This window comes from Monodelphis domestica, chromosome 4 (genome assembly GCF_027887165.1).
Source record: "Monodelphis domestica isolate mMonDom1 chromosome 4, mMonDom1.pri, whole genome shotgun sequence".
NCBI lineage: Eukaryota > Metazoa > Chordata > Mammalia > Didelphimorphia > Didelphidae > Monodelphis > Monodelphis domestica.
The window spans coordinates 13,824,121-13,896,209 of record NC_077230.1 but is presented as its reverse complement, the minus strand read 5'-3'; the positions used below and the strand labels follow the sequence as shown (position 1 = coordinate 13,896,209).

The 72,089-nt window shown below is 39.4% G+C and overlaps 1 protein-coding gene across 1 annotated transcript; it reads left to right on the top strand.

The window, feature by feature from the left end:
* The first annotated feature begins 35,068 nt into the window (after window positions 1–35,068).
* Window positions 35,069–38,751, top strand: OLIG2 (oligodendrocyte transcription factor 2). Its single transcript, XM_007493273.3, has 2 exons — window positions 35,069–35,331; window positions 36,231–38,751. Exon 2 carries the CDS (start codon window positions 36,370–36,372, stop codon window positions 37,348–37,350), a length of 981 nt encoding a protein of 326 aa, XP_007493335.1. The 5' UTR covers window positions 35,069–35,331; window positions 36,231–36,369; the 3' UTR covers window positions 37,351–38,751.
* The last annotated feature ends 33,338 nt before the right edge of the window (window positions 38,752–72,089 follow it).

Sequence of the window (72,089 nt, the reverse complement as noted above, 5' to 3'; positions counted from 1 at the left end):
CTCCACATCTCTGTCCTTCCACCCATACAGAAAGGTTACTGATCTCTGATTTGGACAATCCTCTAATTGGACAATTGAGAGTTGACTTTAATTGTACTTATGAAGGAGATGGTTGTTTCCTCAGGGAGACCAGTTTACAGCCTACCAAAACACTTTGCATTTTTTCTTCAGCTCCTGGGACTCACAAAGCAAAATAAACCACCTCACATGTATGCATTAAAAAAAAAAAACAACTTTGCTGCATTTTGAAAATATGTTGAAATAAAATCGGTAACCTTATATAAGAAGTTGTCCCTGAGGAAATATTTTCTACACCATTTTAGCCAATGAAAACTTCTAAGTATAAAATATTATTCATAAAAACCCATGCTTATTGAGGTATATGGTAGTATAAAGTCTCTCTTCAATGAAAGGGAACACTGGAGCAAAAGAGATGAAATTAAGCCCATTTTAGACTGAACAATTTCTACAAAAATTAAGTGTGGGTAGGGACTGCCTCCTTTTTTGTGAAGCTCTCCAGCGGAAGTTTCAGGTGACAAGACCAAGGACCTACTGCTCCCTGGGGAACTTCACAGTTCATTCCCAATTTTCATTTCATTCAACACTTTAAGCCTTCTTCTCTATCAAGCCTTCTTCCCCAGGAGCTACTAATGGGAAATAACAGGTGATTGCTTTGAATTAAAGAAGGTTCAGGAATATGAAGGTGCCAAATCTAATTTGATTTTTCAATTTTTAGTGCAAGCATTTAGACCTCAGAAACTGGTCAAATCACTGTTTGATTTATTGTTTTCTTAACTGTATAAATATAATAGATGAAATATTTGTAATGTAGATTAAATTTAAAAATATGTAATGAGAACATTTGTTTTTAGAGAACCATTTGATAAACATTTCTCAACACATCCAAGATTGTCTTTCTACCTTTGGAGAGCTTATTTGGTTGTTTCTGAGCAATGAAATGGCCCAAAATAGAGGCAACAAGAAATAGGACATTTGGAAAAGTCCCATAAAATCTTGCATTTTGTGGTATGAACTTAGGAAAGAAAAAGAAACATGGAAAAGAAAAGGAACAGAAATGAATTAATGAATTGACTAAAAAAGCATTTATTAAGTACTTCCCAATGTAAGGTACTGAGAATAGTAATTCAGAAGGACCTACTTTGAAGAACTTGGGTTTTTACTCGATCCTCTACGTAGTGGTAAGTATGGAGGCAGCTCTACCACTTTTTGAGAGGCCTTTGCTAAATTTTCAGTGTGAGCATTTATACCTCAGAAATTTGGACTTGATTTATCATTTTGTATGTTGTCTACAGTTGAGAAAGTGTTAATGCAGATCAAATTTTAAAGTGAAGATACACACTCCCCCCCCCCCATAGCCCATTTGTTAAAAATTTCCCAGCATGCCAAGTATCATTCTATAAACATTGCTTGAGCTCAGTAAAAATGCAAGAGAAGGTTCAGGGAATGAAGTCGTCAACAGACTGGAGGCTTGGTCACTGCAGCCACCATAATAATAATGAATAACAATAATATTAGAATAATTACACATTTGTAGTGCTTTAAAGTTGGTAAAGTGCTTTCCATCCATGAAATGCTCATGTGAGCCTCACAGTCCCCCTGCCCAGAGGGCTGCTCCCCCAACTTTCAATTGGCCTTGAATGTCGAAGTCCTCAGAGAATGGCTCTTATCTCGGGTTCTTCTCTTTGGGGAGGAATCGTACCTCAGAAACCCCAACTGGCGAGCTTCCTACTAATAATTTGCCAGTTTTAATTAGCTTTCAGAAACAACATTTACTAAGAAGTAGAATAAGAAAAATTGGTACAAAATATTCTCCCCCAAACCTGAGCACACTTCCATGAATACACACAGGTCTATGGAAAGAGTGGGCTCATCCCCAGAGTACTGATAGTGACTTACCCATGGAGGCAGAGACAAATCACAACACCTGCTCCTTTGTGGCCCGAAAGCCGTTTCTGGAGTATTTATCTCTGGTACAAGATGTCACCCTCCTTAGAGCTACTTTCTCCCTCAGGTGACCACTTCTGATCTATTCTCTTCACCTTTCCTCTCCTGGCGGGAGACTTTATGCTGTACAGGTCTAGTTTCTCCAATGACAGGGTCATTGGGGGAGAGGGAGAAGATGAAAGAAAGTATACAAAAGTTTCTTCTTCCTCCCCCCTTCTTAGATACCAAATTTTTTTTAAAATATATTTTATTTGATCATTTCCAAGCATTATTCGTTAAAGACATAGATCATTTTCTTTTCCTCCCCCCCACCCCCCATAGCCGACGCGTAAGTCCACTGGGCATTAGATGTTTTCTTGATTTGAACCCATTGCTTTGTTGATAGTATTTGCAGTAGAGTGTTCATTTAGAGTCTCTCCTCTGTCATGTCCCCTCAACCTCTGTATTCAGGCAGTTGCTTTTCCTCGGTGTTTCCACTCCCATAGTTTATCCTTTGCTTATGAATGGATACCAAATTTTTTTTTCACAAAATTTCTGGCTCCAACTTGAGCTGATGAACTCACTAGAACTTTTTCACCAACGGACACCATTGCTGTACTAGAGAAAGACTTAAAACTTCCTCGGACTGTTTCAAGTCCTTCAGTGGCATGGCCAGTCTGCCTGCACATCAAATCAATTGTTCCCTTCTTGACTGAAGCAAAAAGGTATGTCAGAGGATATCGTCTGGCCAAAACATTGAAACCTTAGCAAGAGTTATAATAAGAGTAGCAAGAGCAACATTCTGTGCATTAGCTGAGCTGGGATGGTGGCAAAAAATCATAGGCACACACCTAAATTAAAAGGCATTTATTAAGTGTGTTAATCATTGTGCTAAGTAAGTGATGGAGATATAAGTTTAAAAGTGGAGAGAGTGACTTCCAGTCTAATCATGGGAGACAACAAATCATGGGCTTGGACTCCATCTTTTACCTTCACACCCCACTCACAATAATCCTTGTTACTGGGTTACAAAGTGGTCCAGAAAAGGGGGAAAAGGACTTATTTGTACAAAATTATTTGTAGCAGCTCTTTTTTGTAGCAAAAAATGGAAATTGAAGTCCATCAACTGAGGAATGGCTGAACAAATTGTGCTATGATTGTAATGGAATACTATTGTGCCATAAGAGGCTAATTTCAGAAAGACTTACTTAAACTGATGCAAAGAGAAATGATCAGAACCAGAAGGAAATCATACCCAATCAGAGCAATATTGTTTGATGAACAACTACGAATGAATGACCTAACTATTCTCAGCAATACAATGATACAAGACAATCACAAAGACTCAAGATGAAAAATGTCATCTGCCTTTAGAAAAAGAACTGGCGGACCTTGATTGCAGACAAAAACATACTATATTGCACTTTCTTTTTTTCAAGATCTCTTCCACAAAATGACTAATATGGGAAAATGTTTTACATGATTGCACATGTAAAATCTATATTAGATTGCTTACTGTCTCAGGCTGGGAAAGGATTTGGAACTCAAAAATATTTTCAATGAATGTTAAGATTGTTTTTCCATGTAATAGGGGGGAAATAACATTATTTTTAAAGTAATTATTGGATTGAACAATTACCGTCTCTCCATCAATATACAAGTAAAGCCAGGTAAAATGAAGATTGAAGGGGAAAAGAAATCATAGAAGGATAAAGGAGCTTTAAGGGGTATCTTCAGAAAGTCCAAAGACTTTGTCTTACTGTGGGAAAACTATGGGCTGATTAGGGATACAAATGTTCTTTAACAAAAGTATTTGTATGTTTACAATCCTCCTATTTGCACATCATTTACAGTTCATTAACTCAAACTCCCCAAGGAAAAGGTTTTTCAGGGGAGAAATGATATTGAAAATCTCCAAACATATAGATTTTCCTGAATGAAAGGTTTTAACCAAAACTCTTGGTAGGATAGCAAGGGTGGGTGGTTGAAGAATGTCTTCTGAGTACCAGGCACTGGAATCACAATAACATTTGGTGGGGGTGGGAAGGAAGAAGAGAAAGAAAGGGCATTAGACATGATGCCACCTAGGAAGACAGATTTACTTTCTTTGTGCATTTTCTTTATCATTAAGGGAAACACTAAAAGCTTTGTATTTACTGAAATAAAACCAAATAGTTACTAATTAACATGAATACTACACTCCAATATTGAAAGCATTTGGTGCAGAAGAAAAAGGACTGGGTTTGGTGTCCTGTGCACTAGCACTTAACAGCTATATTTGACTTTCGGTACATCATTTACTATCCCTGAGCCTCAATTTCCTCAACTATAAAACTGGGGTGCTTTTGCCAGAACTGTGCTTTTTAAACCTTATGAATGTTGCATAAATATAAGCTTATTATTATTGTAGCAATTATATAAATAGGAAAATCTGAGTCGGTCAGTCATCAATCAATGAGTGTTTATTAAGCACCTACTACATGCATATACCTACAAAATGGAGGTAGTGGATGCCAGAAGGAGCTTACATTCTAATAGTGGGAGACAAGCAGAGGAGAGTAGTGACTAGGGGAAATCCCAAAAAATGATGTCTAGAATTATAGAGTAGTCCATTGGGGATACAAACAAAGGCAATAAACAGTCCCTGCTCTGAAAGAGTTCACAGTCTAGTGGAGAAAAACGACATATAAACAGCTATGTGCAAACACGATATATGCATGACAAACTGAAAATAATTGACAGAAGGAAAGTATTAGCATTAAAGGAGATCAGGAGGAAGGGAGGACTTTAACTGAGCCTTGAAGACAGCCAGGGAAGCCCGTAGTCAGGGAGGAGGAGGAAAGAGGGCATTCTAGATAGTGGGGATAGTCAGGGGAAATTCAAAGAACTGAGAGAAGGAATATCTTTTGTGAAGAATAACAAGGAGGCCAATGTCACTGGATCAGAGTATGTGTGGATGAGTAAATTGTAAGAAGACTATAAAGATAGGAGAGATCCAGGCTGTAAAAAATAGGCATACACCTGGACAACTTCTGTTGATCTAATCATCAAACAGAGGATTTTATATTTGATCTTGGAGGTAATAAGGAGGGAGCCATTGTCATTTTCTGGATGGGGAGCTACTTGTCCAGGATCAGGAAGATCATTTGGATAGTGGAAGAGAAGCCGATGTGGGGAAAGACTTGAGTCATTTGGACAAACCAAAGATTATTTGTAATGGTTCAGGGGTGAGGTGATGAAGACCTGTGCCAAGAAGTGTCAGAGAAGAAAAGCAGTTAAAAAAAAAGAAAAGAAAAGTTTTACCAAGGAAAGCTTCATAGGATTTGGCAACACATTGGATAAGGGCAGAGTGAGAAAGAGTGAAGAATTAATGATGTTTCACTCAAGCCTTGATGACTAGGAAGATGGTGGTCTAGTAATGGGCAATTTAAGAAGAGGAGAGAGTTCAAGGATAAAGACAGAGCTCGGTTTGGAACATGCTTAATTTAAGATATCAAAAGGATATTCTGTTCAAAATGTTCAGTAGGCAGTTGGAGATACGAGATTGTAGGTCAGCAGAGAAGTTGAGTGGAGACAAATAAGTAGATTTTGAATTTAATAGTGTAGAGACCAAGGTTAAATCCATAGGAACTAATGAAGACTATATCTTGTCCAAATTACAACCTGTATTTGCATAGACAACCTATATAGCTTGTTCATATGACCTGGTTCTGAGTGAAAAGTGAATCTTGATTTCCCTCTGAGGCCCCTTAATAATGTCCTGTCCCATGGCCTGGCCTGGCCTTTCCTCAATCCTGATGATAGCTGAGCTTTCATCACTGTGTTAATGACAAGTTTCTTGAGCATAGGTACATGGCTCAGTGGATTGAGAGCCAGCCCTAGAGACAGAAGATCTTAGGTTCAAATCTGGCCTCAGACCCTTCCTAGTTGTGTGATCCTGGACAAGTAACTTAACTCCCACTACCTAGTCCTTGCTCCTTGTCTGCCATGGAACCAATACACAGTATTGATTCTAAGGTGGAAGGTAAGGGATTTAAAAAAAAATTCCTGGTATAGCTTTTATCATCTCTAAGAAGCACTACTTTAACTCTCCTAGAAACTTAGTTTTATAAATTGTATTTCTCCTCATCATTTTATGGGTACTTCTAATATGCTATTAGTGTTAGCCTCCACTATGATCTGTTTTCCCCTTCTCAGTGTTAACTGACAGTGTTTAGTTTAGTGTTTAGTATCATTTAACCAATCATTATTGATTAAATTTCACAAAGGGTTATTGATTGAGAAGAGGCAACAAGAACAGAAATACAAACCATTTCCATCTCACTTCCAAGGACACACTCTCTCCTCTACTACATTCATTCGTGGGGAGAGTGAGCTCCAACTTAAAACAATTTTTACATGGCATGAATTTCACTCCCTAATACAATATATCCCATGGATGTGTTTAGAGGCATAGTCACTGCTCCTTCATGGCTGCCTTCCACTTTATGCTAGATGAAACAGATTATTTGGGACTTCCTTCCTCACCAGGATCCACGAAATCTCAAATGGTTCAATGGTCTTTAAAGTCTGTGGTCTTTAATAGGAGATGGGTCTCCATTAAGTCAGACACAAAAGACCATCCCTGGAGAGGGTCACAGAGAAAAAGTCCTCCAGAGGGAAAAGGCACCAGCTGATCCCAGATGCTCCTTCATGAGGAAGAGATCAAAGAAGAGAGAAGGCAGGCACACACACACACACACACACACACACACACACACACAGATGTGCTAGACTGTACACTAACCTAATGAGAGATCTAAAGATCCATATGGCTTTTACAGGAAACCATGGGTACCTAATGGCTACAACCAGGTGGAGATTAAGGAGACAGACAGAAAAAATGGCATTTGAAGCACAAATAAGAGAAGATAGTGAATGGTTGGTAAATGCCCATCCTTATTCTGACTAGGAAAGATACCCACAAGACTCATGATTATTAAGTATTATTAAGCCTGCTCTGTGTTTTCAGGTCTATGTCTAATGGATTACTAATCTGAATGATTTCAGGAAAGCTAAGGTCCTTTAGAGAGATATTAACCAAATCCTGATGTTCCCCTGGAAAAGCTTTGGGTAGGAGTATGATCCATGAAGGGGGTGTTTAGTTGGAGAATGATGGAGTGACTTATGGTATCTGAATGTAAGGGAGCACTATTGTGCTATAAGGTATGATAAATGAATAGATTCGGATGAAACTGAAAAAATTTACATGAACTGATGCAAAGCCAAGTGAGAAAAATAATTTAAATGATATCAAGATTGTACAAATATATAATATTGAAAGATGTAAGAACTCTGATCAATGATTCCAGAAAACCAGTGATTAGGAGAATACTGCATACTTCCTGACAGAGAGATAATGCACTAATTATACAGAATGAGATTGATTTTTTTAATATGGCCAATATGGGAATTTTTTTTTGCTTCACTGTGGATATTTATTACAAGGGTTTTGGTTTTCCCCCCAATTTAGGAGCAGGGGAATAGAAGAAAGGGAAAATAAATGCATAGGGGGCAGCTGGGTGTCTCCGTGGATTGAGAACCAGGCCTAGAGATGGGAGGTCCTAGATTCAAATCTGGCCTCAGACACTTCCTAGCTGTATGACTCTGGGCAAGTCATTTGACCCCCATTGCCTAGCCCTTACCACTCTTCTGCCTTGGAGCCACTATTGGCTCCAAGATGGAAGGTAAGGGTTTTAAAAAAAAGAAAAAGAAAATAAATGTATAGTAAAATGTACAGTAAAAACTACCCAAAAATATGAAGCTGGAAAATGGATGATGCAGATAAGAACTGAAAAGTATTGGCTTAAATAATTCACAATGATACAGAAATTACTAGCCAAGGCAGGTGCTATCATTTTATTAGTGAGTAAATAGCCTCCGAGAAGTTAAGTGATTTCTCCATCATTGTCGTACACTTAGTAAGTGCCTGAAGTTGGCCTGATTCTGAGGCTAGCACTCCATTTACTGCACCCTGCTATCTCTAGGTCCACCACTTACTTGCTGTGTGATCCTGGGCAAATCACTTCTGAGTGTCAGGTTCCTCATTATAAAGTTGAGTTTAAAAAGATCAAGGCATAATATCAACCTCAAAGGGTTGTGAAAGAAAGCTTTTTAACTGATAGAGCCCTATATGAGATGTTATTATTATTACTCTGAATCATCTTTTAGCTACCGATAATATATTGCCACTCCTTATAAAAATAGTAAGATGATGTGGCGCAGTGGTCAGACTTGGAATCAGAAAGACTTGGGCTCTGACATGTCCCAGCTCTGTGACTATTGGCAAGTCCATTAACCTCTTGGTCCCCTCAAAGAAACCTCCTAAGACAATAAATAACAGATAATTTGGTGATTTGCACTGGTGAAGGGAGCTCCCACACTGGGTGGTCCCCATAACAACAAACTTACAGGTCCAGACCAAAAACCCCACAAAATGACTTTCATTAACAATAATAGAGACGAGCTCCATACAAGTCAATTAGCAAAGGTAGAACGAATCTATGGCAGACATATGTTTGCGGTACTCGGTAGCAATCAATAATTACTGTTTGGGTTGCTGGCTTCCCTATCCCTCTAATGAGTAAGATTGTTAAAGTCCCGAACTATTTATGTGACATTTCAATAAGCAATGCAGAAATTGAACAACATTTCCATATTCCTCTTTTAATGTCTGATGTCTCTGACTTAATCCCAGTTCCTTGGCATTTATTACTGTTTGTTACACTAACAAGTAAGATTATGAGAATTCTAATGAAGGCTTCCAGTGAAAAACTCTGTGATTAAAATGCCATAATAACAGTTGTCTGCATTTATGTGCCTGATTATCATAATCTATTTAGCACAAGTAAACATACAAACAGAAGGAGAAAAGCAAGCACACTCAAACTCTAGCTAAAGGCGAATTTTAAATGTGGGGAAGACAATGTAAATATGTAAATGTCTGTGTATTCTTTTTTAGCTTTTCCCTGTCTCCTCCTAGCCTTTTTTTCTCTTCTGTTTGTTAATGAGGCATCTATGCTTCCTCACATGTGGTACAGGCTCTACTAGGCGAGGGTGCATTTGGGGGCCATCTGCTGGGGACAATATCCTAAACAAAGCCACCTAGAAAGCAAGGGAGGTATCAGCAGCCACCTTTGACATCATGGAATACAAGAGATAGTGTCATAAAGAGGGAGTCTTTGATGTGCTGGTGCTCAACAATTAAGTTCAGCTGTTCCTCCATTAATGCAAGCCCTCTTCCCTTCCTCATCTTCCTTTCCTCTTCTGCCCCCCAAAAGCTACACACTATACCACCTCGTCAATATAGGAAAAGCTATTGCACCAAGTTTCTTTTTTTCTTCTTAAAATATATTTTTATTTGTGACTTTTCTTTTTTACATCACGTTTCCCCAGAATCCCCCCACAGCTCCTCCCATAGAGTCAGTCCATATAACAAAAAGTATTTTTAAAGAGGAAAAGAAAAGTTAAGAAACTATTACTTATGGCCACTTACTTTGACCACTAATATATTGGGGGAACAGCTTTACATTGAAAAAGACTGAAAATATATTCAGTGTTCAATACTTACAGACTTCTCACCTCTGCATAGGGTGGGTTGAGAATGCTTCCTCATGTTTTTTGAGTCATGTTTGTTTTTATATATAATTTTGCCAATTTACTTTTGATTTTGCATGTGTGGTTGTTCTTTCCATTTACATTGTTATAGTTTTTATGTATATTGTTTTCTGGGCACTTCTTCCTTTACTTTGCATCAGTTCGTGCAGGTCTTTTCATGTTTCTCTTTATTATCACTTTTGCCATTTCTTACAATATTATAATATTCTATTACATTCATGTATCACAACTTATTTAGCCATTCCCCAATTTGGGGCATCTATTTTCTTTCTAACTCTCTACTACCACAAACAATGCAAATATTAATATTTTGGTGTATATGTGAATTTTCTTCTTATTCTCCTTGGTGTTTAAATCCAGTAATGAAACCTCTGGGTCAAAGGATATAGACTTTTTGATCACTTTATTTGTATTATTTCAAATTAATTCCCAAAGTGATTCACATTGTACTGATTCGCGATGTACCAGTGTGCTTATCTTCCAACAACCTCTCAAAACTGAATATTACCATCTTTTGGCATCGTTGCCAACTTGCACAAGAGTGAGGTGAATCATCAGGATTGTTCTTCATTTGCATTTCTCCTATTATTAGCAATGTGGCTCATTTTCTGTGAGATTCTTTTTCTTAAACTCTTACTTTCTGTCTCAGTAAAAACTCCAAGGCAGAAAAGTAAGGGCTAGACAAACAAGGTTAAATGACTTGCCCAGGGTTACAAAAGTAGGAAGTGCCTGAGGCCAGATATGAATGTCGATCCTCCTGACTCCAAGCCTCATACTCTATCCATTATGACATCTAGCTGCCCTTTTTTGCAATTCTTCTCTTCAAAATTTCATAGTCTTTTAAAAAAAGACCTCACCTTCCATCTTAGAATCAATGTTGTATATTGATTCCAAGGCAGAAGAGCAGTATGGGCTAGGCAATAGGAGTTAAGTAACTTTCCCAGAGTCACACAGCTAGCAAGTGGCTGAGGTCAGATTTGAACCTCCCATCTCTAGCCCTGGTTCTCAATCTTCTGAGCCACCTAGTTGCCCCTGAAATTATATTCTTTGAGCATTTATCCTTCAGGGAATAGCTATAAGTTTCTTAATTCATCTTTCTGATTACCCCATTAATTCTAGCTCCTAATCAAATATCAATGGCAGGTTGATTAGAGCATTCTAATACATTTGTCATTGAAGAATTTTGAAAAACTTTAAGAAGTGGGAGCAGAACCAAGATTGTGAAGGGAATCTGACATTTCTACCGAGCTCTCCCAACCCATTAAACATAATTAAAAAAAAAAACTCTTAAATCAAATTCTAAGGGCTTTAAAAAAAATAAAGTCACAATAGCTCTTTTTTTCTAGCCCAGGAAAGCTTAGGATACCAAAAGAAAAGTCAGCTTGCAGTCACTGGGATGGTTGCTGTCCAGGAGTGCCTTTAAAAAGCAACATTAGCTTCAGCACCTGGAGGCAGTGACAGCACCATCAGTGGCAACAGCTGCAGTGGCAGTGCCAAGAATGGTAACTGTACTATACTCTTGGTTACCAGGAGTTTAGGGACCAGAACTTTTTCTGGATCACAGCACCTTATAAATACCAAAAATCTATAGACCCCAAATCTAGTGATAGAAGTTCAAGATAGCCATCCTCCCTCAGCCCCCATCCTAAGAGGTGATCAGAGACAAAGTCAAGAAATAAGCTGGAAAAAATGACTCAAAGAAGCACAAAAATGTAAACATGAAAGAGAAATCATAATGAACTTAATACATTTTAAATGCTTATATAGGAATGTCCTATATGGGAAGATGATACATATAAACTCTAAGAACTTTAAAATTATTATTTATCGTTATTAGTTATTCTAAATGAAGGAGTCTACATAGACAAAAGGCATGACTGTGAATGTATTATGTTGGGATGCTGTCAAAAAAGAATGGAAGAGTGAAAAAAGAGGGATGCACTGGGAGATGGGGGAAAGGAGAGGGAAAATAAAGAAAAGTATCTCACAAAAAAGAGGAATGGAGAGCAGCCAGGGGTCCCTGCTCTGGCAGAGGAGACCTCCTGCTCAGTAGCTTCTGGGGAGCAGGAAGATCTGAGTGGACCAAAACCTGGGGTTGATAACATTCAAGGATGTGGCTGTGGACTTCACCCAGGAGGAGTGGTGCCTCTTGGACCATTCTGAGAAAGAGCTGTTCCTGGAGGTCATGCTGTAGAATGTGCAAAATCTGCTCTTTGTGGAGGCAGAGACCAATTTTGAAGTGGAGATATCTTCAAAACTGAGCCTTTTTGTGGAAGAATCTGGCCCCCAAAGATTCATAAATGAGGGTCCATGTGACTTCATTTTGAGAGAAATTTGTGGCTCTAATATGAAGGTAAATAAAAATCCAAAGAGTGGCTATGAATTTGATAAAATTGCAGAGAAATTCAGTCAATATTCAATCCTCAATCAGTATATGAAATTGAAATCAGGAAATAATGATTGTCATGATAGAGAATACAGCAAATGTTTTCTTCAAGAAGTAGGACTTATTTAGTTGCATGAAAAACCTTTTGAAATGCCCATGTGTCAAGGAAACCCAGAGAGAAGGGCCATTGGTTGGAGTTTAGCGCTCATTAGACATATAAAAAATAAACATGTACAGATACTTTCTGTAAGTAATAAAGGTGGGAGACCTTTCAGTCAAAACTCTGAATGTGATTCACATCAAATTATCCACTCTGGTAAGAAACATTATGCATGTAAACAATGTACAAAGGCTTTCACACAGAGGCACCATCTTGCTGCAAATCGGAGAATTCACACTGGAGAGAAACCTCATGAATGTAAACAATGTGGACAGGCTTTCCCATGGAGGTGTGATCTTGCTGCACATCAGTGAATCCACACTGGAGAGAAACCTTATGCATATAAACAATGTGGGAAAGCTTTTACAGAGAGGGGCCATCTTACTGCATATCAAAGAATCCACACTGGAGAGAAACCTTATGAATGTAAATAGTGTGGAAAGACTTTTAGAAGTAGCTCTGATCTTTATAAACATCAGAGAATCCACACTGGAGAGAAACTTTACAAGTATAAACAATGTGGAAAGGGTTTCATAAAGAGGAGTGAACTTGCTAACCATCACAGCATCCACATTGTAGAGAAACTTTATAGATGTAATCAGTTCAGATAGTTTTTCACATAAAGCTCCACAATTGCTTCATGTCAGAAAATCCCCACTGGAGAGATACCTCAGGAGTGAGGCTGAGATTATAGTCATCACCTTTAAATTTTTTAACAGAAGAGGATCAACACTAGAGAGAAACTTTAGGGATATGATCAATATAGATAAGGCCTTCAGGCAATAACCATCTCTTATTCTCAAGAGATGAGAATTCCTTTTAGATAGAAACCTTATTTCTGTCATGAATGAAGAAAGACATTAAAATGGAGAGTCCAGAGCTTGTTCAGTAAAAGAAAATGTCTTCTGAACAGATCAGATCCAGATGGATTTCCTCTGGAAGGCTTTCAGCTAGAGATCATCTCTTACTTCATCTCCGAGGATTTATAGTGCAGAAAAACCTAATGAATGTGTTCAAGTTGTATGTGTTTTCCTCAGGAGGAGGGTAATTACTATTATTTAGAGAAATGCAAATGATAATAAGTCTGAGGGACCAGGCCATATGTATTAGATTTTTTATTACTACAGAAAGGGAAAGTGACAAAAGGAGGAGATGTGGGAAATTTGAGATACTAATGAACTGTTGGGATTGTTGTGAACTGATTCAACCATTATGGAGCAGCAGTTTTAAACTATGTCCCAAGGGAATTAGAAAACAAAAAGGTAAATGACCTGTATATTTTTTAAAAAAAAAGAGAAAGAAAAGAAAAGAAAACACTTAAAGCTGCCCTTTTGGGGGTTACAAAAGAATTGGAAAGTAAAAGGAAACCCAATAATTGGGAAATGGCTGTGGAAATTGTGGCATATGATTGTAACATAATATTACTGTTTTATCATTAATGAGAAGAAGGAAGACCTCAGAAAAACCTGGTTAGACTTGAGAACTGATGCAGACTGAATTTAGCAGAACGAGGAGAACACTGCACATTGTACCAGTAATATTATATGCAGAACAACTGTGAATTGAGCTATTCTCAATAATTCAAAGATCCAAAACAATCCCAAAAGACTCAATAAAAAATTTCATCTGTTTCTAGAAAAAGAATTGATGGAGTTAGAATCCAGACCAAAGAATTTTTTTTCACTCTAAATTTTTTATTTGTTTTTTTCTAGTTCCACAGAAGGATCAATAATATGGATAAATGTTTTATAGGATTGCATATGCAAAATTTAAATAAGATTACTTAATATCTCTTGAGTGTTGGGGAGAAAATCCAGGACTCAAAATATTTTTACCATGTTGGAAATTGTGTTTATACATCATTGTCATCTAAAAATAAAATGTGAAATTGAGAAGAAAAAAAAGAGGCATGCAGGGAAGAGTTTTCCCAATGAATGGGGAGAGTGGGATGAGAAGTGGGCAATAATTGAACTTCACCCTCTCTGAACTGTTTCAAAGAAGGAATAACACATAAGCTACGCAACTCTGTATAAAAATTCATTTTACCCAAACGGGAGTAGATTTAAGAGAGACAGTGATCAAAAAGCTAAACATATTTTTGAGAAAAGGACAGGATAAAAAAGAAAAGGATAAATAGAAAAGAATAGAATGGAAGGTCTCAAAGCAGGAGTTGCAATAATGCTCTCAGACAAAGTAAAAGCAAACATAGTCATAATTCAAAGGAATATTAATTAGCTGTATGACCCTGGGAAAGTCACTTAACCCCGTTGCCTAGCCCTTACTACTCTTCTGTCTTGGAACCAATACTAGTATTGGTTCCAAGACAGAAGGTAAGGGTTTAAAGTTTTTAAAAAAGGAATATGCAGGGTATCTACATATTTGCTAAAACACAGCAGGGACAATAAAGTAATATCAAGGCTAAACATATATGCACCAAATGGTATAGCATCAAAATTCTTGGAGGAAAAGTTAAATGTTACAAGAAAAAAACAGAGCAAAACTATGCTAGTGGAGGACTTCAATTTGTGCCTATCAGACCTAGATAAATCTAACCATAAAATAAACAAGAAAGAAGCTGACATGATTAGAATTTTAGAAAAGTTAAATATGTTTGATCTCTGGAGAACATTGAATGAGAATAGAAAAAAAATTTACCTTTTCCTAAGTTGTACATAGTACCATTATCAAAATTGACCATTCATTAAGACATAAAAACCTCACAAATTAATACAGACAGAACAATTAAATTGCCCTTTTCAGACCATTAAACAATAAAAATTATAAACAATAAAGGTATTTTGAAGCACAGATTAAAATTTAATTGGAAATTAATCTAATCCTAAAGAGTAAGTAGATCAAAGAACAAATAATAGGAACAATTTCATTAAATATGACAATGAGACAACATATCAAAATTTATGGGATGCACACAAATCAATATGTAGGAGAAAATGCATATCTCTAAAAATTAAATCAATAAGAGAGAAAGAGCAGATCAACAAATTGTGCATGCAAATAAAAAACTAAAAAGAGAATAAATTGAAAATCTCCAATTAAACACCAAATTAGAAATTCTGAAAATCAAAATAGAGTTAAATAAACTTGAAAGTTAACAAAAATTGAGCTAATAAATAAAAATAGGATCATATTCCATTTTTTAAAAAGAAAACACAACAACAAAATAGAAAGCCCATTGACTAACTTCATCTTTAAAAAAGAAAGAAGGAAACCAAATTACCAGTCTCAAAAATGAAAAGAATGTACAATCAAGGACTATAAAATTAAAGCAATTATCAAGGCTACTTTGCCCAGTTATATGCCATTAAAACTGACAATTTAAATTAAATGGATGAATATTTAGGAAAATGCAAACTGACCAGATAAACAGAAGAGGAAATAGAATACTTAAATAATTCTGCATTAAAAAAGAAATTGAACAAGCCATTAATGAACTCTCTAAGGAAAAAAAAGTTCCAGAACCTAATGGATTTTAAAGGAATTTCTACAAACACTTAAAGAACAATTAATTCCAATATTTATAAACTGCTTGGGAAAATAGCCAAAGAAGGATTGTTATTAATTTTTTCCTATGACACAAATATTACTTTTAAATTTAAATCAAGAAGAACAAAAATAGAAAAAGAAAACTGTAGACCAATTTCCTGAATGAACATTGATGCAAAAAATATAAAATCACAATGATTATACACTATGACCAGATGAGAGTTTATAACAGGGATTCTGGATTGATTCAACATTACAAAAACTATTAGCATAGTTGACCATATCAATTAAAAAGCAACAAAAGTCTTATGATTATATCAATAGATACAGCAGAGGCAGCTAGGTGACCTGCTGGATTGAGAGCCAAGCCCAGAGACTGGAGGCCCTCAGTTCAAGTCTGACCTCAGAGAGTTCCTAGTTATATGACCCTGGGCTAATCAGTTGTGTCCCATTGTCTAGCTCTTACTGCTCTTCTGCTTTGGATCCAATGCACAGTATGAATTATAAGACAGAAGGTAAGGGTTTTTTAAAAATAGATACGGAAAAGACGACAAAATATAGCACCCATTCCTATTAAAAACACTAGAAAGCCTAAGAATCAATGGAATTTTTTTCTTTAAAAGATAAGTAGTATTCATCTAAAACAAAGAACAACATTATATGTAATGGGAATAAACTAGAAACTTTTCTATCAAGATTAGAGGTGAAAAGAGGATGCCCATTATCACCACTACTATTCCACAGTGCACTAGAAATCCTAGCTATCACAATAAAACAACAACAAAAAATAGAATTTGAAGGAATAAGCACAAGCAATGAAGAAACAAAACCAGTGTTCTTTGCAGATGATATCATGGTATCCTTAGAGAGCATTAGGCAATCAAATAAAAACTAATCAGAACAACGAACGCAGCAAAATTTCAAGATATAAAAAAACACATAGAAAGTATCTTGTCATTTGCAAAAGATACATTCTCTGATTCTCTTATTCTGGGGGAATAAATTACCTATCCCTTATTCTGATTTATATTACATTTTTTTCTACTCTTCTTTAGGAGGAGCAAAGATGGAAACTTCCAAACACTTAAATTTGGTAAAACACAAATTAATATCTCAAAGATTTATCAAGCAAGTAATTATCTCCTTAAAACAGGAAAAATAACTATAAAGTGTCTGTGGGGAAAAAAACAGAAAGGTTATTGTATTTTTTAAATTTTATTTTTCAGAAAATTATTTGAAAAGATATTTCCTATCAATAATTTTCAGTTATCTAGGACTTTAAAATTGCAAAGAATAAATAAATAAAATATTTTATAATAAAATAAAATAAAAATAAAAAAATAATATATATTTAAAATATTTAATTTTAAAATATTTTAAAAATAAATAAATAAATAAAAGAAACACATCACCTCATTTGCCCCCGCAACAACAGTTAATTTTATTAATGAAGAAAAAAGGTCAGAGAAGTTAGGTCACTTATGTGGGATCACACAGCTAGTTAAGGTATCAAAGGGGAATTTAAATTTAGATCTTTTCTCAGGTCTTTGGAATTGGGAAAATGTGGGTTCAAGTCTTGCCATCAATACATTCCAGATGTGTGACCATAATAAAATCACTTGAGTACTTAAATTTATTAAGTCAGAAATCCAGATTGGGGAAAAGAAATCATAGTTTATTAGAAGTTGAAGAAAACTTTGAAATAATCTTTGTTTTTTGTTAAATATTTTGTCTGTCTATTTTGATACATTGTTTTCCTTTGGAATTCTATTGTTTTATTTTATGCATTAAAAACATTATTTTGATATTTGAAAAGAGCTACATATGTTTCACTAAACTGCCAGAAAAGTCAAGGACACACAAAAAGGTTAAGAACCTCTAATCTACACTGCTTTGAAGATGAAGAAGAAAACCCATGTTCAAAGAGGGCAATAAGCATATAATCTTCAGATTTTCCTTTTACTTTGCTTCTACTTTTGGATTTCAAAATACATCAACAATTGAAATTAACAAGATAATTTCTGTGATTTCAAATATATTTATATTTCTGTCCCACTGCCCCTCCCCTACTGAATCAAAAAGAAAAGGAGGGACAGTGTGATGACATTCATGTATTTACTTAACTATTCCCCAGTAGGAAAGACCTTAAGTTTCTAATATTTGGCCAATTTGAAAAGAGATGCTACAAATATTTTTTTATATATCAGCCTTTTTCCCCTTTCTTTAATTATTTTTGGACTATAGGCATAGTAACAGTATAGCTGAATGAAGCTGAACACAGTTTAGCAACTTTAGGGGCAGAGTTCAAAATTGCTTTCTAGAAAAGACCAATTCATAGCTCCATTAAGTGTACACTAGTACATTTTGCTATAACCCCTCTACTATGTGTCATTTTCCTGTTTTTCTCATATTTTTCAATATTATAACCATATATATGTGTGTGTGTGTGTCAATACCAGAAGGTAAAACCTCAAAGTTGTTTTAATTTGCATTTCTGAAGTTATCAATGACTTAGAGCATCCCTCCAAATGACTATTTGTTATCTTCTTTGACCGTTTAGAAATGAATAAATGGCTAATAGTTTTATAAATTTATATCTATTTTTAAAATATCTTGGATATGAGAGCTTTATCAGAGATAACCGCTAAAATAAAATTTCCCCAATTTACGTTTCCCTTTAAATTTTAACCATATTATATTTGTGCAAACATTTTATGATTAAAAAAAAACATTTTAAATCCTTACCTCCCATCGTAGAATTAATACTGTGAATTGATTCCAAGGCAGAAGAGTGGTAAGGGTTAGGCAATGGGGGTTCAGTGACTTGCCCAGGGACACACAGCTAAGAAGTATCTGAGGTCAGATTTGAACCCAGGAGCTCCCATCTCTAGGACTCTCAATCCACTGAGTTACCTAGCTGTCCCCTTTATGATAAATTTTTTAAAATTTTATTTAATTGATTAATTAAGAAAATTGTTCCATGGTTACATGATTCATGTTCTTTCTCTTCCCTCCCATAGCAAATGTGCAATTCCACTGGTTTATTTTTTTTTTCCCCACTGGGTTTTACATGTATCACTGATCAAGATCTATTTCCATATTATTGACATTTGCCCTAGGGTGATCGTTTAGAGTCTACATCCCCAATCATAACTCCCTTGACCCATGTATTCAAGCAGTTGTTTTTCTTCTGTGTTTCTACTCCCACAGATCTTCCTCTGAATGTGGATAGTGTTCTTTCTCATAAGTCCTTCAGAATTGTCCTGGATCATTGCATTGCTGCTAATGGAGAATTCCATTATATTTTATTGTACCACAGTGTATCAGTCTCTATGTACAATGTTTTCCTGGTTCTGTTCCTTTCACTCTGCATCAATTCCTGGAGGTTGTTCCAGTCCCCATGGAATTCCTCCACTTTATTCCATCACCAACATGTACCACAATTTGTTCAGCCATTCCCCAATTAAAGGCCATTCCCTCATTTTCCAATTTTTGGCCACCACAAAGAGTGCAGCCATGCATATTCTTGTACAAGTCTTTTTCCTTATTATCTCTTTGGGGTACAAGCCCAGTAGTGCTATGGCTGGATCAAAGGGCAGACAGTGTTTTATCACCCTTTGGGCATAGTTCCAAATTGCCCTCCAGAATGGTTGGATCCATTCACAACTCCACCAGCAATGAATTAATGTCCCAATTCTGCCATATCACCTCCAACATTTATTATCTTCCTTTGCTGTCATGTTAGCCAGTCTTCTAGGTGTGAAGTGGTACCTCAAAATTGTTTTCATTTGCATTTCTATGATAAATTTTTAAATTAAAAAATCAGTAATGAAGCTGGAGAGAAACCCCGCTATTGACTTCTCTGTGGTTGTGATTTATAAGTCAGAATTGGAATGAACCTTAAAGGATCATTCCATGGAGCATGTACTCAAGAACTCCACTGGAAACTTCTAGAGATTCCAAGGACCAATTCATTGTTTGAACTTTTAGGGGATGACAAACTTCCTAGATGCTTTTAGGATATTGTAGACCAGGACTTAAATATCTTAGCACTTGAGAACGATATGGAAAACCTTGAGTGGTCTCTTGATCCTTCTTCTGCCCAGTTATAATGGCTAGGAGGTGAAGAACTGTGTCTATTAAAAACAAAAAGAAATAACTTTTGGCTCAGCCATCTTGGCTGAGATTCTTTTATGCAGCACATAGTGTTTTGATTCTCTAGTAAAGGGGAATAGGGAATGTAGGACATTTATTTCATTTTCTCACTCCATCACTGGCCCCAGCTAGAACATGGACTCAATGAGACAATCATGGACTCCTGCAGCCTTTTTATAATTTGTGTCTCCTTTCCTAAAAAGAAAGCCTTTTGAGTTTAAAGGTCCAGATGTTTGCAAGTTCAGGGGCAATAATGGCAGAGTTTATTAGACACTGATTGTGGCACTGACAAATGCAGTAGTAGTTTACTGTGGAAATGCCTGAGAACAAGTTATGGGGAAGTCAGATTTAGAGTGGGGAGATAATACGCAAAGTCTAAATAGAAGGTAAATTGCCTAATTGGAAGTTTGATAGGCTGTTTTATGTTCTGAAAAAAGCTTTAGTTTGAATATTAGCCAACCAAAAGATAGTAAGAGTTACAGCTTACTGAATTCTATTTTAATCATTCTGTTAACTCATGCTGATTATTTTATGTTTGACATTCCTTTTTGTGTTTGGGTATAAATTACCTAGCCTTTACCCTATTGTGACAATTTTTCTTTTCCTCAACAATTTTGGAGAAGCAAATTGGATAGCGTACATAAAGTGTTTTGTAAACCTTAATATACTATATAAATGCAAATAATTATTGATATTATTTTGCAAAAGCCTTTTTACTTTAGAATGAGAATCCCTCTTACTATAATGACAGTCATCCTTAAGGTAACTGGAGTAATGGTCTTAGAAAGTCAATGAAGATGAGAAAGGGACCCTGTCTGACCAGAGGCCAGATTCCCCAAGGCTGAATCCATTGCAAACTACATGGTTGGGTATAGGACACGGAAGGTCAAGTGCCTCCATTTTGGGGATTCAGATCAATGCTAGATAAACATTTGAAAAGTGTCTTTTATTTTGTTCTCTTGGTTTTTTGAGGCATTTATGCTTCATATAATATGCACCTGATAATCCCAGGAATAGGATGGGAGTAGAGTATGGAAGACATAGGTCTATGGAAAGAACATTAGTCTAGTCAGAGAACCTGAGGCCAAATCATATCCTTTGTCACATTTCTGACCTTGGACAAGTCATTTCACCTCTTTGAGCCTAGATTTCCTCCTCTGTATTATGAGAAACTTGTAGTTAAATGGCCTTTAAGATCTCTTCTAACTCTTCTAGATCAATGATCCCAAAAATGTTGGTCAATTTAATATGCATGAGAATATTTTGTTAAGGAAAGTATTCAGAAGAGAATGTAGTCAAGTAATATAGAGTGAAGGAGCTTTCCCACTGAGCAAAATAATTCTGCTCAACCAAGAAAGTCCCAAATATCGCCCCAAAGGTGAAATTCCCCAAAGTCTCTAGCAACACAAACTAAGGATGGGAACATGATGAAGACTGTCAGCTTCTCTCATAATGGCTTCTTCTCAAGAATCTTTTCTTTTAGCTACCTGATTAAATCTTCCAACTTCTTTCTTGAAGCTGGAAGCTGGAGTACATAAAACAATTTGCCCAGCCTCAAGAGATTGCAGAGCTCAAAGAAACTGCTCTTCTCTCTCCTCGGCTCTTGCCAATTCTTCCCCACCCCTCACATGAGCTCAAGTAATTGATTTCTAGAGGGCAAAGTCCCATACCAATAGACCTTGGGACTCAGATTATATTAAAATAAAGAGTTGAAAGATAAATCAGAAAATTATTGGAGACACCCAGGATTGTGTGATACAATTTGCAAAGACCTAACATTAATTCAATAAGCCTGTTCAATGGGACTTCTGGATAAAATAACACTATGAGAACTAGCTAGAACTAATCAAACTTCAGGGTCTCTTGAACAACAGCAGTAGCAATGACAATAACACTTATATAATAGCTGTCTTTTATATAGCACTTCATTAGATTACATGACACAGACCTTCATGTGATAGTCATTTTCTATAGAAGTTAAAATTTGTGAGAGTCAGAAAATTCTTCCAATTGGTCCATAACAACTGGAGCTGCCTTTAATATTGCAAAGCACTTTACAAATATTTATTTTATCTCATCCTAGAAGAGATGGAAGTGCTATTAAAATAAAATAAAAGTAATAATAATAAATAATAAAACGAAATACCCATAATAATCCTTATTTTTATAGATGAGGAAACTTGAAATAGAAATTGGGTAAGTTACTCTGCCAGGATCCTGCAGCTGGCACTCAGAACTTCCTGATTTTAGAAGGAAGATATATTTCCTTATTGGTTTTTCAGAAACAAGATATTCACTAAAATTTATCAGGGTTTCTTCACTTGTTAGTGCTGTTATCAATTATGTTATTGTAGCTACTATACATATACTCACCGAGTTCTACTTTCTCCATTCTGAATATTTTCATGGAAGTCTTTCTTGAAATTCATATACAACAATTTGTTCAGACACTTGTTTTCAATTTTGTTTTATTTGGGGAGAGAATGGGGTTGCTATAACAAGATATACAGTTACGAATATTTTGTTATACAGTCTTTTTTCCTTCTTTCCTTTTGTTCTTCCTTCCTTCCTTCCTTCCTTTTGTTCTTTCTTCCTTCCTTCCCTCTTTCCTTTCTTTCTTTCCTTCTTCCTTCCTTCATTTCTTTCTTTGACTTCCTCCACATTCTTAGAGCCTTAGATTACAGGGTATGAATAGTTGGGTGATTTTTATGAAATTATTCCAAATATATTTTCATAATGATTTGACTAACTCATGGCTTTACCAATCATATATTATTATGACTGTCCTAAGAGCAGCCCTCCCAATGTCATTTCCATTTTTATCATCTTTACCAAGATGAGGTCTCAGAAGTGAAAACTCAAAGTTGTTTTCATTTGTATTTTTCATTTATTATTTCTTTGAACCATTCTTTTACATAGTTGGGAGGCTGAGTAGTTTAATTTAGAGAATGGGGGCTGATCCCATAACTGGAATGTCTTCCCTTTTTACCCTGGCCTCTTAAAATCCTTTGATTTCTTCAAAACTCAGCCAATGTACCACCTTATACATGAGACCTTTCCAGATCTCCCCATTAGTGTCAGAGAGTAATAAGAATAAGAATCCATAAAGGGAGAGACAGAGACAGACAATGAGATTACAAGCCACTTAGATGCTAACAATATAAGGACAAAAGGAAATAGAGACCTTGCCCTCAACATTTAAACAAAGCTGTACCTATGTAAGGAGGTTTGAGCATGGGAGTCCCTGATCAATTTGACGGATACTTCAATCACCTTCATTAGATTACATGGCACGGACCTTCATGTGATAGTCATTTTCTATAGAAGTGAAAATTTGTGAGAGTCATAGAAAATTCTTCCAATTGGTCCATAACGACTAGAGCTGCTTTTAATATTGCTATTAATATGACAAAAGTCATAGAGGGGAGAGTTGAGCCAAGATGGCAGAGTAATAGAGAGAAATACAGTGAGCTGCTCGCCAAAACTCCAAACAGACTTAGAAAATACCCCAAATCAATTCTGGATGGAACAATCCAAGAAAAATCAAAGTGAAGGCATTTTTCCAGCTCAGATCAGAATTGGGAGACAGACAGAGAGGTCTGTGGACTCTGGACACCAAATCTTGGCCAGAAGCATTCCAGTCCCAGAAAAAAACTGTATGTACACCTGAGAAGAGAAAATCACACACAATGAGTGTGTGAAAATCACGCACAACATACAGGTGCCAAAATGCCAACTTTGTCACTCACTCCCCAGGCAAAGCCAGGTCACAAATCCAGAGTGGATTTCAGAAGGGGACCTGAGTCCAGGAGGAGATTCCAGGTTAGAGAGTGGGACATACCAGGCAGTGTGTTGAGAAAGGAATAAGTTTGAAGCATACAGCCACTGTGTTCCTCAGACTCTAAAAACAGAGGAAAATATGAGTTCTCGCTTCTTGCTCAGTTTTCAGCCTATGGAGTAGTAACTGGGAGAGAAATCCTGGACCAAAGAGGAGACTGTGTTTTTGCAACCAAACTAGCAAAACTTCTTAACTGACTGATAAGTGGCTGAATGGAGCAGCAGTTTTCTTTTCTAGGTCAGGAATTTGGAGAATTGGGGTTGGGAAGAAGGCAGCAATTCAACTTTGCTCTGAAGCAGATCACTTTCAGAGCACTGAAAGTTTTCAGGTCCCCAGCCTTTGCCTTTCTTTTGGACATAACCAAAGAGGAAATTTGCTTTGTTGGACTCTACACATTTGTAAAAGGAATCCTCCCACCCCCATACATACACACTTTTTTCTCTTTCCTTCTCAGTTGGGGCAAGGGAAATGGAAGAAAGAGAATGAGAATTTTTGCTAATTAAAACAAATTTAATACAAAAATATACCAAAAAACCCCCAAAATCTTAACTTAGAAAAATCAAGTTACATCCAATTCTTTTTGTAAGGGTCACCTTTTTTCCAGCGGACTGTGAAATAATCCAACTTTTTCTTTTCCTGCTCTTTCTCTCTTACACTTCTAGATCCAAAGTTAGGGGGAGGTACTTTTCCCTTCACTCTCAAAGAATGGAAAATGGCTTGCAAGAGAAGCACCTTTCAAATCTGAGAGGACTTCCCAGATTGCCTGCTCTTGGTTGACATATTCTTTTTTCTGATCCCACTTTGATAGATTCAGGATTTACCCCATTTCCCATAGACAAGGATGTTTCCCCCAACCAATAAAAGGAACAAAACAGGAGGCAGCTTGTTGGCTCAGTGGATTGAGAGCCAGTTCACTGGGAGGTTCTGAGTTCAAATTTGATCTCAGATACTTCCTAGTTGTGTGACCCTGAACAAGTCACTTAATCTCCATTGCCCAGCCCTTACCACTCCTCTGCTTTGGAAACAATACAAGGTATTGATTCTAAGATGGAAGGTAAGAGGATTTTTTTTATTAAAAAAAAAAACCCAACAAAGCTGTTCCCAGCACCTGATTGGCTCCTGCCTCTCTTGGCATAGCTTCCTGATCATCCTAGAGTATAAAAAAGCTCATCCAGTCAGAGCCCCTTGAAAGTTAATAGATATCTGAAGGCATCTGAATCTATAGAAGCTAAGTCCCACTGTGTCCTTGTTGTATATCCTGGAAGAGACAGGGCAAAATCTACTTCTTTCTGCTCCCTGTACACTACTTTATGAGTGCTTTATTTCATTCCATAATTGATCTTGAATGGTCCGTAGATTTGAGAGTATTCAAGAGCCCAAGTTCCTAACTTCTATCGTTCATCTGAAGTGGGAGAAAGTTTTCTCAACATAGTGCATCTTGGAGAAGGACAAAGAAAAGGACAGCCAGAAATGAAGAACTGAAAGCCTTTTCCTGGGGAAAATTGGAGAAAACTTTGCTATCTTTCATCTTATTGTTGTGGTGCTACTAGAGTTCAGATGGGCTCTGAACAGGTAGGAAACAGTCTCGGTCTCCAAAGTGTCTTTACCTTGTAGACCTGAATTTAATTGGGGGGGGGGGTACTTGAGGACTTTAGAATTCTGTATTTGTTCAAGGACTCCTGCCAGTCTTTTTTACCATGAATTTTTCACTGTAGGTCTTATAAAGGTTTTGTGGCAGTTAGGGACCCTGTTACCCACATTTAGGGAAGTCTGTTGTAACTGTTGTCTTTCAGTCAAGTCTGACCCCATTTGGGGTCTTCTTGGCAAAGATACTGGAGTGATTTGCCTTTTCCTACTCCAAATTACTTTCCAGATGAGGAATTGAGGCCAACAGGACTAAGTGACTTGCCCAGGGTCATCCAACTAGGTCAGATTTGAACTGTGCCACCTAGATATCCATAGGGAAGCTTAGACAAGAACTATTCCTAAGACTTATTTTAGAGACGTTTTCCCCTGGAGAGCTCCTGATAGAACCAAAGATAGATGATGATCCCTTTGGGTTTTAGGTCCCCACTATCAAATCCAAACCATTTGAGTCCAGGGTCTTTTGGGTGCTGTGGACCTATAGGTGATATATCATTTTAAAAAGTTATACTTGGGGCAGGTAGACGGCTCAGTGGATAGTGAGTGGATATTGATCCTGGATTCAAATCTGTCTTCAGACACTTCCTAGTTGTGTGACCATGGGGAAGTCAATTAACCTCATTTACTTAGCCCACTATTCTGTCTTAAAACTGATACCTCCCTATTCTATGAGATAAGATAAGAATTTTTTTAAAGTTATACTCTTCAAAGCATTTTCTGAGTACTAATGATGCAAAATTCTTTTGCAGTTGCCCTGGGTAATCTGGCTATGGGCTTTTAGGTGTCTTTGATTTAGCCATAAAATGGATTGTTGTGTTCTTTGCAAGAGGTTGGGGGGGGGGGGAGACTTGGAGAGAAGAGTAGTTGCAAATGTATCCAATATAATCACAAAAACAAAGTAGTGAATGTAAAGATTTCCTGGACACTAATCAGGCCTCATGGGGATGGAGAACATAAATTACATTCAATTTTGATTTCCCTCATCTTCTGGCATAATGCTTTGCATACTTCATACTTCAGGGTCTTAATAAATGTTTGCTGGATTGAATTTTTCAAACAATCATGTCACCAAAAATGTCCATTTCTACGAAGGGCTTACTAAATAGTCCCACGAAGGTGTGGACTTACTGTTTTGCCATTTTCCCATTGGCTGTATCATGATCTATCTGAGACTTTGAACCATGGTTCATTTCAGAAATTATGGTTATTAACACACCATAAAGACACTAGATTTGAACATCCATTATAAAAATTCCTTTTTAGGGAGAAGAGAAGATAGAAGTGGAGAGAAAAGAAAAATGAGTGGAGAAGAAAACAATCAAGAGGAGAGGGGATGGAAAACCTGAAGAAAGGAGGGGAGAGAAGGATGGAAAAAGAAGAGAAAAGAAGGGCAGAGGAAGAGATGGAAAAGTGGAGGAGAATAGAGGCTAGGCCAAGAATTCATTGAAGGGCCTGAAGTGTGTATGTGAGAGCCTGTCTTTTTTTTTTTTTAACTCTTTTCTAAGTTGATCTCAGAATCAGCACTAAGTACTGGGTCTAAGGCAGAAGAGTGGAAAGGGTTAAGTGGCTTCAAGGCCACAAAGCTAGGAAGTAGCTGAGGTCAGATGGAAACCCAGGATCTTCCCTTCTAGGCCTGACTCTCAATCCACTGAACCACCTCGCGGCTCCCTAGCCCAGCTGCTCTTCCAAGCCCAGTTTAGGGGAGCCAGGAGCAAGGTCCTTCCTCTTCCACTCAATCATAGCTTCACTTCAAAACAACCAGGAGGAGATGACATGGAAGTGCTTGGTCCCCGCGGGGTTAGATAGCCCTCGTCAGCAGGTAGGAAATCCCAGGTACCCTTCTCTATAGGGGACCCAGGTAATGAGAAGATGGGGGTAATGAAGAGACCACGACGACTCTTAGCAAACTGCATTAGCTTGTAGACGCGAGTCACCTTTACCTTTATATCCTCCTTGTATCTTCATGAATGAATGAATGTGTAAATGAATGAATGAATGAAACAAAGCAGCCACAAAACTTTCTGATTTCTCCTTTTCTTCGCACTTCCTGCCCGAGCACCTCCGAGGTCTTTGGCCCGGACCCCCGATGCTCTTCCCTTGGCAGGACTGGAGAGTAGTTGGTGGGGTCAGGAGAGAAAGGGAGGGCAGGTAGGTGATACAGATGTAACTCCCCCCTCTCATTTCTTCGAGCTCGGGAGATTGTCTACTGTTCTGGGCCCCCAGCACCTGCGTCCACTATTTTGGACGTGAGAGGCCCCGAAACCCCCCGGGTGTCCAGGAACACAGGCTCCACCAGGCTGAGCCGCATCCGCAGTCCGCAGGGAGGAGCGAGGGCGCCCTCTGGACCCGAGGCGCCAGCCCGGGAGAGGCGTCAGAGACCCAGCAAGCCGACCTTCCGGAATTTCTTTTTTCTTGGAGACCTAAACGGTATCTGTCTTTACTTAACGCTTCCGTGACCTGTGATTTGATCGACTCAGTGCCTGCCTTCCCCGAAAGGAGTCCGCAGCCTTAGTGCTGTCGGAACGGAGAAAGATCCTCATCCTCGTCCCTTCCCTTCCCAACACCTGCCCCTCCATCTCCTCTGCCCACTACGCCTTGACCAAGCTCTTGAGGATGTCTTACTAAACCCAGTTAGCCTGATCCTCCGCATAGCAGATACGGGTAGACACAGTTGCCAATCTTAGCAGTGAAGCATTGTAAAAAAAAAATGCAAAAACCAGAACATCAGTTAACAAGGATCTATTTTTTCTCTCTCACATACCCCTCACAATTGGGGGGGGGGGGGGGAGGGGGAGGAAAAAAGGAAAAAAAAAACCTTGTAACAAATGTACATATTAATACCCCAGCAAAACAAACCCCCACATTGACCATATTGACAAATGGGAGCCTCTTTGGCATCTGTAAGGAGGTCTCATTCTTCTTCATCAGCTGATCTCTGGAACTCTATTGATCAGAGTTCCTAAGTTTTTCAGAGAGTAAAGTCTTCTCAGTTTGAAGGTATCTACCAGAGGACAGGGTCACTTCCCCTCCAAAATCTGAGCAAGGCTCCATTGAAAGCTACTTACTATGATCTTTCTGTAGCATGAAAGAATAGTTTAAAATGAGTGTTAATGTAAATAGTCAGCAGAATTTTATGATTCTTATCAATATTGATATTGGTGCCACCTAGAAATTCAGTCTCTCATAAAATGTGATTCCTCCCCCCCCCAACAAGAATAATAACTATTGTCATAGCAATTTAAGGTTTTCAAAGCACTATTCCCACAATAACCCTATCCACAGCACTGGTGTAGTGGAAAAAAAAATGGGTGAACTTGGCAGCCTTGGGAGAGCTGAGTTCAAATCTTGTCTCTGCAGCTTACTACCTATCTGGCTTTGGATGAATCGTTTAACCTTTCAGGGCTCCTGTTTCTGCTTCTGTAAAATTAGGAGGTTGAACTAGATAACTTCTAAGTTCCATTTTACTGATGAAAAAATCTGGTCAAGCCACCAAAACACTGAATGTAGTGAGATGACAATGTAACTCAAATAACAATATCGTTTACAAAATAACAATAGTGGTTATTTAAATTAAATGTAGGCTTTTTTGTTTAATCAGAAACTTGTGAAATACATAGAATTTCAGAGGAAGAAGGAATTATCTCAATCCAGTCAAGGACACATAGCTAGTTACATGAGAGACTCCAAGTTCTTCGTTCATCGTGGTCTTCTTCTAACCTTATGTAGGGGTAAGGGAAAGACGCCAGTCCTTCCTCACAAACCAGAAGGGAGAATACCTTGTCCTGTGAATTGAATTAATGATGACCAGAGCCTCAAATTTCCCTTTTCTTTGAAAATCCTCCACTTTCTGAGTCTCTCTTTAGTAAAGAATGGAGGTGGAACTATCACCATTGTTTTGCTCAATATTCCATCCATAATAGAATATTGGTTCCTGGTGTAGCTTCTTCTTATAGAAAGGGTGACTGTACTGTCACCTTCAGAATCCCCTAATATAATAGATTCCATCTTCAGGAAGCCTTTTATTTGATTCCCTCAGTCAGCAATAACCTTTCCTCCACATACTCCATTACCTACCACTTTGTTTATACCCCTCTATGCTTACATTCATAGACTTAGGGAAGAGTCCTTAGAGGCAAACTAGACTAACCTCCTCATTTTATAGATGAGGAAATGGAGGTTTGTGTGACTTAATCAAAGTGTCAGAACCAGAATATAAACTTAATTCTTCTGACATAAAATCCAATGTTTTCCACCACTAGGATTATTATGTTTCACTTTTTTCCATTTTGAGTCCATTTTCAACTTGAGTTCAATATGGGCTTTTGGGGGCACCACTGTTTTCCCCCTTCTAGCACCTGGCACACTGCTCTTGTACACAGTATGTGGTTAATAAATGTTTATTGAATTAAAAGTACTGATAAAGGATAGGCATTTCCTACAAGGAAAAATGGAGAAAGTAACCTCTAATTTGTGTTCTCCCCCTGTATTTTATTAGTTAAATCAGATCCCATTTTCAGACTCATCAGAGGAAATGCAAAGGATAAGTTGGGTAGATGGTGTATTTCAGTATGCAGAAGGCCTTGTGTTTCAATAGAAAGAGCTTCAGCTCTACACTTACTATGACCTTGGATCTCTGAGCCTCAGTTTCTTCATCTGTAAAATAATAGGGAGGCTAGATGAGCCTCAAGGATCACTAACCATTTTAAGTCTATAATCATAGTGGAGCATCCCAAAGTACACCCACTCAACATTAGGCAATCCTAAAACCTAAGACTGAGACAAATAATCCTTATTAACTTCACCATAATGAGAGATCTGAATAAGTCCTTTAGAGTCACTTAAAGAGATAGAGAAAGAATAGATGTTAAAAAACCTAGAGAAACTACCTCAACAGAGGATCAATTCAGATCCTAAATGGCTTTTGATCCTCTGATTGAATGATACAGATCCATAGTAAACCTAATTGAAATTCTGAGAATAAAGTTATCCTTCCAGTTGCAGACTTGAGCTAATAGAGCTGTGGAAGATCTTAGAGGTAATATACAAACCCTTCATTTTTTGAATGAAGAAACTAAAAGCTACCGAGATGTAATGATTTGCCAAAGGTTATCTGCCTAGGTAGTAGAGTTGGAACCAGACGAGACCCCAGATCCCTTGACAAGAGCCTTGTGCTCTTACCATTCTCTTCTTGCCATTCACAATGGCCCCAGAATTTGAGGCCTTTAGATAACTCCTTCTCATTCACTTTCTATCTATAACTGTATACATGCACATATAGACGTCAAAATCACATTTTTTTGTTCTGAAACTTCCACAGAAACCAAAACCTACATATCAGATTCTTAATCCATCAAATACTGCATTATATGTACCCTTCAACAAATGCAATCATCCTCATTCGCTACCCAAAGGTAATGTGCATTCAAAATACACTTACATGTACTCATACATGTATACAAACATGTCATAGCATGTTAATTCCAGAAAGATTTTTTGATCCTCTGCCCTGAGTACTGAACTAAAGACTATGGGCAATACAAAGTTAAGCAATAATAATTGCTAATATCTCTGAAGCACTTTCCACATAATGACTCGAATCCCTATTCCAGGTTTGCAGGATCTCAGAGTTGGGAGGGACCTCAGATGTCATCTAGAAAATTTATAACATCCCAACAAGTTCAGCCTCTGAAAGAAAACCTGGGGCTGGGGGACTCCAAAAATCAATATCTCTACACATTTTTCTATGGGACAGCTTTCCCCTCTATACAATATACAAGCGGGGAAAGTGAAGTTCAGAAAACTACGGTGGGTTTCCAGGGTCCCCAGGGAGAACTGGTAACTCAACCCCAACCCCGGGGGTCTTTTGACTTGAACCCATGATTTTGTTTCCACTACACCATAATTTTGTGTCAGAGAATTTAAGGAGAAGATGCACATCCAGTTGCTTCCGGAGTTCTCTAGCCTTGAGGTTTGTACCCTGAGTGCTTCTTTTTTGCCCTCCCTCTCGGCCCCATTGGCTGAAATGGCCTTTTCCTTCTGCCAGGAGTTGGGCTACTGCTGTGCCTTTTGGAAGGCATTAGGCAAGACAGGAAGCCGTTCAACTTGGCAGCCGAGGCGCTGACAGCCCAGCAGGCAGAGGAGGGATAAGACTTGAATGCCCAAAGAAAGAGGAAAAGGACGAATGAGAACGAAAAGAGAGAGGAAGGGAAAGCAGTTGGGAGGTCTGTCCATTTCGAACCCTAAAACTAGAAAGCCGGGCCTGAGAAAGTTCAGCGGGAGCTTTTCCCACCCAGCCACTAGGCGGCTAGAGCAGAAACCGACCCTTTCTTTGTGGGAAGAAAATGCAAAGAGAAGAAAAAAGAAAGAAGGAAACTCCACAACTCCATGCATTTGAACAAGGGATCCTGAGCGCTCCAGAATGCTCCGGCCAGCTAAGAAACCTCCCCGGGAGTTTACCAACAGTAAATATAGCAAGTGACTCCTCTGGGAGAAAGCGGTATCCAAGCAGCACTTGGGCGCGCACTCTTGAACGCGCACACACATATGCGCACACACACACACACACACACAAATACATCCCCCTACAGGAAGCAAGTAGAAAGGAGGAAAGCATCTGAAAGGCCTCTTCTGAAGCGCATCTGAAGCCTTGGTGCCTTCTCTTACACCCCCTCCCCCCCAGCCCCCCACCCACACACACACACACACACCTTGGTTTCTTGCATGCAATACAAGGGACCTCTCTGGCAAGAAGGTCTGAGATCGTACGGAGTAAGATATTGCTTCAAAGCAAAAGGCGTTATCCCCGGCGTGGGGGCGATATAACTACGGCTTTGTTCTCAGCCCGCCCCCGCGCCCTCCCCTACCCGCAGGCCACTTCTGCGCCAGTGCTGCAGATGAAGAATAGTGAGGTGACTAGCCCTGAGTTCTCTGCTCCGGGTTCAGCTGACTGTGGGCCAGACGCAGCTGAGGGCCTAGTTTTCTGATTTAATCATCTAGACCCATAGGACCTGAGAGCTGGAAAGGATCATAGCCCGTCCAACACCTCCAGTTTCTAACTCAGTGCTGTTACCCTATACGGAAGCTGCCGCCGCCGCCGCCGCCGCTGCCGCCGCCACTGCTCATTTGATTGCGTATTGAGCAGTGTCCAAGCTTCAGATGCTCTTTTTAGAGACCTTGGACCATATCTCCTGGAACTCCTGTACTTAGACAGTTGTAATTACGTGGAGTCCACTTCCAGCTCCCTTTCCAATCCTGCTAGTCAGCTGCCTGCGGGCGGCCAAAAAGCCTAGTTCCTAAACCCTGGCGGGGAGCCATGCCTTCTGCAGCTGGCTGGCCAGACACAGGATAGCCTCCTTCCCAGGCCAATTTGCCTAGAAGAAAACCCAGAGAAATGACACCCCGCTCTCTTGGGAGTATTTTCCACACTATGTTTTGGGGGGGCGGAGTGGAGGGAGGAGAGGCGGCGAACCGAGGAGAGGAGAGAAGAGAGAAGAGACAGAGACAGAGACAGAGACAGAGAGAGACAGAGACAGAGACAGAGACAGAGAGAAAGTAGAAATCCAAACTTGTGGACGGCCATACATGCATTGTTCGCATACGAATTATTCTTACAGCACAAACCAGAAGCTGTGCGCAAATATAGCTCAAATGTTTGTACATGTAGACGCCGGTACAAGAATACACACACCTAAAAGCACGGCTATGCAAAAAGCAGAACCAGGAGCACAGAAAGGGGCGCTTTAACACACCCGTTATTCCTGGATTCTGTGTGCGTCGACTCTCCTGTGCACAAGCTAGCTTTCCCAACCACTCCTCACCCCCAGCCAGATTGTTTATGTGACAGTCTCCTAATTGAACGGTTATGGGTCATCATCATAACCGTTAGGCAACATACTTCCACGCTTCAGGTCTTAACGTTGTAAATACATATTTAACGGACGGTTTGCAGTGCCAGCTGCGAAACACACGGTTAGAAAAGCAAAGCTTCAGAAAGAAGATAGCAAGCTGAGGAGGGAAAGAGAACCTGCTGAGATTTACGCAGAGAGGCAGGAAGAAGGCAGTAAAGATCGCGGTGGCGAGATCCTCTCACTTCCAAAGCTTTCAACGCACTTAAATTCAACACAGTTTTTAAGCACTGGATTGAGTACATGTGGTAGGCACTGCAGCTAGATAGAGCACATCTTACTTCCACAAAGCAGTCCCCTAGGGTTGGGAGAAATAAATGTATATTCACAGATTGGACATACCTTGGTCATTTAATTTAACAACATAGAGCAATAAAAGAAAGCTAGAAACACGAAAGCAGACAGCGGTCAGCGAGTTTCAAGGCAGAAGGCAGATTCCCTTTTCAGGGTAAGCACTTTCCTACAAACTCGTGTGATTTAAAAATGTGCCAAATCGAGAGAAAAGATCGGGATTAGAGAGTGGCTTGAGCAGATCACAGTGAATTAGGAAGCAGCCCAAGTGCCTTTCCCCAGGATGGCCATTATAAAGTCCCGCCGATTTCTCAATGTGCCTGTTGACTGTAAAGAAGGAGTTTTAAATCAGAAATGTTACTGGCAGGGTTCAATTCCAAACGGTTAGCCAGTTTCTATGTAGCCTCTCTCAAAACCTTTGAATCTTAGTGTCCTCATCTTTACAATGGATGAAAAGTATCTACATTCAGGGAACCTTCGGGAGATTGTTCTGTAGACAGAGCAATTAGGTCCTATAGAGCTGTTGTTTTGTTTTGGTTTTAAGCTTTCAAAGACGTTCCGATGTAGCTTTGTAAAATTAGCAAGAGCCCGTTTCTACATCTAAAAGAGATTTATCTAGGCCTAAGAGATTTCAGGCAGAAGGCAAATAAATTTAACTGCTACTGCTTACCGCTTCTCCTCCTAGTGAAAAGGTTACATTCAGCTCTAGTTTTGTGTCTTAGGCGATTAATATATCCGTAACCAACATCCACTATATTTAGAGTTGGTTGCTCTGTCTGTGGCGAAAACGAGGAAAACTGTGGCTTGTCTAATCTCCACACACCATTCAGCCCGGGTTTTTAGTATCCATCTACCCACTGAATCATTCCACAAATAAGTATTAAGTGCTTAGGGGTGACTCGGTGTGATCAGAATTATGCCAATAAAATAGGGAGCCACCAATGACTTTTGGAGAGTCGAATTTTCTTTCTAGACTCTTCCAATAATGTCTGTCCGTTTTTCCCCTTCTTCCTTCGACTCCCAAAGACCCTCAGAGAGAAATGTAAGTTTTCGGGAACCGGCAGATGGCTGGAGCTCCACTGTTGCCTCCCAGACACGAGGTAAGTGCTTAAGAAACTGTGGGATGGGTTAGTTGCATTGTGCCTGGTGAGTGTTTACATTCGGGGCTAGAAAATACAGATGGGATTGGGAAGCCTATTAAAACTCTCCCGACCTGCTCGAAGCCACGGGAAGGTTCAGAAGGGGAGAGGGAGCCAGAACGTGACTGGGAGAGGGACGACCAGAAGAGGTGAGTGAGGTATTTTTCAAAATGTTATTGTTGCTTGCTTTAAGTTTGTTTGGTCTGCGTCTCCCCTTCCCTCCTCACGCCAACAGCTGTTCCTAACACTAATCATTGTTGTATTTTTCTAGACATTTGAAAAAGCTTCTCTCTTCCTTCTTTCCTCCCTCCAGTTCTACCCTCCTTTTCTGTCCCTCCCTCCTTCTGTCCCTCTCTGCGACTCCACTTCTTGAAGACGTCCATTGGCTCGGGGGTGGGAAGAGGCGTGTGCCCGGGGTCCATTTCATTGAGCGGAATTAGCCTGGATGACATCAGCTTCCCAGCCCCCTGACAGGACGGTGCTTATTGGTGCATAGGCCCCTCCAGGACAATAACATTGTTCTCTTTCCCCCCACCCCCCTCCGCAACCTCGGCTGTTGCCGGCTGATGTGCCTATAAAAACCCGTCGAGACTCCAAAGGTGCTGAATATCATTACAGCTCTGACACAACGCCCGTCGCCAAGCGCCCGGAGCAGATCCCGGCTTCCTGTGGCTGCACCTTGTAGTAGAGATCGCCAGGAAAAAAAACTAGTAAGTGTCGGCGGCCAGTCAAATCCCCCCTCCACTCTACCCTCGCCTAGCTGCACCCCCATCCCACCTCTACCAGCATCTTTGACATCCATCCAGGGTCAACTAGCAGTTATTTCAGCTCCGACCCGGCGACTGGGGCTCCACTAGATGCACCAAACCTGAAAATGGAGGGAGTGGGAGGCTGCCTTCTCAGCACCGCATCGCCCATTTCTTCTACCCTGTTGACACTTCGGCCCACATCCCAACCCCCAATGGCGCAAATAGTAGCAAAGAGCTGCTTCTGTTTTTCCGTGTGTCCCTGTCACCTTTAGGAGTTAGCGACAGGCTAAAGAATAGAAAATGGAGCATGTGTGTGTTGTGGGGTGCCATTAAGGGCTAATACACTGTCCTGTTCAGATGAAGTCCTTCTCCAGAAGGAAAAGTCTTCTCTCATGCTGCTCGCTCCTCTGCCATCACTTGGGTACTGAACTACTTGAAAGCTAATGCCAGTTCTCCCTCGCGGACACACAACTCTCCCGCTATCACCCTGTAGCCCTCTCCCGCCACCCCCACCCCGCCCCCACTTTCATATTTCCGAGGCAAACCCTGTGCCCTGGATTGGAGAGTAGCTTGTAATGAGATCCAGGAAGAGAGAAACGGGAAATAAGGAGGAAAGGTTTGCCTGCTGTTTGGGGGAGGGGGAGCGGAGACGGGGAGGAAAGCGTACTAGCTGATGGTGTTTCGTATGTTGCCCAAATGAGCGTGTCAGTAAAAGTTAGGCTAATGTGGGAAGCTAATAAGCTGTCCGAGACTTCCTAGTACCGGTGCTTACTTGGCGCTGCCGTAGCGGAGTGCATGTTTTCTTTCACTGACTTAGTGTTTCTCTCTCTTGTCCTCTTCCCTCCTGCTCCTCTCCACAGGAGGCGTGCGAAACGGCTTGGCGGGCAGTGACTCCAACTGTGAAAGAGGGAATTCACCAGGAGACCGGTGGTGTGTGTGTGGTGTGTGTCTGTGTGTGTGTGTGTGAGAGCGCGCGCGTGTGCCTCCTGCCCAGGGGATATGGACTCCGATGCCAGTCTGGTGTCCAGCCGCCCGTCCTCACCGGAGACGGATGACATCTTCCTTACCACCCGGAGCAAGGGTAGCAGCAGCGGGGGCGGCGGCGGATTCTCCGGTGGCACGGTCTCCTCCTCTACACCAAACGACTGCCAGCCGGAGCTGAGCGCGGAGCTTCGAAACGCCATGGGCGCGGCGGGCGTGCACCCAGGGGACAAGCTGGGCGGCGGCTGCTTTAAGTCCTCGTCCTCCACCACTTCGTCTTCCTCTTCCACCTCATCGTCTTCCTCGGTCGCATCTTCTACCAAGAAGGACAAGAAGCAGATGACTGAGCCAGAGCTCCAGCAGCTTCGGCTCAAGATCAACAGCCGGGAGCGCAAGCGGATGCACGACCTCAACATCGCCATGGACGGCCTTCGTGAAGTCATGCCGTACGCGCACGGACCCTCGGTGCGCAAGCTCTCCAAGATAGCTACTCTTCTTCTAGCCCGCAACTACATCCTCATGCTCACCAACTCCTTAGAGGAAATGAAGCGGCTGGTCAGCGAGATCTATGGCGGCCACCACGCTGGTTTCCACCCCTCAGCCTGCGGAAGTTTGGCACATTCGGCGCCTCTGCAGGCAGCCGCTGCGCACCCAGCAGCAGCGCACGCCTCCCACCATCCCGCAGTCCATCACCCAATATTGCCGCCCGCTGCGGCAGCAGCAGCTGCAGCTGCAGCAGCCGCCGCGGTTTCCAGCGCCTCTCTTCCAGGCTCAGGCCTTTCCGCGGTCAGCTCCATACGACCCCCGCATGGCTTGCTCAAGTCGCCCTCGGCGTCCGTGGCCACCCCGTTGGGCAGTGGAGGGGGAGGCGGTGGTAGTTTCCAGCACTGGGGTGGGATGCCCTGCCCGTGTAGCATGTGCCAGGTGCCTCCACCCCACCACCATGTTTCTGGTATGAGCACGACCAGCCTCCCCAGACTCACTTCTGACGCCAAATGAGCTCAGCCAAAGCCAGCCTAGGCTTTGGAAAGGGCCGTGACTGGGGATGGAGAGGAGAGGGTGAGGAGCTGAACTAGCTCCAGCTGTGGAACATTTTCCTGGAGAAAAGGGGAGAGAGGAAAGGACGAAGGGCCCTAGACTGTGAATCTCCAAGGGACAGAAGAGACGGAGGCCCCAGTTGCAGGGGTCGGCGACCTTTTCCCTATGGCCTCTGCCAGCCCTCCCGGACCTACGAACAAAACAAAACACTCGTTTGATGAAGCAATTTAAAGAAGGCGCTGGCAACTTCCACTTCGACGTTACCCCTCTGTTCTCCCGGCAATATACACTAGTTTCTTCGCCTCTGATGGAAGCCGAGCAGGATCATACAACTCGAGCACCGATTTTTACATTTTCTTCTCTCCCTTCTCCGGTTTCTTCTTCCTATGGATCAGAAAAAGTAAGCCCAAGACTAGTTGCAAGAAACAGACTCGGACACACACCCTCAACGAGTTTTCTTAGTCTCCCCCTTGTAAAGAAGTTGGAAGCCGGTATTCTGTACAGCGCATACAAGTTCTTTCCATTTTCAGTAACTGTATACACCCACAACTCACCGTGAATTATGGCAATTTTTCTTTTCTCGTTCTTTTTTTCAGTGTTGTTCTTGTTATTCACTTGAGTTTTGTTGTTGTTGTTGTTGGCCTTTTTAATGTGATTTTTTTTTTCAAAAGAGGAGAGACTTGGTAGGCAAAATAAGAATAAGACGCTTGTGAAATGGACTAACCAAAACGGCCACTGGCTTTTTGGTGGTGTTCTTGGTTTTCTTTTTTTTTTTTTTAAGGCATTTTATACTCCTCTCTTCCTACTCTTTCTGTTGCAGATTACAAAATGTGAAAGAAGGTGGTTTGGTTTCTTGCTTTCTTCCCTGAAGTTCGATATCCTGTAGTTTGAAAGAACTAAAAAAGTTTTTGCTGTAAATGTAGTCTTAGTGATTTTTGTTTGTTTGTTTTTTAAACAGTTTCTCTCGTGGAGTTGTAAATATAATGTCAGATGATGAAATGTGTTCTTTTTGCTGAAGCTTTCTGTTTGTACACATGTGCTGTATGAGGCTCATGGATGTCTAAGATTTTCTTTTATTAATGTTTTCTTTAAGCCACGTTTAACAAAGTTGCAACAAACCTTCAGTGTGCTTTCTATGTCAAAACAGAACAGACCAGACTTGCTGTAATATTAGTGCTGGGCTTCTTAGCATCTGCAATATAACACCACCTTTCTTATCGCTGCTCCCTGCAGAGATTTTATCATCTGTTTTATTTTTGTAAAAAAAAAATGCTAAATAATATTTATTACTTGTTTGGTTGCAAAAACATAAAATAAATGATCAACTGTTGAAATTTTAAATAAAAAACACATTTTAAGTAAGTGGCAGGTTTTCCATCTGTTTGTAATCTGAGAAAGTCTTGGGAATCTATTGCACTGAAATACAGACATTGAGCAGGAAGAAAGGCACCTGACACCCAACATCACTTCGAACTATATCCCTTGAATTGGCCTCACCTTTTTGGAAGATGTGGTGAATGGAGGCATTTCTTCTACAGATTAGATTTAGAATGAAAAGGATTTTGGTTGAATTTATGTTCCTTAAACTTCAGTGGCAAAACTCACTGACTAGGGTTATTATTTATTTAACTTTGTTTGTGAGGTCCAAATGTCTTAAGATGTTGCGAGTATGGAAACATATCTGGAAGAGATGAAACCAAGCAATTTTTTTTTTACGTAACAAAAGACATTTCGGAAAAAAAAAACTGCCAAATAATACTTGTTTTTGCCAAATTCGGCATTAAGCCCTCTTTTTTGGTTCCCAGCACATCTAACTGAAGTTAGATTCATAGGGAGAACTTCTTGATCTCAATTTTCCCATTTTAGTTTCCTGACAATTCATTGGTCCCTCCCTCACTAGTCAGTTAATGATTTAGTAAATCTAGAATGCAAATAAGTGGAAGGAAATAGTATAATGGAAAACGCTAATCTCATCAAATTCTTACTGCTATTTTAGGATTTCAGAATAGAAAACCACCTCTCCAGATCGGTAAAGGATCTGTGGCTTTTTTATTCTAATGTAAAAAATTTGTCACTGAGGAGCATCCTTCAGCTTCTGCCTCTGTGGGATCCAAATTTTTCCTTTTGATTCAAATGTTGTTTTCATATTCTGATACTCCTAGATCAGAGGCCAAATAGGGTAGGGAAGGAAAGCTATTTACCAAATAAATAATCTTTTTAAAATTCATTTGTTTGATTCCCAAATTGTTTTGAAACCTAAAATTATGCTGCTCTAAAGTATTCGTTCTCATAGACTAGAGAGCCTAATCAACCCACTATCCTGCACATAGTTGACTTAGTAAATTTTGTTATTGTTGCTGCTGAGGAAGAGATGGAGGCTGCCGTTGAGGTTGGTGTCAAACCACTTCTTTCCCCTTATTCCACAGCACCGCCTTCTGTCAAACCTACCTTCTGTTCTCAAGTAGTGAACAATATGGGAGGGGGGATAGAGAGGGGGAGGAATAAAACAAACAAGTAAAATATGCAATCTAAGGAATTCCCAGGAAATATATTAAAAGAATTTGAGTCATCCAATCAAAGGATGAGGGAAAACTCTTTACATCCACCAGACAACCCCAAACTGAGCCCAATCAACTACCTTCCTGGCCCTGGTTAGCAGTACTTCTCTCTGGATTGATCAGAAGAGTGTGTGGGAGAATTTTCTTCACTTGCAATTTCATTAGGAGACATCCTGGGAAAGAAGAGGGAAGTTTAAATCACATATTGGAGAATATTTGCATATTGACAGAGAGATTTTGTATGGCTTTATTTCTTTTATCGGTAGGAAAACAAATGAGCCAATTTGAGAAATTTTTTATTTTTAAGTAATATTTTGAGGGAATGATTTAGGGGGAACCAGTCAAAGTTGACTCCAGTTTCAGAAGGATGAGGTCCTAAACTGGAGACTTTCTGTCTTTTCAAGTGAAGCATTTGGGGGAGGGGAGCAAGAAACAGGAAGAGGAAAAGAGATTTAACTTCTCTCAAAGTTCTATTTTGTAAGGAAACTGGGGAAAATTCAAAGGTGGTCCTTGCTTGTTCTCTGTTAACTATTCTATTGGCTGGAAGGAGACTGGAGAGAGGGGGGTGGGAAGAGAAAGGACCTAGGAAAACGATCCCTAGTTTTTTCTATTGAGTTGTTTTTTTGGCCCCTTCCTTGGGTTTCGATAGGGTGGAAGTCAGGTTATTGAAGGGAAACAACACAGGCCCACCCAAGCTCCCTTCCAGCTTCCTTCCAATTCAGACTTGCCTTCCTCAACTAAATAAAAAGAGGCAAGGGGTGTCTGGCCAACACACACAAGACTGCCCTCCCTGTACTGGGCCAATTCTTTGAGCAACTCTGCAGAACTCAAACTCTATCCACTCTCAAGTGCCCCAGCCCCAGCCCCACAGAGTCTATAAGAAATAAAAACCTAATGAAGATCTCTCTCTCTCTCTCTCTCTCTCTCTCTCTCTCTCTCTCTCTCTCTCTCTCTCTCTCTCTCTCTCTCTCTCTCTCTCTCTCCTCTCTCTCTCTCTCTCTCTCCCTGTCTCTCTCTCTCTCTCTCTCTCTCTCTCTCTCCCTCCCTCCCTCCCTCCCTCCCTCCCTCTCTCTCTCTCTCTCTCTCTCTCTCTCTCTCTCTCTCTCTCTCTCTCTCTCTCTCTCTCTCTCTCTCTCTCTCTCTCTCCCTCCCTCTCACACACACTCACTCTCCATGACTCCCTCCCCCCCACACCTCTCCCTCTCTTTCTCTCCTTTTCTTCATGCTTTTCTTCCAATTATGTCCAGGTCCCATGGCCCAAAGACTGGTTCATTTCGCTATATGTTTATGTGTCTCTATGTTAGGGGAAGTGGAAAATGGAGGGAAAAGAAAGAAGAGAATTTATAGGAAGGGAGTATTTAAGAAGAGGCCTTCAAGAACTGAAGGGTGCCTCAGCTAGAAACCTGACAGGAAAGAAATGTGAATCCCAAATGTCCCATTCATCTTCCAAATTTCCCTTTTCTTTCATAGAACTTCAGAGGGACTTTCCTTCTTTGCTGTAATCCCCACAGGCTGCCAGGACCATGGCAAGACATCTCACACACTCCTGGAGGTTTACAAAATACAGCTATCAATTTGAAGTCTAGCATGTCTTGGGGATGAAGGCAGGGAGAAATCACCCCCACTTTCCTCCAGCAGACTTGGGTCCAGCTCTCCCAAGGGTAGGCTGACTTCTCCCGGACCACAGGGAAGATTATGAAGCAGCATTCTCAGAAGTTAGGTACATTGGATCCCATAAATCAGATTCCCCAGCTCTTATGAATAGAGAAAGATTTATTACCATTCAATTGCTGTAAATGATTATTTTTCAGGATTCCTTTGTTAATGGGAGCAAAATATACCCATAGTGCAAGTAATTTATTTCGAGTAATTATAGCCATGTCTTAGAAAACAATTAGTAAACATTTCAGGATACAATTTCAAACAATGTCTTACGAACTATAATAGTAGTTACAAAGTGACAGAATCCATTAAATGTTCTCAGGATTTCCAGCATCCCAGAATGGTCTCAAAGACTGGCAGAGCTTTAAGGTAGATTTTGCTTCTTGAGGTGTCAGGAAAGAAGGATGAATAACAGCAACAATATCTAAGCACACTGGAGCTAACATAGACCTTCATCTAGGGCAAGAACATGTAAGAATCTTCTGCCTGAGAAAAAAAGGAACACTAGGAGATAAAAGATCTAAGAAAATCAGGAGTAAAAGGGAGAAGAAAGAGTTACACTAATATGAGATAATACTTATAAAGAGCTTAATGCAGTGCCTGACACAAAGTACTTAATAAGCGATTTTCCCTTCCCCTTCTCTCACACTCAAGTGTTTATAAAACTCCAAAGAAAAATCAGAAAATATTCCAACTCTCTCAATTGGTTTGTTTCTTCTAACTAGTATTTTTAGAGCTTTCTCCTTATTATATAATCTCTTTTTAGGCAAACAGGTTTGTAACTTGCCCAGACCCACACAACTAGTACGTAACTGAGGCTGATTTTTTTGAGGTTGAATTTGAACTCAGATCTTCCTGACTCCAAACCCAGTGCTATCAACTGTGCCACCTGATTTCCCCTTATTATATAATCTTGCCCTTACCCCTAAAAACTACCTGCATATAAACATATATAAATACATGCATATGTGGTACTAGCTACCATCATTTGTTGGGTTTGCCTGTACATGGCAAGAATGTGACTTGGAGAAGAAAAGGAGCTTTCCATGAAAGTATAACCAATAAACTATTCTATCTCCACAAACTTGTGAAAAAAAAGTCTAAGTCTGAACATCAAAGGGAAACTATGATGTCACCAAAAAGTAGAGTTAAACTTGTTTTCTCAAATTCACAAGCATGTTTAGGAAAGGGATAACCAATAGAACTAGAGGTTCTAATCACCAAGTCAGAGACCTTCTCTATCCCGTGAGTCAGACTGGGCTTGGTTAGAGTTGTTTAGACAGACAAAACAAAGGACAGCACTGCTGAACATCTCAGGACCACAAAAATGACTCTTTTGGAGAGAGTAGCTTACTGGCCTTACTTTCCTGGAAAGCTTCTCCAATTCCATCCCATCCAATTCCAATTACAGGCAATCCAAAGAATCATTTCAGATTTCTCTGGATAATCTATAATAGTTTTTGTAACATGATAGTTAAAATAGATGCAACAAGGAAGAAGTCTCTCCTGACCTTCTTCCTGTAACTTCGCAGATTTCTTATAGATCTTCATAGATCACAGAAAAAGCATACCTTTTCCCTGACTCTATAGGGAGAAAAACTTCCGTCAACTGTCAACTTCTCAACTGACATTTAAAACTGCCAGTACCAAATTGTTTTCCTCCTAGCAATTCTATCTGAGCCCTTAAAGCTAAAATGAAAGTATCTTTAGTCTCTAAGAGAGATGCTTTCAGAAGAGTTTTACTTGCCTCTGTGTCCAAAAATTCTCAGTCTCCAGAAATTAATTGGGGAATATAATAAGCCAACCTTAATATTACCTTTAAGATATATATTATGCAAAGCACCACTTAACAATTTGCTTTCAGTTTAAAGGAATAACACCATGCAATAAATTAAATAGAATAAAATCCAATCATCGTAATAGTAACAATAATAGTTAAATAGAATAATATATTCATAATACACTAAAAAGCATAAAGCATTACACATAATTAAGTAATTAATTACATAAAGCTGGAGGAATAAACACTCTATGAGAATATAAGCTATAGGTTAGTCTTAATTAATTAATTAACCTTTTGATCTTTCAGTATCTTTATATATGTGGGTTGATGCAGCAGCCTGAAACTCACTATTAGTTTTTATAAATTTTTGAGCTTGTCTTTTTTAAACTAGAGAATTCTGCACAAGTCAAGGAAGGAACCATCTGAACTGGGGCTCAGTCCTAGGCAAAACTATTTATTTTCCTGATGTAGTGTTTTCTTTACGTAAGGAAACATCTTTTTTTTTTTTTAAAGCAGTTATCTGTTCTTACTCAGAAACAAGTTTGGTTACAGAATTTTGTGTTGCTTCAACATAGAAGTTTCTTTTTGAGTACCTTTTTAATAGTTCTTTGATTCAAGTGAATTGCTTATTTCATTTTTTATGAATCCTTCTCTTCTCAAATTTTCATGTCTTTCAGTTGAGATATCTCACATTTAATTATTTCTATGTGGTATCAAGAATACCTTCAGTTCTTTATAATCTATTGTTGAGTTATAGGTAACATTTTACATTTTTTGATTTCATGAATGTATTATTTCCCCATTTAACTCAATACTCTCTGAACACCAAGGTTTTTCAGTTTTTTATTAAAAACTTTGTCATTTTGCTTCAGTCCTTAAAACAAACTGGGGCTACATATCACCCCTTGTGTTCCAGCATTGGTCCTTGGGCTTCAGCTTCCTCTAAACCAAGTGAGAATTCTCAAGTGCAATTGATATTTATAAACATCTAATACATTTACAGCAGAAAATAATTCTACTTCTGTTTTTTGCACCTTGATTGCTTTATTCTTTTATCAAATTATAGTTATCTAATAGATGATGGTTCTTACTACTCATTTTATTAATATTCAATTACTAAAATTTGTATTATTCTTACTGCTTTCTTCCATCCAAAACGATTTCTATATCCAGCCCTATCTTTGTTTCCCAATACTGAGTCTTGAAGATTCAGTTTTTTACCCACCAACTCTGTATTCCTTTTTCTAGTTCCTCCATCATTCATATGTTCCTCAAGGCCACAACTGCAACAGATCATTTTTCTCTTAAGTACTATGGTGATAGCAATTTTTCATTAAACAGTTGTCAGCTTTGTTCTTTTATCTTTTCAAATGCAATGAAAGATTTTTGTTGATTGTTCAATTTTCTAAAGATTCTTTGTTACCTTTTGTCTCTGAATCTGTATTATGGCCTCTTTGCTGGGCTTCTTTAGTTAGAAGAAGTCTCTTTTGGCATTAGTAAGCATTCAGTCTCCCTGTAGGGATTCCCTTGCAAGGATACATATTCCATCTCTTCCAAAAGCATTTTTTTCAGTAATCTCTTTAAAAGATACATTTGGAAGAGAGATTACACTAGGATTCTGTGAGCCCACCTTCATGGCTTTGTTCACTCAGACTTGCAGAGATCTAGTTTCCTCTTGTATAAAAGGAGGGAATTGAATTTAAGTGAACCACTAAGGTCTACTCCAGGTCCAAATCTATTCTCCCCTACCTCTCAAGATTCCCTTCTGACAACTAGGTTACCTTCCCATTGAAAAGGGCTAAAAATTGTTTTCAGAGCAAATGGCAGGGCAATTGTTTAGGTTTAGGTTAGGTTCAGGTTCAGTACAAAGAATTATACCTGGGGCAAATGGGTGGCTCAGTGAATTGAGAATCAGGCCTAGAGATGGGAGGTCCTGGGTTCAACTGTAATACTCAGATACTTCCTAGCTGTGTGACCCTGGGCAGGTCACTTAACCCCCATTGCCTAGCCCTTACCACTCTTCTGCCTTAGAATCAATAAGACAGAAGGTAAGGGTTTAAAAAAAGAATTATACCTGAATTCTCTCATCATTGACTCCTCCCCCCTTTTTTCTTTCCTCATTAGACTGTAAGCTTTTTGAAGGCAGAGATTTTGTTTTCAATTTGTAATTTAGTCAATAGCCCTTAAAACAGTGCTTGGCACATAACAGGTACTTAATAAATGTTTACTGAGAGCCTAGCTAACTTTCTCTTATTGGGGAGACTCTTTTATAAGATCCATAAGGCTAAGCAGTCTGATGCAGTGAACATAACTCAGACTGTATTTAGAGAGAGAATATCCTCTTTCAAAGTCCAGGTATGCTACAATTTGAAGTCCCCGCTTCCTCAAGGAAGAGGTTGGACTAGACGGCTTTTCAGCTTTAGATATATGATCCCGTAACAACTCATCCCAAGTTTGAGCCCAGCACAATGCTATTTCATTATAGTTAATGAGTCTTGAATGTTTATTTAGATTAGTCAGACTCTCTCTCAACAGCCCAGGGATCCTCTAGTAAAAATGAATAATTTCCGGATCCCTCTGACATACCCTTTGACCTCTGCTCCTCCACCCAAATTCTAATGCACCTTCCTTTGCCTCTTTAGCAATTTCTGGCCTCCTCATCCTCTCACCTCACCCCCACTTCTCCCCTTCCACATCTACGGGGAGATGGAATGAGCAGATCAGCTTTACCAATTAGCCTGGATCCGGTGCGTTAGTGATGCTGGAGGGAGGGCAGGAGCAGGTGAGAATGAGGGGGGAACACTCATTAGGACATGGTCTTTGCCTCTATTAGAGGCAATAATTAAGTGCCCTGACAGCTGCAGCAGCACATCCCTGGAAGCCAGAAGCCACCAAATCCGTCTGTCTGACTTTACCCAGCTCACTCCTCAGCCCAAAGGGTTCCTTTCCATTCCCACAACAGTAACAGGTGGAGGGAGGGGTGGAAGGTAGGTGAGGAAGGGCACACGGACAGGAAGTCAGCTTTCTAATCCTCTTGCAGCCTGGAACGCGGGGCACGGAGAGAAACATCCCGTTTTTCTGGGCTCATCGTATTCCCTAGGGAGAAGGACGTTTGGGCTTAAGGGGGGAGATGGGGGACTCCCATCCCTTCCCAGGTTCTGGTGCGTCCGGTGCAAATTCAATTCTGAGTCCGAGGCTTCTGGAAAGCAGATGCATCGGTCCAAAGAAAGGGCTCCCCTGTCTGAACTGCCAAACGCTGTGGCTTTCCACCCCCCACCCCCCCACCCCCCACTCCCCCCGCCATCCCCCTTGAATTTGCCTTTGTGCCGGGCTCTCTCTCGGCTCTTCCAAATTGAAATGGGCTTCTTATCGCCGGTTACATTCAAGTAACAGCCACAACTAGTCTCGAAATGTATTCCTTAAGCCTGGTTTGCCTCCTTCCATCGACCGATCAGTGATTTCCAGGCAGAAACTGCTCAAGCAGCACTGAGAGGTTTCTCTCCCCCCTTTGCATACGACAGTCTGAAGTCCAGTGAGTTGGATTTGTTGTGCGACTGTCTGAGTGTGAGTGTGTGTGAGTGTGAGTGTGCGTGTGCGTGTGTGTGCGTGTGCGTGTGTGTGCGTGTGTTGCCTCTATTTAGCTCTGACCGTTTCCAGGACACGGCAAACACAGGCTCTTTTTAGACTGCGGGCTTTGAATGAGTTTCCATTTGTTTTTTGGCCATATTTCTTGGGGGTTCAGTGGGCAGAGACTCGAAATCCAAACTGACCCAATTAGACGAGTCCAAAAATAGAGAGCGTCGCTACAGTTTGCCCGAGGCCAGCAAGCTCACCGGAGAGTGAGGTGCAGCAAAGGGGGTCTGGGCTGCTTATGGAACCCACGAAGCAGGTAGGACAGCCAAGCGCAGGCTAAGACAGCGCATACTGGAGAGCCTAGGGGCGATGGCTTGTGTTCTATAGGCCCAGTTTAGATCTGGAAAAGATCTTAGCGATAGCTGATTTACTTCTCTTAAATAGCAACTGAAGACTAAAAAGGGGAAATGACTTGCCCAAGGGGACAGCGCTAAGTAAAAAGTGGACGCAGGATTCGAACCTCAGTCCTCGCTCTCCAACTCTCTTTACCCACTGGTTTGCATTGCGGGGTCTCCACTACCTCTTCTAGGGCAGCTTTCACCCAGCAACCTTTACAAGACTTTTTAACAAGGAATTATAAGCAAGGTTCCATCAATGGATCGATTGATCAACATTTATTAAGTGTCTTCTCTCCTGGGCATGGGAAGTACAGCGTTTGGAGCAGCTCTTGGGACTTGGGGGAAGCCCTGTCTTTTCTTGTCAAGGAAAGATTGATTTCCAGTTTAGAAAACCAGTCAACCTGCTTGCACCCAGCCTTCTCTTTCCGGGCCACATCGTGGTCTCTGGTTCCAGGCAAGCAGAAGGCTCCCACCCATGTGGAGCTGGAACCGCTGGGCTGTCACAGGCTTCTGTGCTTGACCTTAGCCCTATGGGGGAGGGGCATCCAGGCTGCACTTTTACCTCCCTGCTGCTGGCAAACAGAAGGCCTCCCAGAAACCTCTCAGGGGAGAGTCTATATCCACAGATGTCATCGAATGAGAGGCTAGAAGGAAACTTATTGACCCCCTAGATTTCTCCATCCCTATTTGTCAGACAGAGCAGGACCAGAGAAATGGTCACATAGGCTTGCTTAGCAATGACGGAAATCATAGGATTTAGAACTGGAAGGGATGAGAGAGAGAGAGACAGAGAGAGAGACAGAGAGAGACAGAGAGAGAGGGAGGGAGGGAGAGACAGAGAGAGAGACAGAGAGAGACAGAGACAGAGACAGAGACAGAGAGACAGAGAGAGACAGAGACAGAGAGAGAGAGAGGGAGGGAGGGAGAGACAGAGAGAGATAGAGAAACAGAGAGACAGAGAGACAGACAGACAGACAGAGACAGAGAGAGACAGAGAAACAGAGAGAGACAGAGAGAGGCAGAGTGAGAGAAAGAAAGAGAGACAGACAGAGAGAGAGAGGAGGGAGAGAGAGAGGGGTTAATGTCAAGAACTACAGTCACACAGATGCCTAATATAGCAGAATTGGAATGCAAACTCAGTTTCTCTAATTTGTCTCTGAGAGGCAATGCTAGAACCCAGGGGTCTGTCACTCTCATATGAAAAAAAAAAAGCACCCTGTGGATGAAAAAAAGAGCATTTATGGAGATATTTTCTATGGCTTTCTTACTGGTCTGACTTCCTATAGTCCTTCTCTGCCCCAACCTTGACTTGTTCTGCCATCGGAGAATGGAACTTATGGATCAAGTATCAGGCCTTGGACCCTAGTGGTTGTGGGCATGACAAAAGAATCACAAGGGACCTTACAGAAATCTTCCAAGAGGACTTTCCTGAGGCTGCTACCATAACCCTGTCTTTCTTCCTCCAGGTCATAAAGCTCCTTAGTCAACCAAAGTAAGGTTTAGTGAAAGGAAAAATGGGAAATTTGGTTCTGAGTTCACCCCTTCCATTGTAAGACTGGAAGCAAGTCATTTTTCTTCCCTGGGACCCTGTGCCTTCCTTTGTGGAAGGAGGGGGCTGGCCTTTGAGGTAAATTCCAGCTTCCATGTTTAATTCCATGAAATAGTTACTGTTTTCTGTTTTCTCAGAGCACTCATGGTTTTCCTGGCTAGAATAAGCAGAATAAAAAGTAGGCGAGAAACCAGGATAGACGCATATCCCGGCCCAGATGCTTGGAGGGAGCACTGGGAGAAATGTTAGCTTGCAGAAAATGGTCCCCTAGGATCATGTTCACGTCCTCAGATGTATTCGTGTATATGCACCTATCTATTTCTGCCTAAATATATGCGAAGAGAAAACTATAAATAACTCCAAGCATATTACCTGGGAAAACTCTCTCTACTCATTAAGACTGTGAGCTCCTTGAGAACAGGGACGTGTCTTTTACCTTTATTTGTTGCTGTTTTAAAAACTATATATATCAGCTTATTTTTATGAATTAATTTATTTGTTGTTGGTTACAATAAAATACCCAGGTATCTCCCTCCTTCCCCTCCTTGCACAAGAGAAAGCATCATATGACAAAAAAGTATAAACTAAACTGTATATGGCTATATAATGGTTCTACTTGTTTCACTTTTCATAACTCCATCATAAAAGTCTTTCCATGATTAAAAAAAAAATGAATCCACTCATTATTTATTATGGTTCAATAGTATACCATCCCGATCCAAAATGGCCAAAATTAAGCCATTCCTTGATTGATGGGCATTCTCTCAATTTCCAATTCTTTGCCATCACAAAGAGAGCTGCTATAAATACCTTAGAACATAGAGTTTTTTTTTTTCCTTTTTCCCTAATCACATTGGGAAACAGACCTAACGCTGGTTTTGTTAGGTCTAAGGGTATACACAGTTTTAAAGCTCTCTGGGCATAATTCCAGACTGCTCTCCAAAATGGTTGGATCAGTTTACAGTTCCACCAACAGTGTATTAGTGTCCTCATTTCCCCACATCCCCTCATTTTGTCTTTATTTATATCACTTATTCTTAGCACACAACTTGGCACATCTCAGGCAATGAATAAATGCTCATTGACTGCCTGACTAGCTCCTGAAGAGATAGGAACCAAAAGAACAATGATAGAACAGAAAATTGGAGAGGAACTAAGGGGGAAGATAAATAAGGTTAAAGATGTTATGAGGAACAGCCGAATTAGGTTATAGGGGCAGAGTAGAAGTTGTAGGCAAGGTCTACCTACCCATATATCTAAAATGTTCATTTCTCCTGCCTGTTTTTATTACCTTGGTTTCTATCATGCTATAGATGCCAATACCTGCAATGGACTGGGCTTTCCAAGTCCAAGTTCAGTTGTATAGTTCCCTTCCACCATGTGTTGCTATCTGGAAACTTCTCTTCTGCTTATTATATAAAAAGAATTTTTCAATTTCACAAGATAAGAAGAATTATGAAGTCAAAAGGTTTGGGTTCAAACTCTTGAATTTCCATTTCTTTAGTCTGAGTGACCTTCTAGAAATTTTTAACCCAAGTATCCATTTCTTCACCTTTAAAATGAAACAGTAGGCCCTCTCTGATCTTTTTTATTTTATTTTATTTTGTTTAGCTCTAAATCCTATGACTCATAGTCCCTGGAAAGGAAAGAAAATTTTTCAGGGAAGTTAAAAATGCTTAGCGAGGGTTACCCATACTGTCTTCTAATATTCTGTACTAGATGGGCATTTTTCCCCGCTGACTCTAAAAACTGAGCCTCTGTGCTAAGCTCTTCCAGATCTTGTTGAGGCTATAAACACAAATGCAACATAGTGGAGATAGATTGATGGTATTTGGGGGAAGAGGAGCTAAGACCATAATTAATGACATGTTATGTTTATACCATATAATTGGCAGAGTGCACTTATATATACATACATATTTGTATATTTATATATTCACCAAAGAATCACTCTGATGCCTCATTGAATATTGAAGTGATCTTGGAGTCTATCTGGGCTACCTGATTATACCAAGATGGACAGCCTTGGCATGGAGACTAGATGTCCATGTGTCATCAGTGAAATATGGATAATGATGTTTCACAGCACTTCCTTCACAGGGTGGTTGGGAGGAAAACATTTTGTAATTTGCAAGACCTATTTAAATATAACCCATTATTGTGTACTTGGGGAGAACCTTCTATAAGCAAGGGATATTATACTATCAATCAACCAAAGTCAAATACTGGGACACTCCTTCCTTGCCTGCCTTCACCAGACCTAGGGCCATTTTGCTGGGTCTTCCTGCTTGGGTAGAGAATCTTTGTAGTTTCAGAAAGAGGTGTACCTGCACAGGCCATTTGGGAACATATGAATTCTACTCCTGGAGCAGAGTAGGCTTAGAGCCAACAGCCACTCAGATAAGCTCTCAAATCCACATCCCATCTCCGAAACTTGCTGTCTGTGTGACTTTGGGCAAGTCAGCCTCTCTGGGTCTCCATTCTTTTATATATAAAAAGAGAGGATCTGATTGAATGGCTTCTAAGGTACTTGGTAGCTTTCAAAATATGTCCTATGATTAATAAATACATACTCACAGTATGCTATTAAGAACACTATTTTATTTATTAAAGACCCTCTTTTCTTGTCCTCAGAGCAAAATTTCTCCAAACCATGTCAGGAAGATTGACATAAGATAGGATCATAGAGATAAAGCTGAAATGGAATTCAAATATGATATAGTCCAGCCCACTCATTTTATTGATCAAGAAATGGAGAGGTCACATGGATGGTAAGTAGCCATCAGAATCCAAACCCAGGTCATCAGACTCAAATCCTGAGATCTTGTCACTTTCCCATTCTGCCTCCCTTACACCTGCCCTTTATGGAGAATCAGTCAGTCAATAAGTATTTATTAAACACCTTCTGTTTGTTAGGCACTGTGCTAAGTCCTAGGGATACAAAGAAAGACAAAAGACAGCTCCTGCACTTAAGGAGTTCATGTTCTGATGGGGGAGAGAACATGTAAAGAAACATGTACAGGCAAATTTTATACAGAATAAATAGGAAGTAATTAGCAGAGGGAAGCCACTAGAACTGAGAGGTTGGGAAAGGCTCCCTGTAAAGAAGGGATTTTATTTTATTTTATTGAAATGTATTTGTTTTGTTAAAATGCCCAGCTCCCTTCCTTCCTCCCCTCCCCATTACAGAAAGTATCATTTGAAAAAAAAAGATACACACACACACATACATATAATTATGCCTTACTTATCTCTATGTGTCTATTCTTTTTATGGAGGTGAGCATAGACAAGTCATCCTTCAAACAATATTTCTGTTTCTATATATTTAATGTTTTCATCATTTTGCTCATTTCACTTCATAATTTCATGTAGGTCTTTCCATGTTTTTTGAAAAACTTAACCTGCTTATCATTTCTTATGTCGCATCACAATTATATGCCACAACTTGTTTAACCATTTCCCAATTGATGAGCATCCTTTCAATTCATTCATTCTTTGCCACTATACAGAAAGTTGTTATAAATATTTTAGAACATATAGATTATTTTTCTTTTACCCTGAAAACCTTAGGAAATAAACCTAATGATAGCATTGCTGAGTCAAAAGGTTTACACAGTTTTATAACTCTGGGAACGTAATTCTGGAAGATGGGGTTTTAGCCAGGATGTAAAGGAAATCAGAAACACCAGTGAATGTTTGGGAAAGGAAAACATTCTAGGCACAACTAGAGAAAATGCCCAAAGCTAAGATATGGAGAGTCTCATTTGTGAAAAAGCAAGAAGACCAATGCCACTGGATCCAAGAGTGTGTGAGTGAAGCAGGTATATAGTAGAAGACTGGAAAGGTAAGGAAGTGATGCACTGTCTGTTATCTCCAGAAGAACGACACATGGCTTGTTTATGAGAATGGGAAGTTGAGGCTCAGAGAGAAGGTACAATAAGACTTTTTAGAGATATTAAAAATATTGATTTTTTGGCCTTCTTGGCTCAAGCCTAAGGATGGAGCCTATATAGCCTAGCCCTATTCTTCAACTTTCTCTTCTTGAAAGCAAACAAACAAACCAACAAACAAAAGTAAATTCTGGCACTTCTTGGAACCCAATTCAAACTTGGATAGCAAGTGGGAGATTAAGAATTGGTGGTACGGTCGAGGCAACAATGGATGTAACCATCTCTGGTCATAAGTATTCTAGTTTTCCCCAGGAACCCTAATAGTCAGAGAAAGAGGACAAAATGAGAGTTGATCCTGGGTTGTTGTTTTTTTTTTCTGGCAAAAGGTCAAGAGTATTAGTTGTTTGTTTTTGGGACAAGAATGAGTTTCTGGGATAGATAGATGCCCCTTTCCTCTACCACCCTGCTCAACCTCCACTTTGTCTTTGGAGTGCAAACAAATCCCTAATATAGATAAAGGGGCTTTGAGTCATATAGCTACTAAGGAAAGGAAGGCACTGATTTAGTTGTTGCCCCTATAATGTGAAAATTGTGTGGCCCTGGCTTTGTCCTTCAGCTTGAGTTAAAGGAAAAAAGGAAGAAAGCGAAAGAATTCGTGATAGAAAAAAGGACTTCTTTTTACTCCATTACGGCCTCAAAACCGGACAGAGTCTCCTTAGGTTAAGGATTGCAAATATACATAATTCTTCCCACCACATATCACACAGATGCAAGATGGAGCCAGTTTGTTCTATCATAAAGAAAATGTGTAAGCTGCATCCAGGAGATGAGCTAATCCTTTTACATGAGAAAACTGAGGCTCAGAAGGATTACAAGACTTGTCTGAAGTCTTACAGCGTGCAAAATAAGTAACAGAAGAGAGGAACTTGGGCACCCATCCTCTGCCTTCAAATCCAATGCTCTTTCAATTGCCAAGCTCTCTCAAACAAAGACTGATTGGCCACTTGTCAGTGCTATCACAGAAGGGATTCTTGGTGAAGTAATTGTTGTTTGGTCCTTTCAGGCATGTCAGACTCTTCATGATCCCATTGGGGGTTTTTTTGGTAAAGATACTTGAGTTCTTTGCAATTTCCTTCTCCAGCTCATTTTGCAGATGAAGAAACTGAGGCAAACAAGGCTCAGCCATTTGCCCAGGGTCTCACAAGCTGGATTTGAACTCAGGAAGAGGAGTCCTGCTAACACCAGGTCCTACACAACATCCACTGTGCTACCTAGCTTCCCTGAACATTTATGATGCACCTACAACTTGTAAGGTACTACATTAAGGACTAGAGACACATACAGAAGGAGTAGCAGTCTCTTACCTCATAGAGTACTTTACCAAAGTACAATAACTATAAAACTATATTGCCGATTCCTCTTTTCTTGCCCCAAAATGTAGAGCAGAGAGAAGCTCCTTGTTTATTGTGGGCCAATGCAAAAGCCGTCGAGTCAGGAGCACTTCAGAGAGCTGCCATTTGATCATCTTTCTCCAAATACTGCTTACTTTGGACAAATCTGGATTTTCTCACATACAAATACATATTACAAGTTACAGGCAAATGCATATAATGAAAGTGTTTACACAAACAGTGCACGTGTATTCATGAACACCCACAGACACACTCACCCCAACTCTTAGATTCCATATTAAATATATGTTGCCCCAAATGAATTTCCTTTCCTTCTTCAATGTCTCCAGAAAACAGAGACGATTTCTGCTGGAAGCTCCTATAAGTGCTGCATAGACAATTCTAGAGAATTAGAAGTACCAATTGAGCAACTTAAGATTGGGAGAAATTAAGCCTTTTTTGCACTTGCTCAACCCTGCCCAGAAGCAGCAAGCAGGGATTCCACTCAACCTTTCATTGCCCAATTCGTTTTCCCAACTCCTAGGAGCCAGGGGATGATATTTGGCAGCACATTGTAGGCACTGAGGATCACATAGCTAGTCAGTGCCCAAAGTCGGATTTGAACTCGGGAAGATGAATCTTCTTGACTTCAGGCTTGGCTCTCTAGCCACTACATCACCTAACTGCTCTTAGGTGAGGTAAAAATGGGACTGGATAGTCTAGGAAGTTCTTTGTAACTGAAATTTTGTGAATATGGGCAAGGTAGGTTGCAATGTCAAATGCAATGGGATCCTGAGGGGTTGGGGTGGGGAGAGAAAACAATGCAAGAAAGAGAGGACCCTGGGAAGAGAATCTTCAAATATGATGGGCCCTTTGTATCAATGAAGGCATGTTAAAGAGTCGTAGATAGCCATCAGGCAATAATTTAGGGAGAAGAGTCTGCAACAGCTCATCAGTTATATGTAACACATATTATAATATTTAATAAGTAACAGTCAGCACTCTGAAGATAAATACAGTCTTCTTAAGCCCCTCATACATTCTTTGTGCACAAAAAGGATCAAGGCCTCAGATGTAACACTGTCCTGAAGATTAAAGGCATTTCAAGTTGGAAGCTTTTTTCTAATCCTTTGGGAGACAAATAGATGATTTGCTTTTTTATGTAAAAAATTCAATGTATGTATGACTTCTATGATGAGTATATTTAAAGAATGGAAAAATATCTCCTTAAAAACATAGTAGCTTCAACACCATATTGATATCAGCATCAGAGATAGAAAGAAGAGCTATATTTGAAAGAAAAGGGGAAGCAACTTTTCTATTCACATCATTTAGAACCTCTGACGTAAAAAACTCACTATCTTAGATCCTTTTAAAAAATCCTTCAGTGGATGGATTTGTCCCAATGCAAAACTGTCCTCTTTTGTTAAGGATGGCTGAACTCAGCCCAGAGAACAATGTTTAGGCTGACTGGCTGAGCCATGTGTTAATGTGTTAATGCATTACAGTCTGCAACAGATGGTTGTGAGAACACAGTCTGACATTGCTACCCAGGGTTTGGACTCAGAGCTCCAAGAATACAGTTGTCTTTTCTATGCAATCAATCAAAACTCTGCATCTCTTTACAATAGGAAAGATGGGCATAATAAAATCAACCTTTACATCTTCAGGACACTCTAAACTGAATGAACAAATTAGTCTGAGCCCAGTTTCTGGACAGTGTAGTCAGGCAAAATATGAGAACAATACTCCAAAATTATTTTTATGTTATTATTTTTAAGATTATTATCTTTTATATATATATATATATATATATTGCCTCCATTAAATATACTTCTACCAAAAACTTTCTTCTGGTCCCTCATTGTCTGGTGGAGATCCTGGCTTTCAAGACTTCTTGAGAATATAAAGAAGGAAATTATCAGCAAATTAGGTGAACACAGAATAGTATACATGTCAGATATTTGGGAAAGGAAAGACTTTAAAACCAAGCAAAAGCTAGAAAAAAATCCCAAAATAAAAATCAATAATTTTGATTATATCAAATTAAAAAGGTTTTGTACAAACAAAACCAATGCAACCAAAATTAGAAGGGAAGCACCAAATTGGGAAACAATCTTCATAACAAAAACCTCTGACAGAGGTCTAATTACTCAAATTTATAAAGAGCTAAAGCAATTGTACAAAAAAATCAAGCCATTTTCTAAGGGACATGAATAGGCAATTTTCAGTTAAAGAAATCAAAACTATTAACGAGTACATGAAAAATGTTCTAAATCTCTTATAATCAGAGAGATGCAAATCAAAACAACTCTGAGGTATCACACCTAGCAAATTGGCTAACCTGACAGCAAAGGAAAGTAATGAATGCTGGAGGGGATGTGGCAAAGTAGGGACATTAATTCATTGCTGGTGGAGTTGTGAATTGATTCAACCTTTCTGGAGGACAATTTGGAACTATGCCCAAAGGGCACTAAAAGACTGTCTGCCCTTTGATCCAGCCATAGCACTGCTGGGTTTATACCCCAAAGAGATAATAAGGAAAAATACTTGTTCAAGAATATTCATAGCTGCGCTCTTTGTGGTGGCAAAAAATTGGAAAATGAGGGGCTGCCCTCCAATTGGGGAATGGCTGAAGCAATTGTGGCATATGTTGGTGATGGAATAATATTGTGCTCAAAGGAATAATAAATTGGAAGGATTCCATGGGGACTGGAATGACCTCCAGGAAGTGATGCAGAGCGAAAGGAGATGCAGAACCAGGAAAACATTGTACACAGAGACTGATACACTGAGGTACAATCAAACGTAATGGACTTCTCCTTTAGTGGCAATGCAATGATCCTGAACAACTTGGAGTAATCTAGGAGAAAACCACTATCCACATTCAGAGGAAAAACTGTGGGAGTAAAAACACCGAAGGAAAACAATTGTTTGACTACAGGAGTTGAGGGGGATGTGTCTGGGGATGGAGACTCTAAATGAACATCCTAGTGCAAACAACAACATGGAAATAGGTTCTGATCAAGGACACAAGTAATACCCAATGAAATTGTGTGTTGGCTGTGGGAATGGTGGGGGGAGAGGAGGGAGAGAAATAATGTGATTTTTGTAACCAAGGAATAATGTTATAAATTGACTAAATAAATTAATTTAAAAAAGACTTCTTGAATGCTATGCCAGTAAAGCTTAAGCCCTCTAGATGATCTTACCAAGCCAGAAATATTTTAAGAATGGGCCCAGCAGGGGCCTGTATGTTTGATGTCCAAGGACCAGTTTTGTTAAACATAGAGAAGCTCATTACCAGAAGGTTGGCCACTGGGGGATGAATCACTTCTGGTCACAATAGCTCAAAAGATGATAATGCACAATGAATAACTGTATTTTTCAGGTGATTCAGGCTATAGGAAAAGACAGTTATGTTGTATTTATTATGGTATAATTATATTATATTTTATGTGATTAATTTTTCTGACCTTAATATGAGGTAGCTCTTGAAACATTGAATACCTCCACACCAATCTCTTTTGAAACCAAAATTCCAGACTCAACTGATGAGGCCCTTGGCTACCCCTACTAACTTGTCTATTACCCCAGTTCTTTTTTTAATAACTATTATATTATATTATATTATATTATATTATGTTACGTTACGTTACGTTACGTTACGTTACGTTACGTTACGTTACGTTATGTTATGTTATATTCTTATATTAGAATCAATGCTGTATATTGGTTTCAAGGCAGAAGAGTGGTAAGGGCTAGGCAATGGGGGTTAAGTGACTTGCCCAGGATTACACAACTAGGAAGTGTCTGAGGCTAGATTTGAACCTGGGACCTCCCATCTCTAGACCTAGCCTGAGCCACCTAGCTGCCCTTATTGCCCCAATTATTTATGTACTTTGTATTCGCTGATTGATGCATGTTTTGTTTGTATTTATTTCTGTATTTGTGTTCTATTTTTTGTTGTGTTTGTTATGTATTTGTCATATTTTGTTTATTAAAATGTACTTGTGGGGGCAGCTGGGTGGCTCAGTGGATTGAGAGTCAGGCCTAGAGACTGGAGGTCCTGGGTTCAAATGTGACCTCAGACACTTCCCAGCTGTGTGACCCTGGGCAAGTCACTTAACCGCCATTGCCTAGCCCTTACCACTCTTCTGCCTTGGAGCCAATACACAGTATTGACTCCAAGAGGGAAGGTGAGGGTTTAAAAAATGTACTTGTATTTATTTATTGATGCCAATGTTCCTCACCTCTTCAGTGCTCAGGAAGGCACCAAAATGTTGAATAACCACCTGACTCATCTTCCTACTCTGTCCTTAAGTAGGCATTAAGTAATTAATTAATAAACAATAAATAATATTCTTGAGCAAAAAGCTGGACCTAGCTAGAGATTAGGGCTATGATCAAACAGAGAAGTGGAGATGTTATTTCTTCCTCTATTTGGAGTACCTGCTGCTCAACTACCCAACCACACTCACCCAGACCCTAGCCAGAGTCTCATGACTTCCTCATCTCTCTCCTATGACAGTGTAGAATGGGCTATGAACCAGGAATCATTGAGATACAGACCAGTGGATGATGGTTGGTTGAGCTGATGATAACCAAGTTTCTTTACTCTCCATTCCTCCTATCACCCTATCCCAGACCATTATTATTCCCTTGTAAAAAGGACATAATACAACTTAGAATCTCTAACTCAGAGGAGAGTTGGAAGGAAAGTGCTTTGCAAATTCTATTTGTGTGATCTTAATGCCCTCAGTTGGCATGTAAAGTACCATGGCAGATTGGAAATTTGTTATATTAGGAAGCATGGAACCTGGATTCAAACCCTAACTGATATTTATTACCTGTATGGGTTTGGAAAGTCAGTTAAACTCTCTGGGCCTCCAGTTCTTTATCTGTGGAATGAGGAAATTGAACTAAATCACTTCTAAGCTCTCTTCTCCCTCTGGTCCTAAATCTATGATCCTAAAGAAAAAATGGGGACAGTGAAGTGGTACAGTGTTGGCCCTGGAGTCAAAGGGATCTAAATTCAATTTTGAACTCAGACAGTAGCTGTGTGACCCTGGACAAATCACTTAACCCTGTTTGCCTCAATTTCCTCATCTGTAAAATAAGCTAGAGAAGGAAATGGCAAGCCACTTTAGCATCTTTACCAAGAAAACTCTAAATGGGGTCACAGAGAATTGAACACAACTCAACAACCAAAGAAGATATATAACATGTAAATTGCTATAAAAGAGAAACCCAGCTTTTTGACTGCAAATATCCTTGGAATCTGTAGATGAACCTTAGAGATGGATGAAGTTTGTAAATGGACTTTTTGTCTTGTTTAACCATTTCATCAGTGAGATGAGGAAGCAGATCCAGAGGGACGATGACTTACCCAGAATTAACCAGCTATTGAAATTACTGGCTTAGTCTCAGGACTCCTAGGGACTTGTGAGACTTACACATACAGTAGTAGACACTCAATACATATTTACTTGGCGAAAATGGGATATTGGTAAAATATTGGTAGATCGTTATCTCTTACAATACCACAAATAGTCTAAAATAATCTCATTTTATATTATCAAGACAGAACTCAAAGATGGCATAGAATTGACTAACTGCACTAACTCTGACTGTGAAAACTCTCATTGGGTAGAAATGATTTTGTATGCTCTTCGGATTAGAGGTAATCAGAATTTCTTTTATTCTAGTTCCGGTTCCTTCTTTTTCTTGATTTCAACATACTTAAAATCAGGGGGTTCATCCGTTTTTTGTATCGAAGAGCCTGTTGGGTATAATCTGTGAAAGCCTGCGGACTATATCCCAAAAGAATGTTTTGAAATGCATAAGCTAGAATACAAAGGAAGCTAATTCTATTAAAACATAATTATCAACATATATGTGTATTTTCATATGCATATATTTATATACACATCTAAATAATATTCCTATGCATATGTATATATTTAAAATCCGCAGACCCCAGGTTGAGAATCCTTATGTTCTTCATCAAGTGACTGGGGCAGGAGAACAGAAAATTACATGAATGCCAATGAATAATAGAAAAAGATGGTGGGCATGAATTTTACCTCAGGGATCTGCAGTTTCTTTCACTAACTCTGACTGCAACCTTTCTATAACTTACTAGACAGTCCTTATAAGTTATTGTGGCAAAAAAAAAATCATCATTCTGTGGTCAACCTTGTGGTGAATGTCTCTAAACTTAGCTCGACCTGTCCTCAGACAATAAATAGATAATGGCCTGGGTGGGTCGTCATGGTTTAGGTCTATTCTGATGTCTCATCACCATGCAGAGGTGACTTTGACCCCACCCACCCCCCACTCATCTACTCAACTGAATTTTCCCCAGGTGCCAGAATTTCAAGTTTTGCTTGGGGGCAAAGGGTTGCTGGAACCAATATGGCCTCTGGGAGACAGAGGGTGCCCAAAAACAGACTGTGCTAATTGGCTAAGGGGTGTTGGGAATTCTGGCTGTAATGAGCCCCTGGGATCTGGTTCTGTTGTTGTGGGGCACCTGACCATTGCATATTCTTGTTTGAGGCTATCTCTATAGGGCAATTGATATCTTTGTAGGGGAGTTGAAATGGCAGCTTTTTGCTAACTCTTCTTTCCTATACTCAAAAAGAGATTTGTTTTACCCATTGCTGTTCATATTTTTTTTCAAACTCAGTAAAGCAGGCCATTCATTGATTTGTATGCTTTACAGAAATGTGCATATCAGATCAAGTAGAGTGCCTAGTACCCTAGAGACTCTCTAATGCCTGTAGAATAAAATGCAAACTTCTCAGCCTGGTACCTTCTACAATCCGGTTCCCACTTCTGCTTCTGGCCTTATTTCATATCCCTCACCTTCCTACTCTCTTGGTTCCCATCAAACTGAGTTACTAGATAGGACAGGGTAGTTCACTTTGGTGCCTTTGCACAAGCAGACCTCCATGCCTGAAATGCATTCCCTCTTGACTTTCACTCTGTAGACTATCCAGCTTCCTTCAGAGCATCCTTCAAGTAGCACTTCTTCCATGAAGCCCTTCCTGATTAAGTATTAACACGCACTCTCTCAGAACCTTTTGAAATTTCTTCACACATACTTCACATTTAGTTGTGTACATGTTATTTTTAGAAGAATATAAGCTCTCCGAGGGCAGTTTTGCTTTTATCTTTGCATCCCCAGCAGGTTTCACAGCTCCTTTAACATAAAAAAGTACTCAATAAATATTTGTTGAGTTGAGTTAAATAAAAATGAGCTAAATACTGGGTAGATGGTAGGGTGAGAAATTTCCTAGGAACATTTTACCTCAAATATACCAAAGGGGAAAAAAAGTAAAAAGTCCTCTAAATCAGATCACTCATTAATGATATCATGAGTGATGTAACCTTACATAAGTTAATAATTTGGGAACAAGATAGCGAAGGATTAACTCACCTGCCCAACTTTCAAAACACTCCCATCATTCCAGACATCTCCCATCTTGCCACTGGGTTGAGCCCTCTAATTTTTCAGCTGCTACACCTTTAGAGGCTACATTTTGAAGTGAGCTTCTGTTCTGTTTCCTGGAGCAAAGGGTCATGTTTTCAAGGCAGATGGGGGTCTGTCTTCTACTTCAACATCTCAAATGGCTACTGAAATTTAGAGACAAGCCTGGGAGAGTGTACTGGGAGAAATCCACTCTCGGCTGAATTCAGATCCATAAGTCATACCTGTTCCAAATACTAAGAAAAAGGAACGGGAGTGGCTATGGTGGAACAGGAAACTTGAGGAATAATAAAATTGAGCGGAGCAGAAATGTACCTTTGAGTAAAAGTATTTAGTGTAGCATGGGAATAAACAGGCAGCCAAGGAGATCAAAGGAGGGAGATCAAAGTCAATAAAAGATCCAAATGTAAAGACTTCTCCAAATTTTCCTCCTGTAAATGTTCTGGAGGACTCTTCCCTGCACCTTTCACAATCAGCTCCCAGATAGTACTCTAGGAAATGAACAAAGCCATTTGCAGAAAGCATAATGGAACCCAGAAAAATAGAATTAGTAATGGTGGAATAGGCCCTATGATAGTGACTAGACAGAATTTCCATTCAGTTGTGTCCACTTCTGAAGGAAACCTAACTCTGAGGGTTGTAAAAGCAGAGAACAAATAGCAACAGCAAGGGAGGAGCATGACAGTGATGGGCCTTCTGAAGGGAAAAAGTTCTTCATTGGTATATTCATTAAGGACAACTGAGTAAAAGACAAGGTAAAGTAAAAGCATAAACATTCAAAAAGACAGTCTCTGACCTCAAGTTAACTACAATCAAATGAGGGAAGACAATACACAAAAGGAAGCTGGAAAGCAGGGATTTAGGTGGGATTAAAGGTATCCAAAATGAGGACATGGTATTGAAGTTCTAAAAGTCAGAAGCTCAACTGGGAGAAAAATGAGAGGGGGGAAATCAGTAAAATGAATGTTCAAGATAGACAAGCTGATTAAGAAATAGAAATCAATAAGCATTCAAAGACAAGATTCATCTCAGACAAATACTTCAGACACTGAGTCACAATTATCTTGGGGAGGTACAAATAACAACAAATTCTGCTAGATACCCTGAATCAAGAATGGAACAATTCTAAGAACTTCCAGAATAGAAGATGAATTAAAGATCTAAGAGGAAGAAAAGGTATAAAGGGAACATGTTTCTTCTCACTCTGGCAATGCCCCACCATCACCTCTTCCTATAAATGGGAAGTAACTCTCCAAATATCCATTTGTGGAATTACCCATACCAACTGTCATGATCTCTTCACACCTGGAACAACTCTGAGTAAGTACATTCTCCAATTCTCCCCATCCCTGGTTTTTAGCTTCCTTTCATATGTTGTCTTTTCCCACTACCATGTAAGCAACCCGAAGGGAAGAGACTGTCTTTTTGCTTCTGTCTATTATAATGGTTAAGTTGAGATTTTAACTAAATAAAAGAGTAATAAAAAGTGGTTGCCAATTATTGTCCCTTAACTCAGGAAACCTATTAGCAGCTTTTAACAATTTTGTTTAATTGGAATATTAGTAAAAAGAAGGAAATGTGGAAGAGAAAGAGGTAAGGAGACTGCTTAGCCTACCCTAAATACTGATCTGGTGAAATGAAGCTTGCTTCCCAACAGAGTTCCAATCTCCAATCCTAGTCACTCACCAGTAAGCCAGGCAGGATTCAGGCAAGTTCCCAATGCAGAAAAAAATCCCTCATGAGCTAAGCTCAGCAAGGCATTAGTGAACCCAAAAGAAAGTCCCCGACTCCAAGAAGCTCCAGAGCTGAAAGTCGGAGTCCCAAAGCCGAAAGACTCCAGTCAAAAGGCCCAAAGCTCCAAGTCGAAGTCAAAACCAAAAGCCCCAAGGAGCCATCCTCCAAAGAAGAAGTCCAAAGGAGAAGATCCAAGGAGAAGTCCCTTGGAGAGGAAGTTCAGGACTTTTTATAGTCCTTTTCCCATGACACTTCCTGTCCCTTCCCCACTTTACAGGAGCCAATCTCAGTCGTTCAATTTGCCTGCGGGGGGGGGGGGTGATGTGGAAAGGGTGGCAGTGACCTCTGGAGTTGTCAGCCACTCTAGCAAGTGACTTGTGAACTCTCATACTTAGTGACTGGTAAGGTACTAAGTATGAGTACTTAAATTTTTGGTTGACTAACTTAAAAGTTGCTGATTGATAGACAAAGAGAGTTTGATTCACTCTTCACACTATCTGTCTGTCTGTCTGTCTATCACAATCATCAATCTGGAGTTCAAAGGAGAGTAAGAACATTTTTAGTTGTGGTTAATGAGGAAACCTACCTGGAGGAGTTTGGATTTTACCTGGGTTAAAAAGAGTGGATAGTATTCTTTTTTTTTTTTAATGTACTTTTATCATTATAAACAACACACAACAAATTAATCAAATGTATTTGGGGTAAATCTCCCTCTGAAGTCCTGTTTAAAATTCAAACTATTTATATTGTATTAATAAAGAAAATAAAAATAGGACATAAATGTTAAAAAGATAAGAAAATGAGACTATATTTACCCTATGTCTTTTTTTGACTTTGATTTTGTACTTTAAGGGGTCTATTTTCTTTGCTGCTATTTTATACCATTTTAGTCAATGTGCCTGCAATTATTCTGACTTTATATTCTGAAAATCTTTTGAGATTTGTATGAATTGTTATCGCTTCAGATAAGTCTTCCTCATTTCTCTGTATTCTTCACATTTATAATTGTATGACACTAACATTTCTTTATCTTATAGTAGAATATTGTAATGAATCCACAATCTCATTAATTCCCCCCATGGCAAAATCATAAGCCATCAAAACCTTCTCATCCTGTATAGTTCTTATCTATATCCTCTCACAAAAGGGATATTCATGGCCCTAGTTGGATTCTGTCTTCAAGACCTTTTTTTTCCTTTTAAGCATTTCATGAGTACCAGTGTAGTACCAAGGCTGTCCATCTGTTTGTTATCCTTTCTTTAACTTTGTTACATGATCAGCCCTCTCCTTTTCTAATCTTACATCTTCTTTCATGACACTTCCTAATACAAATCTTAAATGATAACATGCTGTAGCTTACTTTTACCCATCATGCATCTTTTATGTTGCCCTTGGGCCATTTGTAATTTCATTCTTTTGATTATGTTAGTCTATGATTCAAAGCCATATAGGATTATTATGAAAATACTGATATAAAATAGACGAGTTTTTATGTCAAGGAGCAATATTATTAAAAGTGCTCTGCAACTTCCCAAATACTATCCAGCCTTCTCTCTTCAACCTACTTCATTCTGGTCCCAGCTGCAATGATTGTGTGAGATGTGTATCCCAATAGAATTTCTCAAAGTTCATCCAATTGTGTGTAATTGTCTATGCAACAGTCATTCTTCATCAGCTTGGTTGTTCATATGTAGACTGTTCTGATCTAGCCTCACTACTACCAATCACACACAAGAGTAGGAATTGGGGGAGTAAAGGTTTCATTACATTAATGTTATAATTTGTTAAAATTTTCCTCAATACATACATACAAACAAATAGCGGATTGTTTCTACTTTGGGTTTTTCTGTTTGCTATTTTACAAATATTTTTATAGATGAATTATTTTTTCCTCTTAATGATATCCTTACTATGTAGCCTGGGTGAAAGAGGATGGTCAGTTTTGTGCTTCTAATTGTATATCACACTAAATGTTTGCATTAGTCTACAATTGCATCAACACGATAATATATTTTCTAATACATTATGCAACATGAGTAGTATTGGAAGATGTGGATAGGAAAATGTTCAACTACGCAGATAGAATAAAATAAGCAAAGTCAGGAAAAGACAGGATTAAATCTGAAAATGTAGAGTTTGGTCATTTTCTCCTACCTGTTTAAGTTTCTTCATTTGTAAGCAAATGCCTCTTCACGTGAGGGATTATGTGGTAATCCAAATGTCTTCATTAGGGAGTATAAATTCGTAAATGTGTCCAAAAGAGATGTATCAAGTGAAATTCTGTAGAGCTAATCAGAGGCAGGAATGGGATACTGCAAGTCTCTTAATCTGTATCCAGATTGAGGAGGTGGTGTTGCAGTCAACTCCCTAGATTCCAGTGGTAAAGCATTTCAAAGATATCTCCACAGATTTCCCTTTTTGTACAAGATAAATTCAATCTCTCATATTAGAATATAAATTCCTGGTGAACAAGATTATATCATTCTTTGTATTTACATGCCCCAGTTCCTGGCACATGGCAGGCATTTTATAAATTCTTGTAGATTGATTAATTAATATATGATAGAGATACATGCTCCTTTTCAGGGTTTACAACATGCTAATTGCTGAGGAGCAAGCTGTTATCTGCTACTTCTACTTCCAGATTTATACCGTGGTAACTTTGCATAATTTGTTGAAGGAGATGAAAGAATAGGTGTAGAATGTTCTTGATTTACTCAATATTTTACTAATGAAAGAGACATGCTTTTATCCAGGAGTATGCTGGAGCCAGCTCACACTGACTCAGGAGAACCAATAATTAAATTGTTACTGTAAGCATCAACACCTTGGAAATGGGCTTGATTTAATCTTGCTTACTATTTAGTCTTTAAAAAATGATGGTGAAAATATTCATAATCCAGATAAAACTATAGCAGTGCGTCATGCATAAATCTCCCTGCCCAAGACCTGATTGTTATTTACCAATACACTCCTGTTCTTATCTACCTTGTCAGATGCTATAGGGCTTTATTATTGCTAGTATAAGAGGGGGAAATGTTATCTGATTTTAGGAGTGAAAGCAAAAAGCAAGAGACAATTGACAGATGTAGGATATTTGCTGATTATCTTGCAAGTGCCAGGAGAAAGACCTTGAATTGTTCTCTCAAATGCTGGAATCAAGGGACTTATATACTTAGGCTTTTTGTTTTGTTCTTAGAACTCTACATGTGAAATGCTAGCTCAGATTCCATAAGGGATGGAGAAAAAATTTCCAATATTTTATTGATAGAAAGAGAGATAGATAGACAGATAGACGGACGGACGGACGGACGGCTGGCTGGCTGGCAGGATGGATGGATGGATGGATAGATAGATAGATAGATAGATAGATAGATAGATAGATAGATAGATAGATAGATACATGGATACATAGATACATAGATCTATATATAGGACAGACAGGCAGATAGATGGATGGATAGAGAAATAAATGAATAGACAGATGTCTAGATAGATATGTATGTGTATATGTTCTATAGCAAGCAACATTAATTCACCTATTATAGAGTACATATTTTATAGCAATCAAAATTAGTTCATCTCTCAATGAGAAAGAAGCATACTTGAGTTTATAAGATTTTTAAAAGATAAAAACATATCATTATGCACATAAGTAGCCATTGAAACTACAGAGACCAAACCTTATGAAAATTATTGCAGAAAGTAAAGTTTTATTACTTCTGCCACACACGGAGTATTGAAAATGAAGAGGATGGGCCTAAACCTTGCAAAACATGAGAAGAAGCTTAGCAAACTCTTTAATCAGTTATAAAGCCAGAAGACAAATTTTGATTTCATATACAATTCTTATTGTATAAGAATTTGGAGAGGGTCAGATGACATTTGAATCAGGACCAATGTCAAGCTATTAAACACATATTATCATGAATCTTCGGTTTGCCTAGGTTCTGTCTTCTGCTGCCTAATAAAAAGGGACGTAAATACAAACCAGCATTCCCATCTTTTTTCCCTCTGTACCACCCCCCCTCCCTTCACCCACACCCACACTCTACTATTCTTGGGTTTATCTTTAGAAGTTTTGTTCTGTCATTTATCTTCACTTGTTGAGCATGTCTTGACAAACTCCTGAGAATCAATTTCCCATCAGCTTTTCCCCTGTCTCTTCTTGAGCTGCCAAGTCAGATCTCACCCTATGCATTAAAAGGGGTTATTTTTTGATGGGCCACCCTGCTCTGTTGTCCCTTCTTATGCAAGCCTCTGGCCTGGTAGGGAGTCTAGTCTGTGTAATGTAATGGGGGGACCTGTAATACAAGAGAAGTCAAGCTCCTCTTCTCAACAGACCTCAACTGCCTAAACATCATCAATCATTGTATCGCCCCTGCCAAAACTCGATACAATTGGTCCAGACCCAATACACAAGAGTGTTTCCTCAAACTCAAGTGTGCCTTTTACTTTAATAAATTCCCTTCATAGATTCTTTGTCAGTCCAGATCAGCAGCTTTCAGATTGATCACAGGGAAAACTTTTTTTGGACATCTGATAATTGGTAACGATTCTGGAGTCTTTTTTCCTCTTAATGGTAAAATATCACTTTCTCTAGGCTTTAACCAACTGGCCTTTCATTCACTTTCCAGAATGTGCATTGCCAACAATAACCCTAAAGCTTCTCAAAGTCGTGTGAGTGAATATGATTGGGCTGTAGAGGAAAGAGATTAAAAAAAAAAAGCACTAAGCAAGAGAAAGCTGTCTTTGCCACAGAGACAATGTTATCTCATTGTTACCAGCAATTTCCACTTGAAACTTTCTCTACCTAAAGTAGCTTGCTACAATCTCTGCCATTATGAGTTGGGAACTTGAACCCAAATCTAGTCAGAATGTTGCTGCTTCCACTGAGGTATTAGTTTATAACCACAACTAAGTAAGTGGGTTTTGGGGGGCTTTTCTATTTTGAATATTAAAATGATATTGTAGGAAGGATGTAAAGCACTCACTATGATTTCCTTTGAAAGGATTTCTCTCAATTTTTCTCTACTCTCCACACTTCAATAGTTGATGACTACATTTCAAGTTCTTTATTGACTCTTCTTCAGAACTGATCCAAATCCAGCATCTATATGCAAATGTTACAGAGTCTTCAATGGCCATCTGGAGAGGGATTTGATTTATTCTGTGCAGCCCCAGAGAGTAGAACCCGTGGGTATAATTTATTGAGAGGCAAATTCAGCTCAATATAAGGATGAACTTTCTGACAATTACAAGTATCCAACAAAGGGAAAAGGGCTACCTCATGAGGAAGTGATTTCCCCCCTCAATGGATGTATTCAGGGAGAAGTTGAATTATCTCTTGTCAGAGGTGTTACAGAGACTTCTACTTTGGAGAGGAGGTTGGGCCAGATGACCTCTAGGGTTTTCCTTCCATTTCTAACATTCTGTGATTTTACTTGCTCACAATCTTCTACAGAGGCTTGAAGACCTGACATAGACATGATGAGTCTAGTATAACCTCACCCCCAATTATGCCATCACCAGCCAGATTCCTAAGGCCACTTAAGTTGAACATAAAAGCCCCAGATTCTTGCCAAAGCAAGGAACTTAATTCTCAGTCTAACAATAGGGCCTCACAGAAATATAATAAAATATGAGGTCATCACAGTTTCCCGTGCTATTAAATGTATTTTTCATCCCTTGTAAATCTCTCATTCTAATTTCCCTTTAATACTGATAGAAATCTTCTAATTGGAGGATCTATGCCCATCAGAGGAGAGTGGGGGGGGGGAGTGCCAAGAACTGGGTTCAGTTCCTTTGCCTGTGTACCTCTATGGCCCTTTTATAATCTGGGGAAATTAGAATCAAACAGATAAGGAGCTGAACTAATTGCAATTCTTACATGGGAACTGGTTGAGATCTAAATTGTACCAATTTGTATAGAGAATAGTTGAAATCTTGCTAGCAAGAAAGAAACAGGTACAAGGAATATTATATATTCGCCCTATGAAGCATCCAATTAAGTATTCTTTGCTTAAGATAATTCTGGTTTCTAAAAAATAGCATTTTGGAAAACCTCATGATTTTATCTCAAAAGAGCACTTTTTAGCACACAGGGTTAAAAAATGACAGAAAACATTACTAAAAAGTTCCACTGTTGTGAGAAATAGACACAGAGAGATAATCATCATTATATTAAGATTTCACAAAAGCAGATTTGTGGGATTAAAGGAGGAAAATCAGGTGAGCCTGGTGCACTGGGAGGAAGTATTAAAATCGCTGAGTGGGGGAGAGGGCTGAAAAATCCTAAGGGAGAGTACAATTAAAGCACAACAGATGACAATTGCCCTGAAAAAGGATGCAAAGAGGAGATGAATCCACAAAGGGCTGCTTAAAGGCAGGTGGATAGTGAGAGTTCTATTAAAAATGGAATATTTATATGTGTATACATGTTACATATTATATAGATTATGTACTATATTATATAGCTACATATAGAAAATACACACACATATGCATGTGTATATATCTAACATATATTCCATGAATATAGTGTTCTGAACTTAAGAGAGGCCTATTTTTTAAACAGAAAAGAAATAAAGCTTATCACTGGTAGGATAATCTAGACTGTGATTCATTACTTCTGTCACTATTAATGTGGTCAAATTTATAAGAGGAACATTGAATATACTGAATATGTTGCTGTGTGGATGTAGGCATCTGTCATGTTTTATATGTAAGAGAATTTTAAAAGAGAGAATATCTTAAAGGACTCTCAAAAATTTGAATGAGAGAAATCTAAAAGCATTAAGATGATGAACATTAAAATTTTCTAACAAAAAGGTCAGAATCAATTCTATTGGAATTGATAACAAGAAAAAAATATTTGCCAACAAGAAACAGACAAGGAAGCCCTCAGAAAACTCAAACACATAACTGTATGCTGGACTGCTGTGCACCCCATGCTATTATGCAAACCCTTTAGAAATTCCATAAAACATAATCGTGTTTCTCATCTCTTGACAAATAGATGAATCAGAAAAAGGCACATTTTGGGGCCTGGCCAGTCTGTCAATTTCTTTCAGTTGACTTTATTTATTTGTTAGAAGAGAGGGTTTCTATCTGTGACTGAGTGAGTGTATGTGTAGGAGGGAGGGAGGAAGTTGGTGACTAATTGTGCCTGGGGTTGAATTTGTGATTTTATTAATATAGGGAATTCCCAAATGAGAAAATTCTCTCTGCCAATGCAGGACAGCTCTTTCTCTGCAGTTAGAGATTTGCCTAAACTCTGATGGGTCAAATAACTTGCTCAGGGTCAAACAGGCAAAATTTATTAAACATGTGACAATTGATATTTTCCTGTCTTCAAGATAATTTCTCCATTATTATACCGAGTTGCCTCCAGGAAAGAAGAGGAGGAGGAGGAGGAGGGAATGGAGGAGGAGGAGAAGAAGAAAAGAAGAAGAAAAGAAGAAGAAGAAGAAGAAGAAGAAGAAGAAGAAGAAGAAGAAGAAGAAGAAGAAGTAGAAGAAGAAAAAGAAGTAGAAGAAGAAGAAGAAGAAGAAGAAGAAGAAGAAGAAGAAGAAGAAGAAGAAGAAGAAGAAGAAGAAGAAGAAGAAGAAGAAGAAGAAGAAGAAGAAGAAGAAGAAGAAGAAGAAGAAGAAGAAGAAGAAGAAGAAGAAGAAGAAGAAGAAGAAGAAGAAGAAGAAGAAGAAGAAGAAGAAGAAGAAGAAGAAGAAGAAGAAGAAGAAGGAGGAGGAGGAGGAGGAGGAGGAGGAGGAGGAGGAGGAGGAGGAGGAGGAGGAGGAGGAGGAGGAGGAGGAGGAAGAGGAGGAGGAGGAAGAGGAGGAGGAAGAGGAGGAGGAAGAGGAGGAGGAAGAGGAGGAGGAGAGAAAAAAGAAAGAAAGAAAGAAAGAAAGAAAGAAAGAAAGAAAGAAAGAAAGAAAGAAAGAAAGAAAGAAAGAAAGAAAGAAAGAAAGAAAGAAAGAAAGAAAGAAAGAAAGAAAAGGAGAAAGAAAGAGAGAGAGAAAGAAAGAAAAGGAGAAAGAAAGAAAGAAAGAGGAGGAAAGGGAGGAGGAGGAAAAGAAAAAAGAATGATAAGACAATAGAAGAAAGTTCATAAGGTGACACAGGCAAGCATGTCAGTTTATTTTCTATTGTGTCAGATAAGCTACAGAATGGAAACTCAAAGTTTCATTCCTAGTCTTCTTTCTTGCTCATCTCTCTATATTAAAAATATTCATTTCAGGTGTTCACAATTTTAAAAAGTTGTTTAAAGTTCCAATTTTCAAAAGTTGTTTAAAGTTCCTTAAGGTCCTAGTGGAAAACTGCTGTGCCAAGGATTCAGCTAGTTTGTATATCAAATCATATCTCTGACATGCAGAAAGATTCATAGAACATTTTTTCCCATGGTAACAGGGAAATACTATGATGTTAGTGTTATCCTTTGTCTCTTCCATGCCAGCAGTAAAACAGGCTTTTACTATATGTTTTAAGCCAAATAACAACAAAAACACACAGAAAGAGGGAATAAGAGATGTTAGAAGAATGGAAAACAAGGAAATGTGATACAAGTATAAGCATACATTCTCCATCTGGCCTGTGGCATTGTTTTCTCCCTGCTTGCTCACACCTCCTTTTCCCCATATGTGCTATCTCATTTAGAGAGCCAATTCTTTTT

Bases quoted from the DNA above. Each gene is read 5' to 3' on its own strand.
- OLIG2 (XM_007493273.3), top strand. From the start codon at position 36,370: ATGGACTCCGATGCCAGTCTGGTGTCCAGCCGCCCGTCCTCACCGGAG.